This window comes from Bos grunniens, chromosome 16, assembly GCF_055505025.1.
Source record: "Bos grunniens cultivar Pamir isolate PY7600 chromosome 16, Bosgru_T2T1.0, whole genome shotgun sequence".
Taxonomy (NCBI): domain Eukaryota; kingdom Metazoa; phylum Chordata; class Mammalia; order Artiodactyla; family Bovidae; genus Bos; species Bos grunniens.
In genome coordinates this window covers 38,752,906-38,824,994 of record NC_141180.1, presented here as the reverse complement: position 1 = coordinate 38,824,994, position 72,089 = coordinate 38,752,906, and the positions used below count along the sequence as shown (strand labels likewise).

Genomic DNA, 72,089 nt, shown 5'->3' with positions numbered 1-72,089 from the left:
AGACATGAGGGTTGAGCATAAGAACAAGTTCCCTGCTGACAACTTTGGGATGCCAGTTTCCCAAATGGGTCCCTGCCTGAGGCAGGATAGAGGGGCGGGATGGAGGGAGGGTCCCCAGCATCTGTCCCGCACCCCCCCACCCCACACCAGATCTAGGTCTGAACAAATGGCCTGCTGAGCACCCAGCTCCGTGGTCTTCCCCCTCTGATCCCACTTATATCTCCCTGCAGGCTAACCTTTCTCCAGCTCAGCTTAACCTCAGTACTCCCCTGCCTAGCCAGTCCTGTTGGCTTTGGAATAAATCACATCCACCTAAATAGTAAGTTCTGCCATGCAGACTGCTTGTTAAATCCAGACACTGGGCCAAGCCTTAAACCTGCCTTAGCCCAAGGTGACATGGATGCCTCCAAAAACCCCTGTCTAATCACCACCCACTTTAAAAGAACTCTGGTCAGCTGCTCCAGAGTTTATGATCTTCACCTGGGCTGGTAGGTTGGGTGGTGGGTGGGTAAGTTGGTTCATGATGGTGAAGTGGATTGATCTGTGGGGTGGGAGATTGGGTGATGAGTGGACAGATTTGGGGTTGGGAGGATTGGTGGCTTGGATGGGTCAGTTAGTCTGGGGAGCTGAGTGGTGTGTGGAGAGGTGGTTGGTGATGGGTTGGTGTTGCTTTAATGGTTTGGATGGAGAGATTAGGGCTGGAGAGTTGGGTGGTTCAGTTCATTTCATTTCAATTGCTCAGCTGTGTCCGACTCTTTGTGATCCCATGGACTGCAGCACGCCAGGCCTCCCTGTCCATTACCAACTCCCAGAGCTTGCTCAAACTCATATCCATTGAGTCAATGATGCCATTCAAATTTCTCATAATCTGTCGTCCCCTTCTCCTCCTGCCTTCAATCTCTCCCAGCATCAGGGTATTTTCAAATGAGTCAGTTCTTCACATCAGGTGGTCAAATTATTGGAGTTTCAACCTCAGCATCAGTCCTTCCAATGAATATTCAGGACTGATTTCCTTTAGGATTGACTGATTTGATCTCCTTATAGTCCAAGGAACTCTGGGTGGTTAGATTGGATAAATGGCAGACTCACTGTCCCTAGAACACAGCATGCATTTTCCAACCTCCAAATGTTGGCTTTGTGCTTCTTCCCACCGAGAACTCCCTCCCTCTCCTTCCCCGCCTCTCTTCCTCCTCCTTCAAGACTCAGCCCAGACTCACGATTATCTTCTCATGCCATCACAGCAAAAGGCAAGTTCTCTCTCAGACAGCCTAGGATGCTCCTGTTGGTGCCGATCACCTTCTGCTTCACTGTCTGCCATCTCTGGCAACAGTTACTTCTACCTGCCAGATGGAACCAGAAGTTCTTTGAGGGCAGACACTATCCCACATTCCTCTTAGTATGAGTGGCGGTACCTCCACGGTACCAGCTGACTAGGGGCAGGGAATAATTATCTGACTAAGGAAAAGAAGGAGCCAGAGGCTCCTATTCAGTGACTCTCAGCCATCTGCCCTGGACACTTCCAAAGTCAATGCCTAAGACACAGTAGTACCGGTGCTCTGGGGCCATGGCCCTAAAACCACCCCGAGTGGCTCATTGTAGACACCTTCTCTATGGGACATCATCAGCCATGTAGCTCCCAGGGGCAGAAAAGAGTTTTTTGATGGTGTAAGGATGTCCAGATTGCAAGACTGCACAGGTCAGCTCCCAGCTGGGACATACATGGGGCAGAAACCCGCTGCCCCAGAGGCTGGTTCAAGAAGCTTCTAGCAATTTCTGAGGCCACTGAAAAAGGCAGAGGTTGTGGCAGGGAGGTCTGAAAGTGAAAGTCACTCAGTTGTGTCTGACTCTTTGCGACCCCATGGACTATACAGTCCATGGAATTCTCCAAGCCAGAATACTGGAATGGGTAGCCTATCCTTTCTCCAGGGGATCTTCCCAACCCAGTAATCGAACAGGGGTCTCCTGCCTTGCAGGCGGATTCTTTAGCAACTGAGCTATCAGGGATGTGAGAGTTTCTGGCAGTTTTTCACAAAATCTGTGCTCACCCTGTGGACCCCCTGTCCTCAGCTGGGACATTCAAGCCCAGCCCCCTCTCGACCCTGGCACTGTGCCCCTTCTGTTTGTTTACCCTCTGCTGGGCAGGAGGGAGGCATTGAAGAACCGGCTCCCCCTATCAAGGCAAATACTTTCTCTGTTAATTGGTATTTGCATGGCAAATCCCAGGTAAAGACGGGATCATTTGCATGTTCTAGGGGTAATGATATTTGATGTTGTCAACTTATTACAACCTTAATCACCACTCAATTTCCTGCTTTTCAAGCTCCCAATCATGCTGCCACCCAAAATAACCACCTCTGTGAGACTCTGGCAGGGCCCTGCTGGGAGGGAGCCATGTGGGGATCCCCCAGCTGGCTGAGGGCTGAATGACATTCTGACCCTGCACTGGGGTGCCCTCCTTCCTCCCCTTCCTCCTTCCCCTCCTTCCTCTTCTTTCCCTTTCTTCTCCTCTTTCTGTCCTTCCTCCGTTCACCCTCTTGCCAGCCCACTCCTGGCAACAGGTCCCCCAGCACAGGGAGCCCTCACTTGGCTGAATCTACTCATTCCCCATGGGAAGCAAGACAAAGGAGCCAGTCTCATCATACAGACAGGAAAAGAAGTTCACTTGTAATGGGGAAACTTCTAATTAGATTATTTGTTTCCAGGGACATGAAGGGTGGGGAGCTTCTCCCCAGGACCCTACTCAGCCCCATTACCAGAAAAGAGGATTATTTTAAAGGAATAACAAAGAATACCTTCTATTTAGTGGGCACTACTTGTGCCAGGGCCTGCACTCAGTGATTCGCCTGGATTTCTCACTGGCCCTCTTTCTGCTCAGAGGAAAGGCAGCATCCCTATGAAGATCCCGGCAATGCCATGGGGTCTGCCCACACTTCCTAGGATACCTCCTCCGACTGTCTCTGCTCTTTCCATGCCAACCCCCACCCCACCCTTCCTCCGACAGCAGGCATGCCCCCAGCCAGTGTTCTGACTGCAGAATGCTTCTAACCTTGGACACTGGCTTGGCCCACTTTGCTCCATCCCCTTCTCCATGCAGCCTTCCCTGACCCCCGTCCACCATTAACCTGCAGCCCGCTGCTTCAGGATGCATGCCTGTGTGTGTGTGCACACACCCATACCCATACATACACATACACACACACACACACACACACACACACACCATCCCTGCCTCCCGCTGTCAGGAGCCTTCTTATCCTCCTCTTCTTTCTCTTGTCCTTTAAACACACTAGAGCATTAACTCCCTCTATCCATGTATCTCCCACTCTGAGACCAAGGAGGCGGTGCTCCTGTGTTTATCTTCTCCCTAAAGGAATCTTCACAATAACCTTCAGAGGTAAGCTATATCATTATCATCATTTTGCTGACAAAGAAACTGAGGCAGAAGGAGGTTCAGCATCCCCCCAGGGGCCACACAGGTGTTAGATAACATGTCCAGAATCTGATCCTAGAGCTGTGCTCTTACTCGGCCCGACACCACCTGGGAATGACAAGGCTGGGTCCCACCCTACTGGCTGAAGGTGACGTAGAGTGGCCCTGCCAGGTGTGATGAAGCAAACCCCATCAGCGGTGTGGGCGTGGGCTCAGGCCTGGTGCAAACCCACACTTACCTCCTAATGCTGAGTGAGTCTGAGCAGTTACATAATCTCAACTTGCCTTAGTCTACTCCTCTGTGAAGTGGCCTGCCTCCTAGAGCAGGGTGACTATTCACTCAGTGAGCTAACGTGTCTAGCCGACATAGTGCCCAAGTGTGCCAAGTGTTCAGTAAATGATTGTTTCTTTTTTAAAAAAAAATTGTTTTATATGGGAGCATAGTTGATTAACAATGTTGTGTTAGTTTCAGGTGTACAACAAAGTGATTCAGTTATACATGACTTGTATCCAGTGGATAGATCAAACTGACTGCCTGGGGAGCTTGTGTGTTGACCACGGGGCCATGGGCCAGCCCCACTGATTCAGAGGGTCCCAACCCCAAGGCGGAGGCCCCTGCTGTGTCCCTGTGCCTAGTGAGGTGTGGACCAGGTAGCCTGCTCCTAACACCCTAAAGATCCCAGGTTTGCACAGAATGTGCTTCTTGTTATAAATTCAGTTGGCATTATGATGTTCCCCCCGCATGTGCTGTACTTCCCTGAGTGGAAGAGAAAGGGAAATTGGACATAACCCAGGGACATACCTGTGGAAGGGGTAGTGCAGGGAGCCATGACCTCAGGGGGTTGGTGGTGCTCATGCATGCTCAGTCACTCAGTTGTGTCCAACTCTTTGCAACCCCATGGACTGTAGCCCACCAGGCTCTAAGAATACTGGAGTGGGTTGCCATGCCCTCCTCCAGGGGATCTTCCCAAAGCAGGGATCAAACCTGAGTCTCCTGTGTCTCCTGCATTGCAGGTGGATTCTTTTCTTCTAAACCATTGGGGAAGGCCCCAGGGAACTGGAAGAGGAGTCAAAGGAGGAGAGGGCTGAACCAGGCCACACACATCTCTCCTCTTTTCAAGCCTAACAGGCAGGAGGACAGTGGGCTCACTTCCTCCAGTCATGAGAGAGTTCATATACATCCAAACACCGAGGTCAAACAGGATCTTTCGAGCTCAGGAAATCGGGGTGGGGTGGGTTGGGGGCTGCAGTGTGTGTGCAGATGAGCAGACAAGCCCATCTTCAGGGACTGGAAAGGGCCAGTGAGCTGAAATCTCCCACCTAAGGAAGTCATCCCTACACTGGGCCCCTGCGGCCCCACTGGAGGTGAGCCTGCAGTCAGACCATGGGCGGCAGGGCCCTTCTGTCCTACCTAACACAGCTATAAAGAGGACAGAGTGTCCTAGATGTTGCTTCCCCAGTCCCCTCTCAGAGACAACCTCATGCCAGCAGCACCCACCCCCCACCCCGACATACACAACAAAACCTTGGGGAACCAGGCCTTTAGTCAGCATCAGTGGATAATCAATACCCTCATTTTTTGCCTCTAAACGGCCGAGGAAGATAATCATTAAATACTCATGTAGTAATTTGACACATCGCGGCCTTTTAAACCATCTCAAGGAGGAGAGCCCGGGCTCGCACCCAGCCTGGATCACTCCTTACAGAGTTCTCAAGCAGAATAACAGATCACCTTCAGCTAGCAGAGCAGCACGGCAGGAAAGGCAGCTCAGCTTCGCGGAGAAGTTGGGAAACAGCTCTCACGCCGGGAGGGTTTCCCGGGAAAGCACTTTGAAGGAAGGAGGTGTTGGGGGGGTAGGTAGGGGGACAAGCTCTGAACCAATGAATTAAACATTCACTGAGCTCTTTCGAAGCAGCTGCTACCAAAGAGGGGAAATGCTTTAATTAATAAAGCACAGCCAGGGAGAGGGAGCTGTTTTATGCTGCTGTGCCCCGGGGCTCCAAAGGCAAGATAAACAAAGCAGAAGCCAGCAGCTCAGTGCTGATGCCAAGAGGGGCCAAGGCTGCCCTCCCAGGGGCTGGGCTGGGCTGGCTGCTTAGGTGTCTATCTGCCCCACAGAGGTGGAGAATGTCCTTTTGGGCTTTAAGACCAGCCCAAAGCAAAGGCACCCGCCCCGTGGGAACCCTGGAGATGCAGCAGGAAGAGCACTGAACTGGGAGTCCAGGGACTGGTAACTTTGTTGTCAGTTCTTAGTTACTGTGTGACCTTGGGTAAGTCACTTTCTCTCTCTGGACCTAGGTTTTTCTCAGAGATTTTTGAAAGATGTCTCAGGGGTGTCTCTGGTAGTGAAGGTGCAAGGAGGTGGGTTTGAACTCCAAACCCAGATTCAGCCAGAACAACTTTACTTTCATCTGCTAATAGAGAACAGGCTTCCTGTAAGACCTTCTTTGAGGAAAGAACACTGCAGGTTGAAAAAATATATTGAAAACCATTCACTTAGATGTTTTCTCCTGTCTCTTTAGCAGCCTGGCCTCAAAGCTGAATGATCCCTTTTGGCAGACCAGCCAGCATCAGACATGACCAAGCACCTAGCGTGTGCCAGGTGCTGGGGGGCTGCAAAGGAGAATAAGAGATCCCACCTTCTTTCAAGGGGGCTGACTTCTAGTCTAATCCAGAGGTGGCTGATATGTGCCATATATACCACTAGTCTTACCGTTAAAACCATGTTAGACATTACTAATCAACCACAGTTCTCTTGCTCTCTCCTACAGAGGTCAAAGGTGACTTCAAACTTTTTCTCAACCCAGAGCTCCAGGCAGCCACTGCCAATCAATTGGCCCTGATACATAAAATGAAACCTTTCCCAACCATCTCTGGTCAGTTCTAACAAATAGAAGTTTCCCAAGATGTAATGGGCTTCCTTGCTTGGGCATAAGAATCCCATCCTTGTTCATTCAGTCAACAGGTATTCACTGAGTACCAACAGTATGCCAGGCACAGTTTTAGGGAGACAGCAGTCCTAGCAGCTCTTATAGTAAGGAGAGAGATGGATGGTAAATATATAAACAAATTAAAAAGCAAGAATATCTCAGGTGGTGAAAAGTGAAGCAGATGAAAACGTAGACTGATGGGAGCAAAAGAAACCAATTGGCTACTTTACTTTGGCTGGACAGGGCAGGCTTCTTTAAGGTGGTGACATGTAAGGAGAAATCTGAATACTAGGAAGAAAGTAGCCATGCAAAGATCTGGGGAAAGAACAAATGCAGAGGAAACAGCCAGCACAGAGGCCCAAAGGCAGGGCAGAGACTGGTGTGTTGGAGGAACAACCGGTGGCCCTGGGGCTGGGGCTTAAGGGAAGTGAAAGATGTACAAAATGAAGTGGAAGAGACAGGCAGGGCAGAGCTTATGGGGTTTTGTGAACTATTGTTCAGAGTTTATCTGAGCCCGAGAGTGGTAGAAGCTATTGAATGGGAGAGAAGGGTCTGATTTATGTTTTAGAAAGATCCTTCATCACCAGCTGGACAAGTCTCTGTTGGGGCCAGAAAAGAAGGTTGGTTTGTTTGTTTGTTTTTCTCTAGGAAAGTGTTGATATCGGTAAGCACAGCATTACTGTTCTGTATTCTTGCTGGTTCCTGGTCAAATATTGAAGAAGGCTTGACCTCTGCATCTTTACACCTCTATTGTTCAGCTGCTAAGTCATGTCCGACTCTTTGCAGCCCCATGGACTACAGCACACCAGGCTTCCCTGTCCTTCACTATCTCCCAGACTTTGCTCAAGTTCATGTCCACTGAGCTGGTGAAGCTATCTAACCATCTCATCCTCTGCTGTCCTCTTCTCCTTTTGCTTTCAATCTTTCCCAGCATCAGGGTCTTTTCCAATGAGTCGGCTCTTTGCATCATGTGGCCAAAGTGTTGGAGCTTCAGCTTCACCATCAGTTCTTCCAATGAATATTCAGGGTTGATTTCCTTTAGGATTGACTGGTTTGATCTTGCAGTCCAAGGGACTCTCAAGAGTCTCCTCCAGCACCACAATTTGAAAGCATCGGTTCTTTGGCACTCACCCTTCTTTATAGTCCAACTCTCACATCTGTACATGACTACTGAAAAAATCATGGCTTTGACGACCAAGTGATGTCTTTGATTTTTAACATACTGTCTAGGTTTGTCATAGCTTTCCCACCTCTATTTCTGGCTATTTTCATCTGGGAAGTCCACTCCTTTCACTTTAGAGTTTCTCCTGCTGCCCCCACCTTAGTGCCCTCTGTGAGCCCCATTCCAGCTGACCCTCCTCGGTCCTCTGTGCCCAAGTCTTTTCCACCTCTGTCACTCATCAAAACTCACATTGCCTGCGAGCCACCTCCTTGATACCCAGCCAACTAATTAAGCAACTCATCTCTGCTGATGCCTAAGTAGGTGGACTTCGAGGGGTTAATGGGTTACCTGCCCCAGTCACTCAAAGAGTAGGGAGGATGGGGGTGCCAGGAGATCCAGAGGTACCACTTAACCTAAGGAAATGACTCTTAAGGGGAGAGGGGATTTGAAACCAAACACAGCAAATCACAAATCACACCTCCACTGGCTCAGTCTACATGTGGGACACAGTCTAAGTACAAACCTGTCTCTCTCTGAACTCCAACACACACCCCTGGGTGTGCTTACCGGCTCCTCCCCACCCCAGACAGCTGTGGACCCCTAAGGGACCACAGATTGATTACAAGGGTCCATACACATTCACAGGTTGCCTACAGATTAAATAAAGTATTTTGCCCATCTGCACAAGACCATTTTCAAGGGTATAAAGATGCTGTCTTGATTCATTAAGGATAAAGTCGTGTGTGCGCGTTGGAGGGATTCGTGGTTGCTTGTTGTCAGCTGGAATGCTCTCAACCAACAAGTGGAAAAGCACAGCCAGTGTCGTGTGGGACCCTGTGGACTGGATGGACCTCGAACCAAGAAGCTTCACAATGTGTTCATGATATACTCTTAGGTGGGAGGATGGGAGAAGAAAGCAACTCACAAGAGAAACGTAACAGTAGGAGCTCCTGTTTACAAACACTGAAGGAGAAAGAGCCAGAAAGGACCAGAAAGCTACAGCACACAATACCTAGGGATGGGGTTCACAGGCTATTTTTCTCTCTGTGCTCATCTTTTTTCTCAGTATTCTACCATAAATATATCACTTAAGCCAAGTTATATAAAAGGAGGTGGGCCTCAAGGTGGAGAAGAGAGGTCCACAGGGCATCAGTAGAGAATATCTCTCTCCCTCCCTCATGTGCTGCTGTGGGCAGCAGCAGGAGAGGGATCCCTGGGCCTGCCTGGCCCCGACCCCCCAGTTCAGGAACTGGGCAGGAGGAGGTGGACACAAGGAGGGGTACATCCAGGTCAGCAGGGTAACAGGAGGCCCTGAACCACAGGATGGCTCAGAGCTGACCCAGAGGAAGTCCTCCAGCCACCACGGGGGCCTTGGGCAGCTGGACTCCCCTGCCCCCCTGCCCCTGCCTGCCCCTGCCTGCCCCACCATCAGTCTCTCTTGCACCCAAACTGGCCTTCTTGGTGCATACAGGCTTTGGCACAGGTGAAAAAAAAAAAAAAAAAACAACAACCCAACTCGTGTTCTCATTCTGATCTGGGGAATGAAAGTCTATATAAAACAGCTTCTTAGCGGCAGTTCCAACTCTTTATACCTTCAAGGCTCTTTATTTCACTCTGCTGGCAAATTTCTCCTGACAATTATTGCCTTTGAGGAGCCTGCTGGGCTGGGGCGGGTGGTGGGAAGTTTCACCTCCTGCCTGCCTGTGGGAGACACAGAACCAGGCCCTGCTCGAGGGCAGGACAGATGATGGCAATGGTGGTGAGAGAGCCAAGTGTGATCTCCAGGCCCCACTTGCCCAGAGAAAGACCACCTGCTGCTTGGAGCCAGGTGGGGAGGAGGGCTCCATGTGGGAGACACGGCTGTTTGGGAGGAAAGCCAGGATACCTGCTCAGCTGCTCCCCAGGGGGATTGTGGTCTGGCGCTTGACCTCTGGGCCCAGTGCTGCAGGTAGCTGGGGTTGCCTCAGGCTTCTCCAGCTTCAGTGTTGGCTGGGGGCCAGGGCAGAGACAGAGGAAGCGCCCTTGATGGGCAGCCGTAGGGAGCACTGTTGCACCATCCCAGCCAGCCATGTGCTGTCTGCTCCTTTGTGCTTGGGATTGTGCTCAGTCGCTACGTCTGACTTTGCAAGCCTATGGACTGTAGCCCTCCAGGCTCCTCTGTCCATGGGATCGTCCAGGCAAGAATACTGGAGTGGGTTTCCATTTGCTTTTCCAGGGGATCTTCACAACCCAGGAATCAAACCCACACCTCCTGCATTGTCAGGCATGTTTTTTTTTTAACCACTGAGCCACCAGGAAATTCCTCTCTGCTCCCTGGGGGGGCAATGAAATAGGCTCCCCTCACCTGCCTATGTGAGTTACAGGAGAAGGTCCCCGAGGAGTAGATGCAGCTGGCAGCTGCAGGTGGCAGAGAGGATGACAGATGACGTGGTGATGTGTGTATTCCTGAGTGAGAGGTTGAGCCTGTGGTGGATGACATGCCCTTCAGTCTGCTGCTTCTGACTCAGCAATCATTAGCAGAGCATCCTCACCTGTGCGGATAAGCCCCAAAGCTGCCAGGGGGGCCTCCCCGCAGGGGTGGCACTTGCCAGCCAGGTAGTACAATGTGGGTGGCCACCTCCATGGTGAAGTGGGCAACTGGCCCTGGGGTCAGCCAAGTCTGAGGGTCTGTCCCCTCCAATGGGGACATCAGCTGGTTCTCAGGGGGATTTGCTGCTGAGACACAGCAACAGAGTCCCTGTCAGCCCATCTTACACCTGGGGCAGAGGGCTCACATGGGCCCCTCCCCCTGGGCATACTGGGTTTACAGGCCAAGAACTTGCATTCTGGGCCAATACTCCACCTCCTCTTGATTGGCCCCATCGTGTTGTATCAAGTCAGGGCAGAGACGAGCCATTCATTCACTTAGCAAGTCTCTGCTGAGAACCAACGAGGTGCTGAGCATGAGGACACAACGGAGCAAGATAGCATGGCTGCCCTCCTGGGTCATGTCTTATTACCTGTGTAGACCTGACTATGGCTGCAGGGCTGGGCAATAGAAAATGCCCCTGACATCCCCGCTAAAGAGGATGAAAATCCTTCTCTGCACCCTTGGGCCATGTATCCCCTCTCCTGGGGAGAGGGGAGCAGAGCAAACATCTGGTGAGCTTCGAGGGCACAGGGGGTGGGGGGCATGCTCATTCGGTCCCCCTGGCCTCCCCAGCCCAGCTCTGCATTGCGAGCTTTCATTGGTTTATCCACAAATGGCTTTTGAGCCCCCAAAAGGTAGGTACTATTATCCCCATTTTGCAGATGAGGAAACTGAGGCTTGTTCAAAATCATAGAGCCAGTGAGTAGCAGAATTAGAATTTGAACCAGCTTTATCTGGGGTCACAGCTGAAATCTTCTTGTGTCTGAAGCAGAGAGAGAGAGTGATGGAAACAGAAGGAAAGGAATTCAGCCAAGGCCACCCAGGCAATTGGAGGCAGAGACAAGATTCAAACTCAGGACCTGCATGGTTCACGAAGCACAATTCCTGTGTGTATACGATGTCCTGGAACAACAGACAACTGCCAATGCAGCAGAAACTCCAGGAAATTCAGAAGCAGGGGAGCTGCCCAAAGATAGGTGGAGGGTGTTCATAGACTCAGCTTTGGGGACCCACTGAAAGAGGTGAGTCCTCCAGTCCAGCCTGCCTGCCAGCTGACCACCAGGGGCCTTGGTTGATGACCTGAGCCATCTCTGCCTCCACCAGGCCGGGGACCCAGGCAGAGAGAAACTGGGGGCCTCAGGTCAAGACCAGCAGCCGAGCCAGAAGCCTCTTGGGTCCTGATGATTCACACAGCCACCTCCCACCTTCTCCCCTTCCTCCAGATTAATACTATCACTGAGGCCCAGCAAAATTAGCCACATGCTATCAGCTTATTTTTAATTGTTTCCAGATACACCTCCTAATTATTATGCAGTTCTAAATAGGAAGTGATGGCAGGAGCGGGGAGTCGGTGCCATAACATGGGGAATGAGGGATTACACGATCCTGGCAGCTGCTCCGGGACCCCAGGCCCCACTTTCTCTCCTGGTGTTGTCTCCTCTTGCCACTCTTCCTAATAACTACATCAGGCCAGAGAGTGGAGCCGAGAGCTGACATCTTCCATAAAGCAACCGTGGAGATCGGGCCCCGGGGAGGCCCAGCTGATGGGCAGAAGAGAAATGAAACATGGCGTGGAAATGGGCGCTGAGTGCAACCCCTGTGTGGGAGCACAGGCGTGTGCCCAGCCTGGCCCTGCGGTGCCCACGGGCTGCTGGCACGGGAGTGCCCCTCAGTAGGGAACATCAGGGGCTAAGACAAGAAAATAGAGACAGCAGGTGCCTGTCCCCCACCTTCATCCTAGCTCTCTCTCACTCTCTCTCTCTCTCACACACACACCTCTTTACCCCACTACCAGAAGCTGAAGAGTCTGCCTGCAATGCAGGAGATCCAGGTTTGATCCCTGGGTTGGGAAGATACCCTGGAAAAAGGAATGGCAACCCACTCCAGCATTCTTGCCTGGAGAATTCCATAGACAGAGGAGCCTGACAGGCTACAGTTCATGGGGTTACAAAGAGTCAGACGCAACTGAGGGACTAACACACAGCCCCACCCTAATGAGTAATCATGCAACTAATATTACATCAAGAGTGAAACTTAGTTTGGGGGGTTTAGACTCTTTTGAGAATCTGATAAAATCCATGGATTCTCTCCTCCTCAAAATGCACACAGAAGAACTTTCAGGGGGTCCACAGCCCCCCAAGACCTATCCAGCTCCCCCTGATGAACTTTGAATCCGTGAATCAATGCAGTGGTAAAGAGCATGGATTTGATGATTCTCTTGGGTTGGCATGATGATCCATCAGTGACTGACTATGGAGGATCTGAAGTCCAACTCTGGGGCTTCTCCAGGCCTCAGGCAGTGTGTTTGTAGGCAGGGAGGGGATGATCATATTAACACTGAATGAGACCACGTGTCTTAGTGCTTAGACAGGTCCAGACAAATAAAAATGCACAAGAAAGGTTTTGACTGTTTGTTGTTTGTATAGTCACTAAGTCATATTCGACTCTTTTGTGACCTCTGTGGACTGTAGCCCACCAGGCTCCTCTGTCCATGGAATTTCCCAGGCAAGAATACTGGAGTGGTTTGCCATTTCCTCCTCCAGGCGATCTTCCCAACCCAAATCTCATGCATTCGCAGGCCGATTCTTTACCACTGAGCCACCTGGCAAGCCCCACAAGAAAGATTATGCTATGCTATGCTAAGTCACTTCAGTCGTGTCTGACTCTGTGTGACCCCATAGACGGCAGCCAACCAGGCTCCCCTGTCCCTGGGATTCTCCAGGCAAGAACACTGGAGTGGGTTGCCATGTCCTTCTCCAATGCATGAAAGTGAAACGTGAAAGTGAAGTCGCTCAGTCGTGTCTGACTCTTAGTGACCCCATGGACTGCAGCCTAATAGGCTCCTCCATCCATGGGATTTTCCAGGCAAGAGTACTGGAGTGGGGTGCCATTGCCTTCTCTGAAAGATTGGGTATCATCAAAACAGACAGAAAGGACTCTAGAGAGAAGATTTTAGTCCTAGGTCTGCTGCTAACCTGCTCTGTGAACTCGGGCGAGTTACTGCCCCTCTCTGACCTTCAGTTTTCACCTTCATCTAGGACACCCCGACTCAATGGACATGAATTGGAGCAAACTCTGAGAGATAGTGGAGGACAAAGGAGCCTGGCATGCTGCAGTCCCTGGGGTCGCAAAGTGTTGGACACGACCTAGCAACTGAACAACAGCAACAAGGACATTCTTTGGTTACCGAATTTGTTTATGTCAGAGACCTAGGGTTGTTGCTTCTGGGGATAGAGGGAAGAAGTGAACTGGCCCCCACCTCCAGGAGCCCTTGCTGTCTCTGGCTCATTGCCCAACCATGTGGTAGGGAAGCAAGAGGGAGAGTTGTGAGCTGGGTCAGTCAGGGAGGGCTTCCTGGGGAGGTGGGATTTGAAATGCAGGAAGAATTTGAGTCAGAGAGGGAGGGAGAAACCATAGAAATGGGATCAGGCCTGTGGAGGATGCAGGGTGGGGTCCTCACGCCCCTCCCAGCTCACACAGCCTGGCTTTCTGCCTGGAGTGAGTGAGGGAGAGGGGGCCGTGCCTTGCTCACTGCTATGTCACCCGCCAGTGCTGGGCAAACACTAGGAGCTCAAAAAAGGCCACGTGTGGAATCTTTAGCTGCAGTATGTGAGATCTAGTTCTCTAGCCAGGGATTGAACCCAGGCCCCCTGCTTTGGGAGTACAGACTCTTAGCCACTGGAACCACCAGGGAAGTCCCAACACCTGTTTTAGATACATGCTTTTAAATAGATGCATTTAACTAAACTAATCAAATATAGATTTGTAAATATTGATCTATAAAGTAGATATTTGATCACTTTGTCCAATGGCATAAGAAAATACAAATTCAAGTTGGCCCAACAAAATTGTTTAATGTTCTCCCCAAGAAAGTAGAGAATCCCATTGTATTCAGGGCCCACATGCTGTCTGGGGATACTCTTCTGCAACCCCCACACCACGGGGGAGTGTCATGGATGCTGTGTATAGTTGGATCTATCCATGCTGGACAGGAGAGGGCATTCACTCACTCATTCATTAAACTTTATCTGTGCACCGGAGACTCGGGTACAGCAGTATTTTTAAAAAGCACTGAAGCCTCTGCTCTCATGGAGATGATATGCCAGTGGGAGATGCAGTCAGCACACAAGTAAACAACGTGCATGTTGGGTTAGCGATTAGTGCTAAGAAAAAGAGTAGAGCATGGATGAAGAATGGGAGTAATCGTGGGGGTGGGCATTTTAGGAGGCTAGGGAAGGCTTCTGGAGAAGGCAATGGCACCCCACTCCAGTATTCTTGCCTGGAAAATCCCATGAACGGAGGAGCCTGGTGGGCTGCAGTCCATTGGGTTTCGAAGAGTCAGACATGACTAATCGACTTCACTTTCACTTTTCACTTTCATGCATTGGAGAAGGACATGGCAGCCCACTCCAGTGTTCTTGCCTGGAGAATCCCAGGGCAGGGGAGCCTGGTGGGCTGCCGTTTATGGGGTCGCACAAAGTTGGACATGACTGAAGCAACTTAGCAGCAGCAACAGCAGGGAAGGCTTCACTGAAGAGAATCATTTAGTAAGAAATGTAAAGAAGGGAGGGAATGGAACCAGTGGGTTTCTGAGAAAGAGAACAACAAGCACCAGGAGCAGCAAGTGCAAAGGCCCTGGGGCAGGAGCGTGTGTAGGTGTTTGAGGGTCAGCAAGTCACTGCAGATGGTGACTGCAGCCATGAAATTAAAAGATGCTTACTCCTTGGAAGAAAAGTTATGACCAACCTAGATAGCATATTCAAAAGCAGAGGCATTACTTTGCCAACAAAGGTCCGTCTAATCAAGGCTATGGTTTTTCCAATGGTCATGTATGGATGTGAGAGCTGGACTGTGAAGAAGGCTGAGTGCCGAAGAATTGATGCTTTTGAGCTATGGTGTTGGAGAAGACTCTTGAGAGTCCCTTGGACTGCAAGGAGATCCAACCAGTCCATTCTGAAGGAGATCAGCCCTGGGTGTTCTTTGAAAGGAATGATTCTAAAGGTGAAACTCCAGTACTTTGGCCACCTCATGCGAAGAGTTGACTCATTGGAAAAGACTCTGATGCTGGGAGGGATTGGGGGCAGGAGGAGAAGGGGATGACAGAGGATGAGATGGCTGGATGGTATCACTGACTGGATGGACTTGAGGTTGGGTGAACTCCGGGAGCTGGTGATGGACAGGGAGGCCTGGCGTGCTGCGATTCATGGGGTTGCAAAGAGTCGGACACGACTGAGCGGCTGAACTGAACTGAACTGAACTGAAGGAAGCAGGTGTGGAGCTGACAAGGGCCAAGTGGGAGGAGATGTGGTCAGAGAGGAAAGGAGGGACCAGGTCATGTGAAACTTCACAGGTCATAATGAATCTTTGACTTTTATTCTGGGTGAGATGAGAAGCCATGGGAAGGGTTTTTAGAAGTCACACGATTTGAGCTGTGTTTTAACAGGACCCCTCTGGCTGTTGAGCAGAGAATACAGTGAAGGGCAAGAGCAGAAGCAGAGAGACAGGTCAGGAAACCACTGCAATAAACTAGAAGAACAATGATAGGTGCTCAGAGGGTTGTAACCGTGGAGGTGGTAAGAAGAGACTGGATCCTAGATATATTTTGAAAGCAAAGCAGACAAGATTTGCTGATGGACTGGATATGGAGGGTGAGGGAAAGAGAGGAGTCAAAAGTGACTGCAAAATTTTTGGCCTGGGGAAACTGGAAGGATGCAGTTAACATCACCTGGGGATGGAGAAGAAGGAGGTGGGGTAGGTTTGAAGGAAAGATCAGAAGCTTAGTTTTGTGTATGTTACGTTTGAGGTGTCTTTTAGCATATGAGCAATGATGTTGTGTGGGCAGCTGGATATATGAGTCAGGAGTTCAGTGGACAAATTAGAGCTGGAAATAGACATTTGGGTGGCATCTACATTTATATGGTGTGTGATGCTAGGAGCTTGGATGAGAGTATCTAGGGAGTGTGTGTGAATAGAGAAGAAAAGTCTGAAAATGGAGTGCTGGTACACTCAGGTCAGGCTGATGAGGGAGAACCAGCAAAAGAGGCAGAGAGTGAGCAAACGGGGATAAATAGGAGGATAGCTGGGAGAGGAGGTATCTTGGAAGCTAAGAGATCAGGTCCAAAGAGAAGGGAACAACTGGAGTCAAAGACAGCACATACAACAAGTACAAAGAGGGTTAAGAATTGACCATTGAATTAACCAATAAGGGGGTCACGGCTGACTGTGACAAGAACAGTTTTGGGGGAGTGATGTGGGCAAGAGCTTGATGGGGGTGGACTCAAAAGGCACTAGAGGAAAGGAAGTGGAGACAGCATGATAACTCTTTCAAGGAGATTTGCTGTACAGGGAAAGAGAAATAGGGAGCCAGGGAAGAGAAAGACGTGGTGTAGAGAAGATTCTTTTCTTAAGATGGGAAAAATAATAGCATGCTTTATGGTGTTGGGAATGACCCAGTGGAGAGGGGAAATAGGTGATGCAGGAGAGGGTGGGATGGGAGAATCACTGGAGCTCTGACCTTGAGTGGGGAGAAAGGATGGGACCCCAGGGCATCGGGTGGGTAGCAACTTTTCCCCAGGGATGCAGGGAACCCTGGGGCCACTAGGCTTGGCCCCCTCAGCCTCTCTTCTGATGTTCCTGAGCACCCAGCATGATGCCCAGCCTTCACTTGGTGGGTGAATGGACATCTTGAAAGAATTTTTTAAAAACAGACTCTGGACTCAGTCAAACCTCGGTTCAAATCCTTGCTCTGCCACCCAGCTGGGTGACCTTGAGCAAGTTTCTCAGCCTCTCCGAGCTTCGGTTTTCCTTTCTAAAATGAGGAGAATAATAGAACCTGCTTTAAAGTCTTGCGGGAGGATTAAGAAGATAATTGTGCACGCAGAGTTCTGAACGCAGCATCTGGGACAAGTGAGAACGTGCCCCAGAGGGGTTAACTATCCTCATTATAACAGTCCAATAATTCCCCCATCTGAGCTCACCCAGAGTTTAATAAAATCCAGCCTGTAAAAGGAAATGGATGTAGCTATAAAATTGCAATGCACATGCCCCACGATCACTCACAATTGCCCTGACCGTTTATGACCCTTGGGCTGCCACAGTGATGAGACAGCCCTGGGGGCCATGCTCTTCCCAGATATAACGCCTCTGCTCGCCTCCCTGCAAGGAAGCACAAGGGATGAGTGATAGCGACCTCATTAGGGAGATAACATTAAATCTACTCTATTAGATTTTTTAAAGCAAATTACTCACAGGGGTTGATACTTCCATGGTTGTTAGTGACACATTGCTTGTATGCACTCACAACCAAACCGCATACTGAGGTGGCAAGCCAACTGCGGTGCTAGTTAGAGAAAACAAGACAGTAAGACAAAAATCTGAGATGAGTTTGGGCAGTCAAGAGGGGCTTCGTGTAGGAGGCAGTCCCTCAGGTGAACCTTGAAGATAGGAAAACTTTGGACAGGTAGAGAGGAAAGAATCTGTGATTCTGTTTATTGCTTAGCAAACACTTGAGCAGATAGACTGATTGAATTTGTCTTGTTTTAACACCTGCTAAACCAGCCAGAACAACCTTCTTCTTCTCTAGGGACCTAGCTTCTTCAAGGATCCATGCTGCCAGCAATTCCAGAGAGCTCTGACTTTTACCCTTCTGCAAACCATCATAGATTCTGCCACTGTCCCCTCCCCGGTAGAAGAGCCACCCAGGAGAAAGGGCTTGGGGCAGAGAGAGAATTCATTCAATCCACAGCTACCACTTGGGAAACATGTAATAATTCAGCTCTACCATGCTCCACAACAACAGAAGTCGCTGAAATGAGAAATCCATGCACTGCAATTACAGAGTAGCCCCCAGTCACCACAGCTATAGAAAGCCCACACACAACAATGAAGACCTAGCAGAGTCAAAAATAAACTTAAAAAGTAAATTTAAAAAATGTAAAAAAATTAATAATTCAGCTCCAGAAACAGTTCAAAGCTATCTCCAGTTTACCCATGGGGTACCCACATGTGCAGGCTCTGGACTGGCTCTGATGGAGGCGCTTCATATTACAACATCTCATTTAACCTTCACAACAACATCTTTCAGGAGGATACTATTATTGCCACTTCACAGAGAAAAATAACGAGGTCAGAGAGGTTAGGTGACTTGTTCAACATCACACAGATAAAAAGAGAGAGAGCCAACCAGGATCGAACTCTGGCTATGCCACACTCAGTATCAAAGTACAAGAGCTTGGGGAGGGCAGGGCCAGAGAAAGCCAAAGAGTCAAGGAGCCTGGAGGGAGCAGAGTTTCTTTGTTCTTTTGTATAAGATGAACCAAAAGCAAGGTTCCACCTCTTTGTAGTGTGAGATTCTGAACTGTACAACCTAAACTGTATTTTCCAGACTCCCTTGCAGCTAGGATTCTGGGGACAAAATAGATTCTACCAATCAAATGACTAATATCCAGACCACGTGACTCACCAACAAGCTGCCCTTGCGGGGCCAGCTCACCAGACTCCAGAAGTAGGGAGGGTCAAACCTGTTTCCTAGAGGGCAGTTAACAGACCTGAGAAAGTTTCAACCTGGCAGGTCTCAGGGAGCAAGGGGAAAAGCAGGGATATTTAGGGAGGACCAGAGCAAGGATCCACAGTCAGAGACAGTGCACCCTAGCAAAGATGACAAACACAGACTGTGTAGACAGACAACCTGGGCCTTAATCCTGGTTCCACTGCCCACTGCTATGTGACCTTAGGTAAACAAATTGCTCTGTGCTTCACTATCCTCATCTGTAAAATGGGCATAATAGCATCTATTCGCAGTATCTTTATAAGGGTGGAATGAAATAATGGATGCAAAACAGAACATGGCTTGATACAGGTATTGTTGTTTTTCAATCCCTAAATCATGTCTGACTCTTCATGACCCCATGGACTACAGCACGCCAGGCTCCTCTGTCTTCACTATCTCCCAGAGTTTGCCTAAATGCAAGTCCACGGAGTCCATGATGCTACCTAATCATCTCATCTTCTGCCACTGCCTTCTCCTTTTGCCTTCAGTCTTTCCTAGATCCAGGGTCTTTCCCAATGGCACAGGTAAGTACTTAATAAATGTGAGCAATTATCATCACCACACCAAAACATCTGTTTGTGAAGCATCAACTCTTAACAAGGCATCACAGGCACATCGTATATCATCTATACAACCTCCCTGTGAGGTAGATGATGTTGCTTCCCTGGTACAAAGTGAGGCTCTGAGGGGTGCGGCTGGCAAATGGTATGGGGATGGGAGAGGATCCCAGACTCCATGCGCCCACATTGTCTCTCTGTGAGGCACACGGGGTCTCAGTGAGCTTTGTGGTAGGAAGTGGGCCTCCCCAGGCACCAGAGGTCCCCTGGCTCCATCTCTGCCCAAGCCAGCAGAAAATGGGGACTGCTGTCCTCTCTGCCTCCCCACTCCACAAATCCCCAGCTTGGAGTCAGCACCTTGCTTGCAACCACTGGGTAATCAGGAGCCCATTATTTCACTTCTCCCAAGCCTGGTCCTGGCTCCCGCCAGTGCACTGGGCAGGCCCTGCAATTATGAGCCTTCTCAAGTCTGAGAGGTAGCCTGGGCCCCTCCTGGGAGAGAAGTCTGCATGTGGCAGGGCCCTGCCCACCAGGCCTAAGGAAACCAATTACATTTGCATTTCATTTGGAGCTGAGACCACTGTCCTGGGCTAATGATGCACCAATTGATTACCAGAAACATATGTGTGGAAGACAATCACTCAATAGGCAGGAGCTACATCTTCTGTTTGTCTAACTCAGATACCCAGTCATCTGTGGGCAGCTCCACCCCCAGCCATGGCCTGCTGGAGTCTGGGAAGCTGCCAGGCCATCTTTTCTTGGAAAAACAAGTCTCAAGGAGGAAGCTGTGTCCTGGATCTCACTCCCTTCTCAACCACACTTTCCTTCTATGTAATTAGGGATAGTAGGACACCCCTCACAGGATCAGCAATGGTCACAAAGAGTCAGTCAACACACATTCAGTGAGCCCCAACTCTGGGCAAGATGCTATGTCTGAAGATACAGAAAGGAATAAGACACAGGGCCCTCTGCAGACTTTGGTGAAAGCCACACAAGCAATGGGTCTGGGGAGATATGGGAGCTTAGCGGAGGAGACTGGAGGAGGGAGGGAGATCTGAGAAGGCTTCAAGGAGGAGGTGACATAAAAGCTGACTCCTGAAGAGTAAGGAGGAGTGGGCTGAGAGGTGAAGGACATCGCAAGTAGCAGGACCAGCACGGGGAATGGTTTAGAGGCAGAAAAGTTCTGGGACATTTGAGAAATTAAAAGTGACTCATCAGGGCTTGAGCATGGGGGACGTGTGAGTTGCTAAAGCTGAGGGGTCAGCAGGGGCCAGATCATAAAGTGTGTTATGAACTAAGCTGGGCTTTGTCCCATGGACCTTTGCAGACAGAGATCACAGCATCTTTCAGGAGATGAACCTGCAGAGCAGTGAGGACAGCAGGACTGGCCAGAGGGAGAAGCCAGCCCACGATGCAGTAACAGGTGACACTTGGGCTGATCCCATGGGGTCTGGACCTGGTCTGGTCCCTTAGAATGGTCCTGAAAGCAGTAAAGGAGACAGACTTTTTATTATCTCCACATCAGAAAGTCACTGGCAGAGAGTGTAACCTTGATCAAGGCAGTTCCCTGTGACCAAGGGCAATGCCACGTGAGGGACACAGCTGTGAGTTGTCAGAGCTCATAATCCTGTCACCTGGGGCGGGTCTGTGTTCCAGAGGAGGGGGTCTGGGCAGACACCACAGTACCCACAACACTCTGTGTCACCTTGGAGAGGGGGCCTCTCCTCTTTGGATCTCAGGATTTCCTTATGGAAAATAAAGTTTGGGACCTGAGATGGGCAGAATAATGGTCCCCAAACGATGTCCATGTCTAACCCCCGGAACCTGTGAATATATTACCTTACATAGAAAAAGGGTCTCTGTAGATATGATTAAGAATCTTGAAATGGAGAGACTATTCTGGGTTATCTGGGTGGACCCAATCTAATCACATGAGTTCTTAAAAAAGACACTTTCCTAGCAGTGCCACGAGAGACGTGGTGTTGGTGACTTTGAAGCTAAAAGTTGGGAGGAGGGCACCATCTTCCAAGGAATGCTGGTGACTGCTAAAAGCTGGAAAAGATGAGAAAAAAGATTTCCGCCGCCTCCCGCCCCCCATGCCTCCAGAAAAGTACACAGTTGTATCAACACCTTGATTTTAGCCCAGTGAGATCCACGTCAGACTTCTGAATCCCAAAACTATAAGAAATTTGTGCTGTTTAAAGCTGCTAAATTTGTGGTAATTTATTACAGTGGCAATAAGAACCTAATAAAGGGCCAAATCAGAGATGTTTAAAATAAAGTCGGGGCAGCTTGTGATGGCTGATGGGGTGCTAACATACTTGAGGACCCTCTAGCTCTGCTGCATCCAGCAGAAATTTCTGTGAAGATGGAAGTGCTCTGTGTTGTCCAACTGCCCGCCACTTAACCATGCATGGTGGCTGAGCACTTGAAACGGGGCTGATGCAGCTGAGGAACTGTATTGTTCTTTTAATGCAAGTGGAAAGTGTTAGTCATTCAGTTGTCTCTGACTGTTTGCAACCCCATGGACTGTAGCCTGCCAGGCTCCTCTGTCCATGGAATTCTCTAGGCAAGAATGCAGGAATGGGTCACCATTTCCTTCTCCAGGGGATCTTCCTGACCCAGGGATCAAACGTGGGTCTCCTGCATTGCAGGAGGATTCTTTACCACCTGAGCAACCAGGGAAGCCCAATTAAATTTAAATAGCCACCAAAGGCTGGTGGCTGCTGTCTTGGACAGGGTGAGAGAAAACATTGCCATCATTACAGAAAAATCTGTTAACAGCGCTACTTAGAGGCTTCAAACTACATCTCGGGGGAGGAGAGTGGACCAGCAGTGGAGGATTGCGGAGCCCTCATCCTCTGATCACTTTGAGGGACCTGGATCTCTGCAAGAAGACTTCCCTTGGTTCCCTCCACTGGTCTGGCTGATCCCCTGCAGACTGGCCTGGTTCTTCCCGCCCCCATTAGGCCCATTAGGGCCCCTCTGCCAGTGCGTCTTTTGGCTGGTGTCAGTGCTTTCATCAGATTTTCACATTTTGATGACACCTCCTCCCCAACAAAAAGGTTAAGAAACACTGCTTTCTCGTGGACTTGGAGAGAACTTCCCTCCTCCCTGCCCCTCTCCCAACTTCTTATAATAATATAAATATCTTCTTTGGGTCCCTCTAGCACCATCCTTCTCTTTCTCCTCCCTCCTCCTTCCCTTGGGCCTTGCTCTCTGCACCCCCACCCCCAGGAGTCATCAATTCTGAAGGAAAAAGCCAGGCATCTGATGTACTTCTTGGGGGAGACAAAGTGGGGTGAGAAGGGGGAGCGTGTACAAACAGACTGATCTCCAGAAGAGAGGAATTACGTGAATTACAATTGATTTTCCACCGTTAATGAAGCATGAACCCGTGTGATTGCATCTTGAAAAGATTTATAATTATTCATTGAATCTTGGAAGATAATTAAGCTTCATTAAATGCAGACATGACAAGCCTTCAGAGCAAGCCGAGACCTCCGCACACAGGGTTCCAGATCAGAGCGGGCGATGAGAGGCTGGGACCCTGTAGGGGTAAAGGGTGGGAGGGCTGATAAGAAGGAGGAGGGAGAAAGGGGAGAAGAGGCCTCCCAGAAGAGGTTTTCTTTGAAAATGCGGACACTCTGTGTTTTCTCTCCCTCTCCTTTGGGCACCCCCTCCTGAGGACCTCTCCCACACTCCCCAGCCTCCCCTGGCTCATCCCTTCCTCTTAGCAGAAGAGGAGGGCTGCGAATGGGGCAGCATGCACCATCTGGCTCAGGGTCTCGGCTGAGCCCAGGACCTTGGAGGGGCTTGGAGGCAACCTGACCAAGCAAGAGTGGGTGGTGGGAATAGGGGGGTCTTTCAAGATCTGTGGGTGCCTCAGCAAAGATGGGGTTGGAGAGGACCCACACATCTGTGTGTATATGTGGCATGTGTGTGAAAGAGAGAGAGACAGAACAAATTCAAGCATTCTGGAAAACCATCTGGCAGGATACGCACCAAATTGCTATCAGTGGTTTTGTGAGGGGAAGAGAAGGGGTTGGATTTTCCTTCCCCCGCCCATATTATGCTTCTTCAGTGCTTAATCACACAATGAGCATTTATTCATGTATAATACACAAACTTTTTTAGAAAATTTCAAATGCCTATCGTCATGATCTGTTCAGCAGATATTTATAGTTGGGAGCCAGGCTCTTAGCTAAGTGTGCTGGGGACAAAGACACGACTCAGGAAGCTGGGTCCCTCTTTAGGGTATGCACAGTTGTGTGAGTGTGTAAGAGAAAGACACGCACACACAGCACAGGATGGGTCAGGCTGGTCACAAAGAACATTCCCCACTCCACCCCTGTGGGCCCAAAGGAGTCGGCCCCAGCTGGGAGGGGGCCCTGTTTCTGAGCCCCTAGGGGTGAGTACCCAGTCCCCCACCCTTCATCTATTCCAGGAGTCTTCCCATCCTTTGGGGACCCCTTTCTGAGGATGGCTCTGATTCCTCCACCCAGTCTGACCCCTCTGCTGGGAAAAATCAGCCACCAGACCCTTCCTCTTGCCAGGTACACGGCCCTCCTGCCATGGTATCTCATTTCTTCCTGCCAAAATGACCGAAGGAGTGAATATTAATGAGGCTGCCCTCACTGTATCCTTTTATAGAGCTGTTTCTTGGCAGGAAAGAGGTCTTTCTAAGGACTACCTGGGAGGGAGTCATGCCCCAGCATATATCTGGCCCAGATTTCATGGCAAGGCCAGGAAGTCACTGCTGAGCTAGGTGGTTGAGGGAAGAGGCGAGGATAGGGAAGGGGATGTCATCAAGGAAGGAGGAAAGAATGGTGGGGACCATCCCTTAGCACAAAGGTAAGATTCAACTCCCAACCCAGACAGCCCGATTTCCAAGTTCTACAATCTTGCAACTGTGACCTCCAGAAAGTTAATTAACCTCTCTGAGCCTCAGTTTTCCCCATCAGTGGATTCCTAATGCTGCCTCCCCTATGGGGTTGTCAAGAGTAGTCAATGAAATGATACATATGGAGTACTTGGCACAGTGCCTGGACAGTCTAGGAGCTCAATAAATGGCAAAATTATTTGTGTAATTTGAATTATTTCTCCAAACACCATCCAATTAACTTTTTAAGGGACTTTACATTATGGTGAGCTCCCAAGAGCAGGAAATGTGTCTTATTGATCTCCGTAGTCCCTTTACCTAAGTCAGGACTTGGCTAGGTACTCAAGGAAATATTAATTGCATGAATAAGTGAATGAATGAAGAATAAATAAAACTGGGCCATATGGCTGACTTTTAATCTCAAGCTATCTTCTCAATATAGAAAACTTAAAATTACAGGATGAATTATTTAAAATAGTTTTAATGCATGAATGGATCTGTGGGAAAGTAAAGATAACCTTCAGAATTCAGAGTGGACAAGAAATGCAATTCCATAAGAGCAAGTAAGTGCAAGTGAGTGTTTTTTTTCAGGGGATATCTGGTCAACCAAAGCCTGGACATTGACACATTGTGCTGGGGGACAGGAGAGAAAGTGTGAGCAAGGCAAGTTGGGAATTCAGTCTTCCCACCCCTGTATAAAGTGGGATCTTCCCAACATGAACTAAGTAAAACTTGCCTTCGCTCTGGCAGGAAGGGGAAAATACAGAGGAACAAAACTCCCTCTGTGAAATTTGTACCCACAAGCTCACCCTCATTTAGGCTTGGGATCAGAATTCATTCTGCTCATGTGGCCTAAAAAAAACACAAGCAGGGACTTCTCTGGTGGTTCAGTGGTTAAGAATCTGTTTTGCAATGCAGAGCATGTGGGTTCAATCCCCGGTTGGGGACCTAAGATCCTACCTATATGCCACGGGGCAACCAAGCCCAGGCATCACAACAAGAGAGTCTGTGTACTGCAGTGAGGGAGCCCAAGTGATGTGATGAAGGTTCCCCACACCTCAACTAAGACATGCACAGCTAAATTAATTAATTTTTAAAAATCTGAGTTCAAAAAAGAGCCCACACAAACAGAAAATTGGCCCACCATTGGTAGTGGCACCTGGCACAAATCTCTGCATCAGATCAGATCAGATCAGTCGTTCAGTCGTGTCCGACTCTGTGCGACCCCATGAATCGCAGCACGCCAGGCCTCCCTGTCCATCACCAACTCCCGGAGTTCACTCAGACTCACGTCCATCAAGTCAGCGATGCCATCCAGCCATCTCATCCTCTGTCATCCCCTTCTCCTCCTGCCCCCAACCCCTCCCAGCATCAGAGTCTTTTTCAATGAGTCAACTCTTCGCATGAGGTGGCCAAAGTACTGGAGTTTCAGCTTTAGCATCATTCCTTCCAAAGAAATCCCAGGGCTGATCTCCTTCAGAATGGACTGGTTGGATCTCCTTGCAGTCCAAGGGACTCTCAAGAGTCTTCTCCAACACCACAGTTCAAAAGCATCAATTCTTTGGTGCTCAGCCTTCTTCACAGTCCAACTCTCACATCCATACATGACCACAGGAAAAACCATAGCCTTGACTAGAAGAACCTTTGTTGGGAAAGTAATGTCTCTGCTTTTGGATATGCTATCTAGGTTGGTCATAACTTTCCTTCCAAGGAGTAAGCGTCTTTTAATTTCATGGCTGCAGTCACCATCTGTAGTGATTTTGGAGCCCAGAAAAATAAAGTCTGACACTGTTTCCACTGTTTCCCCATCTATTTCCCATGAAGTGGTGGGACCAGATGCCATGATCTTCGTTTTCTGAATGTTGAGCTTCAAGCCAACTTTTTCACTCTCCACTTTCACTTTCATCAAGAGGCTTTTGAGTTCCTCTTCACTTTCTGCCATAAGGGTGGTGTCATCTGCATATCTGAGGTTATTGATATTTCTCCTGGCAATCTTGATTCCAGTTTGTGTTTCTTCCAGTCCAGCATTTCTCATGATGTACTCTGCATATAAATTAAATAAACAGGGTGACAGTATACAGCCTTGACTAACTCCTTTTCCTATTTGGAACTAGCCTGTTGTTCCATGTCCAGTTCTAACTGTTGCTTCCTGACCGGCATACAAATTTCTCAAGAGGCAGGTCAGGTGGTCTGGTATTCCCATCTCATTCAGAATTTTCCACAGTTTATTGTGATCCACACAGTCAAAGGCTTTGGCATAGTCAATAAAGCAGAAATAGATGTTTTTCTGGAACTCTCTTGCTTCCTCTATGATCCAGCAGATGTTGGCAATTTGATCTCTGGTTCCTCTGCCTTTTCTAAAACTAGCTTGAACATCAGGAAGTTCACGGTTCACATATTGCTGAAGCCTGGCTTGGAGAATTTTGAGCATTACTTTACTAGTGTGTGAGATGAGTGCAATTGTGCGGTAGTTTGAGCATTCTTTGGCATTGCCTTTCTTTGGGATTGGAATGAAAACTGACCTTTTCCAGTCCTGTGGCCACGGCTGAGTTTTCCAAATTTGCTGGCATATTGAGTGCAACACTTTCACAGCATCATCTTTCAGGATTTGGAATAGTTCAACTGGAATTCCATCACCTCCACTAGCTTTGTTTGTAGTGATACTTTCTAAGGCCCACTTGACTTCACATTCCAGGATGTCTGGCTCTAGGTCAGTGATCACTCCATCGTGATTATCTGGGTCGTGAAGATCTTTTTTGTACAGTTCTTCTGTGTATTCTTGCCATCTCTTCTTAATATCTTCTGCTTCTGTTAGGTTCATACCATTTCTGTCCTTTATCGAGCTCATCTTTGCATGAAATGTTCCTTTGGTATCACAGTAATCCAAGTCTATGCCCCAACCAGTAACGCTGAAGAAGCTGAAGTTGAACGGTTCTATGAAGACCTACAAGACCTTTTAGAATTAACATCCAAAAAATCTCTGCATAGACATCTCTAAACCCCGGCCTCAGAGAATTCCTATCAAAAAGAAGTTCTAAGAAATATGGGTGCACAATTTTTCAAAAAGTCAAAACACAAAAGGAAGTAGGCCACTATTAGCAACGGTCAGCAAAAATAGCTACAAATCAAGCCTACAAAGAAGGCAGATGTTGGGGTTATCAGATATAGAATATAAAATAAATATGTAAGCCTGTTTAAAATGTAGCAGGTATGAAAAAGGAAAATGAGCTGATGAAAAACTACCGGGCTGATTTGACGAAGAATCAATAAAATATCTAGAAATGAGAAGCCTAATAACTGAAATTAGAAACTTGATTGGTGGGTAAAACAGACGATGAGACACAGCTGAAAAGAGAATTGGTAACCTGGAAAAAGGATAAGACTACCTTTCCCAGAAGGTAGCACAGAAACAAAGAACTGAAAATATTTTTTGAAGAGATTAAGACATATGGGAGGGATAAAAATGAGAAGGTCTAACACATTTCTAATCAAAGTTCCAGAAGGAGGTGTTAGAAAGACTAATGGAAAGTCAAATTCAGGGAGAAAATAGCTAAGAGTTTTCCGGAACTGTGAAAGACACCGTTCCTCAGATTCAGGCAGCTCAGAGAACCCCAAGCAAGATGAATAGAAATGTCCACCTGAACACACCAAAGGGAAACTACAGCATATCATAGACTAAAAGAAAACTTTAAAAGCAGCCTAAGATAAAAGAGATTACCTAAAAAGGAACATCAAATAGACTGATGGAGAAGTTCTCAAAGAAACTCTGGAAGCAGGAAGGCAGTAGAGTAACACCTTCCAAAAGGAGAGAAAAGAACTGTCATCTGAGAATTCTATAACCTCTGAAACTATTTTTCAAGAATGAGAACAAAATAAAGACATTTTCAGGCCAACAAAAACCGTCAAGAATTTACAACCAAGGACCTCTCTAAGGGATGTTCTAAAGAATAAATTTCAATAACAAAAGAAAAAAAGAACCCAGCAGGAAGGTATGAGACGCAAGAAAGAATAGTGGGCAAAAAAAGAAATGACAAACATCTGGGTAAATTGAAACAAACATTGACGACTTACGATGTTTAACTCATGGAGTTAAAACAAACAAACAAGAGAGACTCAAAATTACAGGGCAACCAGAGTTTAAGCTTTTTAAGATCTTGGAATTGTGTGCGAGGAGAGTGAAGATAAAAATTATGGATGATAATTGTAACCTAAATTCGCAGGTTAAATTTTCTAGGGTAATTACAAGAGAATAGAAATAGCAATGTATTATAACTTCCAAAGGGATGGGGGAAAAAATGGAATGGAGGGGGAAAAGCTTCAATCAATTAAATTGAAAGAAGGAAGGAGGAGGAAGGGAGAGAGGGAAGAAGGCGGTGAACACATGCACAGTGACTTACCATTTCAGCTCCCTCTGTGTGTAATTTATTTGATACTTACAATAACCCTACGAGGTGGATGATAGTAACATGCTTATTTTGCAGATGCAGCGCCCAAGGCTAAGGAATGTGAAGCAGCTTTCTGCGATCATACAGCTGGGAAGTAGCAATGCAGGGATCTGAACCCAGACACTGTGTCTGCCCAGCCTCGGACCTCATGGCTGGATGCTGGGCAAGGCGCACCAACATCCGCGTACAGGGACCAGATTGTGGAAGCGGACAGTGCACTAGGATGATCTTAATTAGATCCTGAATCTAAAATAATAAATAAAGTAGCTATAAAGGACTACTGGGGGAAATTTGAATATGGGCTCTATGTTAGATGATATTACTGTAATAATATAAAGTGCCTAGGTATGATGGTGGATGTATGGTTATGCAGGAAGATGGCCTGTTCTAAGGAGACAGACGTTGAAGTAGTTAGAGTGAGGGACTTCCCTAGTGGCCCAGTGATTAAGACTCTGTGCTTGCACTGTAGGGGAACAGGTTCGAACCCTGGTCAGGGAACTAAGATCCCATATGCTGTGTGGTGTGGTCAAAGAAAGGTGGATTTAAAGTGTCATGAAAGTGTCATTGAAAGGTGGAGTTAGAGTGTCATTGAAAGCAACTTTCAAATATTTCCTGGAAAGAAGTATAAAAAGAACAATAATGCAAATATGGCAAAATGTTAATAAGAGGTAAATCCAGGTAAAGGATAAATGTTTATTGTTTTATCTGTTCTTTGTGTTAACAAACCACACCCAAACTTAAAGCATCAGCTAGTTGTAATTTTTTGCAAGCCCATGGGTCATTGGCTAGGCAATTCCAAAGATCCCACTGGGCGTGCTCAGGAGTCTGTTACCAGCTGGTGAGTGGGTTGCAGCCTGGCTGGTCTGGGGTTTACAGAACTCAGCCCTCCTCAACCAGTCTCTTGTGTACTGGAGGCAGGCTGACCCAGGAGTGTCCTTGTGGTGGTAGCAGGAGTCCAAGAGAGAAAGGAAAAACAGATCACATGCTTCCAAGCAGCTGCTCTTATCAGTGGTACTGGTGGCCTATTGATCAAAAAAGACAGTGGCCAAGCCCAGAGTCAGCACTGGAAGACAGTTTCAAAGACGGTGACATGGAGAGGTGAGAGTCGTTAATGAGATCAACTCACCACGACTGTATTTTCATCTTAACGTAACAAACTTGAAATCTTTCAAAATAAAAGGTCAGAGGGATGTATTACAGTACCCTAGAGCTGGGAAAGATTAAGGGCAAGAGTAGAAAAGGGCAACAGAGGATGAGATGGTTGGATGGCATCACCAACTCAATGGACATGAGCTTGAGAAAACTCTGGGAGATGGTGAAGGATAGGGAAGCCTGGCGTGCTGCAGTCCATGGGGTAGCAAAGAGTGGGATATGACTGAGTGACTAATAACAACTCTAGAGAAACAGACCCTGTAAGAGATACACATATATCAAAAGAGACAGACAGAGACAGAGAGATTATCAAATAAGAATAAATAATTCTTATTTATTTCTCATAAATAAGAAAGAAAGCCATTTGGAGCAATATGGATGGACCTATTGATTATCATGCTAAGTAAGGTAAGTCAGACAGAGGAATACAAATATTGTATGATCTCACTTATATATGGAATCTAAAAAATGATACAAATGAACTTATTTATAAAACAAGCAAACTCACAGATGTAGAAAACAAACTTGTGGTTACCAAAGGGGAAAGGCAGGAGAGGGATATATTAGGAGTTTGGGATTCACAGATACAACCACTGTGTATAAAACAGTCAAACAACAAGGACCTACTGTATTTCAATATCTTGTAATAACCTATAATGGAAAAGAATCTGAAAAAGAATCATGTACTTGCTGTACACGTGAAACACAATACTGTAAATCAGCAATGCGTGTGTGCATGCTAAGTTGCTTCAATCATGTCCAACTCTTAGGAACCTTATGGACTGTAGCCCGCCAGGCACCTCTGTCCATGGGATTTCCCAGGCAAGAATACTGAAATGGGTTGCCATGCCCTCCTCCAGGGGATCTTCCTGACCCAGGGATCAAATACAAGTCTCCTGAGGCTCCTGCACTGCAGGTGGATTCTTTACCACTAAGCCATCAGGGAAGCCCCAAATCAGCTATACTTCAATTAAAAAAAAAAGTTTAGAGGAAACAGCAAAGAAAAAAAAAAGGAACTGACTCTCGTGGTTAGAGAGGTTCAAGAAGCTCCATGATCTCCAGTCAGGAAGAGCTAACAATGTAGTTACAGTCCAAAAGCCAGCAGACTCGAGACTCAGGAAGAGCCAGTGTATCAGTTCACATCTAAAGACAATAAAGAACTAATATCCCAGCTCAAAGGTGTCAGGCAGGAGGGGTACCCCTGACTTGCAGGAAGATCAGTGGGTTTTGTTCTATTCATGCCTTCACCTGATTGAATGAGGCCCACTACATTGAGAAGATCAATCTGCTTTACTAAGACTTCCAATTCAAATGTTAATTTCATTCAAAACACTCTCATAGACACACCCAGAATCACATTTAACCAAATATCTGGGCATATCAAGACCCAGTAAAGGTGACACAAAGTTAGCCATCACAAAGGACGAAAGGAAAAACAGTCTAATCACATCATTCCTTTGCTTAAAACTCTCCCCTACATCCACAGAAATGCATGTACCAGAATATTCACCGCAACTTTACTAATCCAAGCCCAAACTTGAAATGACTATGATGTCCAACAACATTATCATTAGGAATAAAGTGCAATAAAATCCTAATATGGAATAGTAAGCAGTAATAGAAAAGAATGAACCACCACACACAAAAACATGGATGAATCTTATTGATGAGCAAAAGAAGGGAAGACTCAAAAGCATGCATGCTGTATGTCTTCAGTTAAATGATGGTCGAAAAGAGAGGAGGGACTTCCCTGATGGTCCAGTGGTTAAGAATCCACCTTGCAATGCAGGGGATGTGGGTTAGATTCCTGATCAGGGAGCTAGGCTCCCACAGCCTTGGAGCAGCTAAGTCCACACACCACAACAAAAGCTCCAGCCTGACACCAGGAAGATAAAAAAGAAAGAGAGAGAGGAAGTGCAAATACAGTGGTTCTCCTGAGGAGCATTTATTGGGAAGGGGCATAAGGAAACTTTCTAGAATCTGTGAATGTTCTCATCTTGGCCTGGGTGATAGTTATACAGATATGTTCATGTGAAAACATTTATTAAATTGTACACTTAGGACTTGCGTGCTTTACAAGTTATATCTCAAAAAATGCAAACAGCACACATGCAAACTCTTAAAACTTGGTTTCTTGGTGCCCCCTGTATAAGATCCAAACTCTTTCACACTCAATTGACTTAAATTTATTTTTATAAATAATTTTTATTGTTTATAAATTTTCATTCTTTTTTTTCTCTCCAAAGTCCTGGGTACAGCACGCGGGGCAACTTTCTCAGATCTCCCTACCCAGGGAAGACACGATAAATGTGAGTTGAATCCACATGAGTCCTTGAGGGATGGGGACCTCAAGTATACCCAGGCATCAAGTGGGCTATGGGTGGCTTCCCTGGGCCCTGGGTCCTTCCTGGCCCACTTGGGTGACTGCATAATTGCTCTATCTTGTAGGGGCTTCCCAGGCCCAGTGGTAAAGAGTTCACCTGCCAATGTAGAAGGCGCAGGTGGTGCAAGAGACACGGGTTCACTCCCTGGGTCAGGAAGATCTCCTGGAGTAGAAAATGGCAATCCACTCCAGTATCCTTGCCTTGAAAACTCCATGGACAGAGGAGCCTGGTGGGCTACACAGTCCATGGGGTCACAAGAGAGTCAGACACAACTGAGCGAGGTTACACCCATCTCCCTCCTTCATCCAGGCCCCCGGCAACCGACCCCACCCCTCACTGGTGCACACTTTACAGCCATTGTCAAACATAATGATTCTTACCCTGGAGAGAAATTGGGTTCCATTTTCTATTTTATTGCCTCAAAAAGGACATTTTTTACCTTCCCACAGTCCGCAGCCAGCAGGAACAAGACGATAAATCTCAGCAAAGTTTTCGGATGAGATAGATGGTCCAGCAAGGAGACCACTGTGTACCAGGAGGGGGAATAAACAAGCAACTATACTTGTTCCACCACCTCACCCTGGTGCTCCATCCCCAGCACCATCTGGTGGCCTCAGGGCTGAACGTGGAATGGGGTAGGGGCTGCGGCTCCAGATCCCAAAGGGGGAGCCACGTGCCAAGAAGAAAGGCCTGAGTATCTGAACTTGCCTCCACTCCAGCCTTCCCATCTCATGCAGAAAAAGCCTGCTTGCTCCAAGAGGATGCAGGTGGTTTGTCAGGCACTTTCTGTGTGCCAGCCTTGTGCTTTATTGCATTTAGTTCTTAGCAGCCCTGTGCTGGAGAGGAGTGTGTTATCCCACTTCACAGATGGGGGACTGAGGTTCATGGAGGTTTGGCACCCCACTGGTAAGGAGCAAGCTAAAGTGTGAACATGGGTCTTTTGGGAATCCAATCAATGCTTCCTTCAGTTCCCAAGGAGCTGGTCCAGCAAACCGGAGAGAATTTTGTTGAGCCCTGCCCAAGGCCACAGAAGAGGAGCCCAGAACCAGGGTCACCTCTGAAGCTGACTGAGCCCCTTTGTAACTGTTATCAAAAGCCCCCTGATCATCACTAACAAGCTCCCTGACTCCCAATCAGGCAGAGATGCCCATTCCAGTAAACATCCTATAGCACCCCAACCAATCACCTAATGCCAACTGTCCAGCAGGAATTTTTTTGTCTTGAGGCTATAAAAACTGGTTATTAACTCACAAAAACTGTCGACTCTCCCTGGCCTGTCAGGAGTTGTCGGCCCACTGCGCTCACAGTGCTCACTTTATCTCTGCTCTTTGTTCTTAATAAGCTCACTCCTTTCTGCAGTACTCAGTGTCTGGAAATTCTTTTCCAACCCATACTCGTACTGCCTCAGCAACTCTGAGGCAGGTGGCAGCAGGAGTCCCAGGGCACTGCCAGGACCGTGTTTGCCCACCCCAGGTGCTCCCCTGCACAGGGACTGCAGTCACTTCCGCTCCATCTGTAAGTGACTCAGGCAGACCTCTTAGCATCCCCAGAGAGGCCACTGTCTGTGGTCAAGGTCACACAGTTAAAGTTAGGACTACAACTCAAGCCCTGTGATTCCTGTCCTGGTCCAGGGTCATTCTTCTCCCCCTTACCCCCATTTTTTTTATTATGGTTAAATACACATAACATAAACTTTATCATTGTCACTATTTTTAAGTGTACAGTTCAGTGGTATTAAATACCTTCATGGTGTTGTGCAGCCATCACCACCATCCACCTCCAGAACTCTTTCATCTTGTAAAACCGAAACTCTGAGCAATAATGGCCCATGTTCCTCTTCCCAGTGGTCCAGTGTTTAAGAATCCGCCTGCCAATATAAGAGATGTGGGTTCAATCCCTGGTCAGGGAAGATCCCACTGCCAGGGAGCAGCTGAGCCCATGAGCCACAACTACTGCGCCCCCGTGCCCTAGAGCCTGTGCTCCACAACAAGAGAAGCCGCTGCAATGAGAAGCCCAGGCACCCCAACTAAAGAGTAGCCCCCACTCGCTGCAACTAGAAAAAGCCCTCAAGCAGCAACAAAAACCCAGTGCAGACACAAATACATTTCTAACATCCTTTTTAGAAAGTGAGGATTGCAAAACTCTGTGAATATACTAAAAAATAAAAAATTGATGTGATCACTTTAAAGGAGAGGATTTTATGCTATGTGAATTACATCTCAATAAAGTTGTTAAAAAAAAAAATTGTCAGCCTCTCTCAGCTTGTTTCCTCACCTGGAAACTAGTGATTGTGAAGGGAGTAGACAGGCAGAGAGGAAAACTTGGCAGTTTCCTTCTGCCTTTCTGGAGGCCTTACAGGATTTTGACTCATCAGGAAACCTCGCAGCCTTTGGCTAGTATGTATACCTGGCCAGGTCTCACCTGGTGACCATCACTAATTCATCCAGGTAGGGGCAGAACCACTTATATGAGCTCTGAAGCCTCCAAGCCTTCCTGAAGCTCCCTGCCAAGTGCAAAGGCCAGGTTTGATGCGGCTGCTACCCTGGGGTCTCCAGAGGCCCTACCACCCTTGGCAGGGTCCCCAAGTCCACACCCCCCACACACACCCCAGCACTGATCAGACACAAAGCAGGGAGCTGACGAGAGGGGCTGGGGACAATTTCAGCTAGTTGGCCAGATAGTACAGTGGTAAGGAATCCACCTGCCAATGCAGGAGATATAAGATATGTGGGTTCAATCCCTGGGTCAGGAAGATTCCCTGGAGAAGGACATGGCAACCCACTCTGGTATTCTTGCCTGGAGAATCCCACGGACAGAGGAGCCTGATGGGCTGCAGTCCATGGGGTTGCAAAGAGTTGGAAATAACTGAAGCAACTAGCACGGACACCTAAATGCTCTGGTGGTGTGGGACCACCAGCCCCTGTGGACAGGTCCTCTGGCCTGGAGAAAGGCCAGAGAGCAGGCCTAGGAGGTCCAGGAAGAGAGGATGCTGAGAGAGGAGCCTGGTCTGCTGGCTTCTCTGAAGTTTCCCACCACCTACACTAGCCGAGCAGCACTGGAGGACTTGGAGTGGGCAGTGTAGAAAGAATCAGAGCTGGGGCAGGGAGGGCAGCAGGGTCCTGGTAGGTGGACTGTGTCCTTGGGGAGCTGGGAACAAAGGGAATCACGGCAACCACATACTTTCTGTTAGGAGAGAGGCCTGGATAAGGCACCATTTTCATGACGCCATGTCTGGACCAAGAAGCCCAGGGACTAGAGGGAGAAGGAGCAGATGGCAGGCAGGTCACCTGCTGCAGAGGAGAGTCTGCCATCCCAGGCAACAGGGGACACACAAGAGAGACAGGACGTGGCCCTCCCTCGGAGCAAACAGCTATTAAATGGGGATTATAGTACCTGCTTGCCAAGTTGCTATAAAGATTAGACTGGGCACTGTAAGTGCCCAATTAACATTAGCTATTATCATGATTAATATTCTAAAGTTCTGGATTTATTGCAATGGATGCATTGCGTGGTGTGACTCTATCTATGCTGTGTGTGTGTGTGCATGCTTGTGTTGGGTTGCACATTGTATCTGTGTGTATGTATGCTGCATAGTGTAGGTGGCATAGCTGTGGTGTGCCTGGCTTTGGTTGGGTGGGTAGTAGTATGGGGTGTGTGCATGTTGTGTGATGCCTATGGGGTGGTTTGTATATTGTGTGAGTTGGGTGGTTGTGGGTTGTGCAGGGAGCATGCTCTTTCCTTAAAGTAGTTCAGGTTACAGGAAAACCAGCCTCCAGGGCCCCTTCCATTGAGGGCACGGGTCAGACCAGCATTTCATCCACCCTTTTCTGCATGAGCCCTTTATCCATCAAAATGGCCAACTCAGTGGGGCCAACCCAGGGGACCCAAGGACTTCTGATGACCAGTGTCCCCAGGAGAATTGCCCCACCCTGGGGGAAAGGTCAGGGAAGAAGGAGGGAGCTGGAGAACCCTGGCTGCGCACAGCTTGCCTGGCAGAGCTGCCCCCTATGGCCCCCCCTTCCCCTCCAGCCCTCCTGGATCTCCTGAGCTGGGTCAGGCCATTCTCAGGCCTCAGGTCTGGAGCAGGCCCCAGAGACCCGAAGGAAAATATCACCAGCTCCAGAGGAGGGATAATGAATGGGTTGAGAGGCTGACTGTGATAGCTAGAATGAGCTGAGCTGCCCTCTGGTCTCATAAAAGGCTGGACCAGAGCAGATGTGGGAGAAGAGAGGCAAGCTGAGTTATGGGCAGGGGAATGGACAGGCAAGAACAAGGGGAGCTGTCCAACCTTTGGGTAGTCTGGGGGTGGAGACCTGGGGCCAAGTTTGGGCTGGAGGTCACAGATCTGCCAGAGGACTGTGGTCAGGCCTCTCACCCCCTCCCAACTTCCCTGGGCAAACCCAAACCATGAGGAACTCAAAGAGGGAAGATGCCACTAGCATCTCAGCTGGTTGGACCTGCAGGTCCTGCCCCCCTCCCCCGTGGCTTCCTGCACCCTCCTACACCTTCTCCATGGCAGCCAGACCCAACCACATCATGAGCACTATGTGCTCCAGCCTCAAGCCCTTGTACTGTGTCCCCCTCATCCCACCACCAGCTCCCACTCAACCTTCAGGTCTCAGCTGAAAAGTTGCTGAGTGGCAATTTTTCCAAGACCCTCTGGACCCACTGCTGAGGTAGTTGTGTCTCCTGTGCCCCCACAGACCTCCATCTTCTCCCCTCTCCTAGTGCAAATAATCACATCTTGTAATTGCCTGTGTACCCATGGGCTCCCTGAGAAAAGGAAACCTCTCTCATTGCTTTCTTTATCTCCAATTCCTGGCAGAGTGCCTGGAACTTGGAGCCCTCAGTAAATGTTGGCTCAGTGACTGAATGGGTTGTTGGGTGGATGGATGGATAGCTGAGGAGGTGAAGTCCCAAGCGGTTGCAATGTTGGAAACACACTTTCAGCTTACACTGACAGCCTTCCTTCTAGTGCTTATCTAATTCTCAAGGTTACATTATCAAAATATGACACTGAATTCCTCTTCCTCATGTGCACCAGAGAAGGCAAGAGTCAAAAAGGTAGAGGGAAGGATTGGCACTCTGGAGCTGGGAAATGTGCAAGTCATAACTCAATGCCTTGAGTTTCAGGGAAGAACAGCCAGGACAGAAAAGGGAGCTGTGTCATGAAGCCTGAATGAGCCAGTCCACCCTGCTGGGTGGAAGATTCCAAAAAGGGATGCCCACCACCATTCATAGACTTGAGGCCTAAGACCAGGACGTGCACGTATGCTAAGTCACTTCAGTCGTGTCCAACTCCTTAAGACTCTATGGACTGTAGCCCTCCAGGCTCCTCTGTCCATGGGATTCTCTAAGCAAGTATACTGGAGTGGATTGCCACGCCCTCCACCAGGGGATCTTCCTGACCCAGGGATCTCCTGCATTGCAGGCAGATTCTTTACCATCTGATCCACCAGGGAAGCCCAAGAATGGAGTGGGTAGCCTGTCCCTTCTCGAGGAGATACTTAGTTGCTACATCACACTATTGCCTTCAGTTCTACTTCTGCTTCATCCCAATACTAGCCACGTGACCCTTGGCAAGGCCTCTGAACCTCAATTCCTATATCCATAAAATAGGAATAATAACAGCACCCACCTCAAATGGCTGACTTGTGGAGCAGGATAGACAGTATACAAAAATAAAATATCAAGATCATGTATTATATCAGTTCAAGAAATCAAGGTCTGAATCTGTGTAATGCTTGAATTGAATTCATGAGAAAGGTGCGGGACTCTTTCTGACGGAATAATCCTTTCTGTAGCATGTGGAGAGAGGGAGCCAGGAGCCACTGGAAAAGTCCATTCTCTAGTACAGTGAGAGGAGCTGTTGCCCAAAGTTCTCATTTCAAGATATCCATGAAGGCTCTGGGGCTTCTCTTCTCTAAGATATTCACAAAGGGTCTGATGAAGCCGCCCTCCCATCCTCTGTCTCTAGCCCAAAGCCTTCGGCCCTATGACTGTCAGCTGGTCCAGACAGGAGCAGACTGCGGAAGAAGGCTGCCCATTGCCATGGAAACCAAGGCCAGAGCCCAGCACTCTGCAACTCCCAGGCACATGGTGGATGTGACATCTCTGGGTTCCAAGTCCCAGACACCCCTCCAACCCAGCACACACACACACATACATACACAAACACACACACACACATGTGCTCATGCACACAGACACACATTCTAGCAACCAGCCGGCTGACAAGCTAGACTAGCAGCCATTCAACCAAGCCATTCCTGGAGACCAAATTTCTCTGGCTGATGGTAGACCACAACTCTAGTCAAAGAAGCCAGTCCCTGGGGTCAAGGACTGCAAAGGGCAGGCTCATAAGAAGGGGCTGAAACAGGCCACTGAGGGAAATCCTCGGCCATCATGTTGATGAAGCCCACCTGAGCCAGTGCATGGACATAGCTTACATGGCTATGCATATAAACCACATGCAGCAGAAGCTCTGGCCCTTCAAGAGGGAAATGAATTTTGCAACCCCAGCATCTGATCCAGGTAAGGATCATCAGCAGATGCAGTAGTATATTCACAGTCTCCCAATAGCCCCACAGATAACTCATTCATCACTAAGGGAAAAGGAAACCTTTCCAAAGGAGAAATCTGGCAAATAGTCCCTTCAGCAAGTGATCAAAGGTTGGGTCACTGAAAATAGGGCAAACTGACATTAAATGACTTTGCAGGTGATGTAATAAGTACATTTCCCATGAGGTTATTCTCACCAAAGTGTTTTGTAGTTGCTGTTCAGTTGCTAAGACATGTCTGACTCTTTGAGAATCCATGCACTGCAGCATGCCAGGCTTCCCTGTCGTTCACGAGCTCCCAGAGTTTGCTCAAACTCATGTTAATCGAGTCGCTGATGCTGTCTAACCATCTCACCCTCTGCTGTCCCCTTCTCCTTTTGCCTTCAATCTTTCCCAGCATCAGGGTCTTTCCCAATGAGTCAGCTCTTAACGTCAGGTGGTCAAAGTATTAGAGCTTCAGCTTCAGCATCAGTCCTTCCAATGAACATTCATGGTTGATTTCCTTTAGGATTGACTGGTTTGATCTTGCAGTCCAAGGGTCCCTCAAGAGTCTCCTCCAGCACTAGAATTTGAAAGCGTCAGTTCTTCACCACTCAGCCTTCTTTACAGTCCAACTCTCACATCCATACATGACTGCTGGAAAAACCACAGCTTTGACTATGTGGACCTTTGTCGGCCAAACGTGGCCCTTCAGGCATGGCTCATAGCTTCACTGAGTTATACAAGCCCCTTCACTACAACAAGGCTGTGATCCATGAAGGGGTCACCAAAAATGTTTGTACTGAGTCAAATTAGAAGGAAAAAACCAGATGTATTCAGATTGTGGGGCATTTTACAAGACATCTGATACAGGCTGTTCAAAAATGTCAGTTACAAGAAACACCAAAAGACTAGATTAAAGGGGATGAAAGGAATATGACAATTAAAAGCAATGCATGATCCTCAGTGGATCCTGAATGAGAGGAAAAACAGCTGTAACAGACATTTTTGGAACAACTGAGGAATCTGAATACAAGTGGCATAGGAGATAACATTATTGGGTCGGTGTTAAAGTCCTTCACTGTGATAACTATATCGTTGCAGTTATGTAGGAGAAGGTCCTTGTTCAAAGAAGATATGCGCTGATGTATTTAGAGATGGAGAGTTGTGATGGCTGTAATTTACTCTCAAAGTGATCAGAGAGAAAAAGAGAAACTAAAGGCAGTCAATGTTAAAGAGTTGATGAATCCATGGGAAGGATATACAGACGTTTGATGGACTGCCCTTTCATGTTTTCTGTAGGTTTGAAATTTTCAAAATCTAAAAATAAACACTCAAGAGGAAAAGACTCTTTAAGAAGGAGTCAAATGATCCTTCCCAATTTTTCTGGGCTTTTCCATGACGGGAGATAGGGGCCTCTTCTGTCCTGTAGTGGTCACCTTGGCTCGGAAGCTCCGTCTTCACCCAAATTAGTTCAGTTTAGTCGAACTTGCCATCCCACATGGCTTTTCTTGTTTTGCATTAGGTACCCCTCCTGGATTTCAACAGGGAAAAGTGAAACCCTCCAAGGGCATTTTATGGTGAGTAAATGCTTTATTGAAGGTTTGGGGAGCAGAGGCGGTAGACATGGAAGCACATTTAGTATTTGGCATCCTCTTCTTAAAAAAACTTATCTAAGGGGCTTCCCTGGTGGCTCAGTGGCAGAGAATCCACCTGCCAATGCAGGAGACATGGGTTCAATTCCTGATCCAGGAAGATCACACATGCTGCCGGACAACTAAGCTGGTGTACCACAACCTACTGAGCCGGCACTCTAGAGCCTGTGCTCCACAACGAGAGAAGCCTGCACGCCGCAAAGAAGAGTAGCCCTGCTCGCTGCAAGCAGAGAAAGCCTGAGCAGCAACAAGGACCCAGTGCAGCCAAAAATAAATGAATAAATAATTTTACAAGGTATTGAGGGAATTCCCTGGTGTTCCGCTGGTTAGGACTTGGACACTCACCACCGTGGCCCAGGTTCAATCCCAGTTTGGAGAAAGATCTGTAAGCCACATAGTACAGCCCTCTCCTCCCCCAAAATACCTGTTTAGCTCTCATACACACTCACTTGCACCTCTCCACCACGCAGCTTGACCATCAACTCGATTTCCTCCCTACGTCCTCTCATATCTCCTCCTCTTCTCCTGTACCTTTCTTCCGTCACGTGGTTTCACTGTCTCTTGGTTGAAATCTCCTGGCCTGTGTTCCCAGGGCCAGCCCAAACAGGGTAAACAAAAAGGTGCCTCTGTAACTTTGGTACCAGAATTCCTCTTGGTGAAGCCCAGTTTAGTCTTCCACACTCAAAGGAAGAGTCAAGGCTCCCCACTCCAATGTTAGTAATAATAGCTATCACTCAGTGCAGACTATGACATGAGCTGGATTCTGAACCAGACACTTTGAATGCCTCATCTCTGATCTTCCCAACAGCCCTATGAGGCGGGCACTAAGGAATGTAAGATTCAGGAAGGTTGATGAACCGGCTACCAAGTTGAGATACTGCCAAATATGGAACTTTCAAGATAATCTCCAATCCAGTCCTAGAGCATTTCACAAGCAGAGGCTACATGAGTTCCCTAAGGTCACACAACAGCTCAGATAAACAGAGTGGGGCTTGGGGCTCAGGATGCTTATTCCCAGGCCTAGGTTATCATCTGCTGGCCCAAACTAAAAGACCATCCCTCCTGCAGAACAAGGAAGTCCTGCCCTTGCAGATGATAGCTGGAGAGAAGGTCACGTGGAAAAGAAATCAAGGCAGACACATGTTTGGGGAGTCAGGAGGGGGAATGACAGTTGGTCACCCATCCCCTCCAGTGATCTTAGGATGGGGTGAGAGAGAACATGGGCTGAGCTGGGCTGGCAAGCTTTCTGCTGCAAGAAATATTTCTAGGTACTAGGACTTGGATAGGACCAGGAGGTGAAGCTGGGAAAGGAACTAACAGGACTGGGATAGTTGCGGGGTGGGCAGAAGTTGGAGAAAGAGGGTTCCCATTGATGTGAGTTCAGTGCCCCCACTCTAGGATGTGAATACTGAGCATCAGGAAGGTACTGGGTACCACCTCCCAGAGTGGGAATGGCTGCTCTCCCTAGCCTCTCCCCTCATCATTCCTGACAGTCCAGCCATCCCCAGAGATTCAGCCACCTGTCTCCAAGCAAGCCAGGAGACCCTGGGGAAATAGATTGGAAAACAGACCAGAAACTTAATAAAAAAATAACGGCAATGAACTGTGCGCAGGAAGCCAGGAGGCAATTGAGTTGCAGGCAATAGGTGAACAATGGCAGAGGTTCTAAGGCCTGGGATGGATGGACAGAGGAGAGGGAGGAGGTGAGGGAGAGGAGAGGGGCTGGGATGAGGCCAGCTTAGCAGACACCACAGGGGAGAAGGCTGCATACAGAAAGACCAGGGCTGCTCTCCCGGGAGACTGGGGAGATGTTAGATCTAGTCTAGACAAGGAGTCTGGTATTTCTTCTGAAATGTAAATGAAGATCCTTTCCATCTGGGGCATCTGAGGAATGAACGTGCAGGAGAACCCAGGAACCAGGAATACAAACAGAAGACTGAAATGGGAGAGAAGTGTTTTTTGAATATTTTTTATTTTATTTATTTATTTTTATTTTGGCTGTGCTGGGTCTTTGTTGCGGCACACAGGCTTTCTCCAGTTGTAGCACACAGCTTGAGTTGCCCCACAACATCCTAGTGGGACCCTAGTTCCCCAATCAGGGATTGAACCAGCATCCCCTCTAGCAGAAAGTAGATTCTTAACACTGGACCACCAGGGAAGTTCTGAGAACCAACGTTTTTTGAACACTTTTTCACGAGTCCTCTAATTTAACACAATTATCTTCAGAAGAAGATGATATAGCACCTGTTTTGCAGGTAAGAACACTGAGCTCAAAGAGGTTGGATTATCTGCCAAAGGCACACAGTGAAAGAGCCTTTGACTCCAATCTCTGGGGGGCTGGGGCGACATGGGCATCCATTTTGAACTCATTATCAGATCGGGATTCCTGCAAGCTTCTGGCACCAAGACAAGATCAGTGATGTGGGAGACAGGGGACTTCCTGAGGCCAGTTCCAGAAGCCACATCCTGAGTCCAACAGGCAGGTCTCGGCTAGTATGAACACTGAGGATGGGAGGCAGGTAGACCCAGAGACAGGGCAGCAGGGGTGGGGAGGCAGAGGGAGGCAGAGGGACAAGGACCTCACCTGGAGGTCTACATCATGTCCTTTCACCAGGCCCACAACTAAACTTTGAGCAGGGTCAGTGCTTGCCCAAAAGACGGTGTGAGATAAACGCATCAGTAAAGGAATACAGAGAAAGGTCATGCCCTCCTGGGTGAGGTCCCCAAACAGCAGGGCTCCTTCATTACCATTGTCCCTTCTGTTGGTGGCAGCAGACTCGAGCATGACACCTGATTTTGCTGCTTAGCTTGTGATCGTGACCCATTATACCTCTCTGAACCTCAATTTCCCCTTAGAGATGATAATAGTTCCATTCTCATGGGGGTTCCTGTGAGTGTTTATCAAGAGCATAGTACCTGGAAACCACACCATCCATAAACCCACAACTATCATTTTATTATTCAAGTGTATATTAAACGTCCAAAAAGCAGCTTCTATAAGTTGTTTAGTTGCTCAGTCATGTCCAACTCTTTGTGACCCCATGGACTGCAGCACACCAGGCTTTCCTGTCCCTCGCCATCTCCCAGAGTTTGCTCAAATTCATGTCCATTGAGTCAGTGATGCCATCCAACCATCTTATTCTTTGCCGCCCCCTTATCTTCCTGGCCTCAATCTTTCCCAGCATCAGGGTCTTTTCCAATGAGTCAGCTCTTCGCATCAAGTGGCCAAAGTATCGGAGCTTCAGCTTCAGCTTCATCATCAGTCCTTCCAGTGAACACCCAGGACTGATCTCCTTTAGGATGGACTGGTTTGATCTTGCTGTCCAAGGGACTCTCAAGAGTCTTCTCCAGCACCATGATTCGAAAACTCAGCCTTCCTTATGGTCCAAATGTCACATCCGTACATGACTAGTGCTAGGTGATTCTTTTTACAAACAAAACAAGCTTCTCTGAGTACCTGCTTTGTAAGCTTGTATGAGGTGCTCATATTTGGGGTATAAGTCTGTGTGCTACTACCTAGTCAACCCTAAATTTCTCACCTGCTCATTTGTGCTGCAGTTTTCATCTTTGGCTCTTTTGTCTCCTCCTCATCCCATAGATTTCTGTGGTCATTTCTGAATCCACAGAGGAAATGCAGTCACTGGGAAACCCAGAGTTGCCTGTTGACCTCTTGGGGCCTGGTATGGAAGAGGAGAAGAGATATGGCTTAGCTCAGCCCCATGTGGTTTCCCTGAAGCTAAACCAATGATGCAGGGACAAAAACAACCCCAGGCTTCATTATCACAGTGTCTTTAGGTCAGTTTCCCCAGGAAGCAAGCTCTGAGGCAAAGATGTGCAGGTAGGAACACTGTCGGAGAGGACCCTTCCTAACTGACTTTGAGAGGAGGTTGAAAACAGGATTTGGCAGAGGGAGACCTTGAAATATGATGCAGCTGCAACAGAGGCCTCAGCTGAGCCCACAGGGGGATTTGGAGCTGGCCTCACCTTTAGAAACTGTTCCAAACCAAACCAAGGGACTCAAAAGTTTGCACCTCTGAATTAACCCATCATGGAATTTGGCTGCCCTTGGAGAGGGGTCACAATTTGGGTGAAACAATTCCCTTTGACCAAGGGCAATTCTGGGGAAGGGACCATCAGCAGCCAGCATTAGCAGAAGCTGGGAGATGAGTGCCTTGGTCTTCAATGGGAGGTCTATGTGGCTCACTACAGTATCTACTACAGTCTGCTCCTTGTTCTGCTGGGATCCACTTGCTCCATGTGTTAAGCCCACCCATCTATGGACAGTTCTTCTAGAACTCCCTGTCAAAATGTAAAAGAAGATAGTGGGTTGAACTACAGCTTCTCTGGCACTGAAGTTGCTCCTGATGCTGCAACTGATCCATCTTCTTCCTTGTCTGGAGAATTTTACCTCGTGGGATGAGCCAGGTTCATCTCTGGCTCATCACAGCCATTTTGAGCCATTTTGGCATGGTATCCATGGCATTCTTAGTTCATGGTTGTTGCACTTGTCCATTTACTGTCAAAATTGGACAAGGGAGTACCAAGAGACAACCTAATGGATCACTTGGGTACCAGAATTGACATCATGTGAAATGCTGGATTGGTTGAATCACAAGCTAGAATCAAGATTGCTGGGAGAGATATCAACAACCTCAGATATGCAGATGATACCACCTTAACGGCAGAAAGCAAAGAGGACCTAAAGAACCTCTTGAAGAAGGTGAAAGAGGAGAGTAAAAAGCTGGCTTAAAACTTAACATTCAGAAAACTAAGATAATGGCATCTGGTCCCATTGCTGCTGCTACTGATAAGTTGCTTCAGTCGTGTCCAACTCTGTGCGACCCCATAGACAGCAGCCCACCAGGCTTCCCGTCCCTGGGATTCTCCAGGCAAGAACACTGGAATGGGTTGCCATTTCCTTCTCCAATGCATGAAAGTGGAAAGTGAAAGTGAAGTCGCTCAGTCATGTCTGACTCTAGTGACCCCATGGGCTGCAGCCTTCCTCTATCCATGGGATTTTCTAGGCAAAAGTACTGGAGTGGGGTGCCATTGCCTTCTCCATTACTTCATGGCAAATAGATGGGGAAAAAATGGAAACAGTGGCAAATTTTATTTTCTTGGGCTTCAGAATCACTTTGGATGGTGACTGCAGCCATGAAATTAAAAGACATTTGCTCTTTAGAAGAAAAGCTATGACAAACCTAAATAGCATATTAAAAAGTGGAGACATCACTTTGCCCACAAAGGTTCACATAGTCAGAGCTATGGTTTTTTCAGTAGTCATGTATGGATGTTAGAGTTGGACCATAAAGAAGGCTGAGCACTGAAGAAATAATGCTTCCAAATTGTGGTGCTGGAGAAGACTCTTGAGAGTCTCTTGGACTGCAAGGAGGTCAAACCAGACAATCCTAGAGAAAATAAACCCTGAATATTCATTGGAAAGACTGATGTTGAAGCTGAAACTCCAATACTTTGGCCACCTGATGAGAAGAGCCAACCCATTGGAAAAGACCCTGCTGCTGAGAAAGAATGAAGGCTAAAGGAGAAGGGAGCAACAGAGAATGAAATGGTGGGACAGCATCACCGCCTCAATGGACATGAGTTTAAGCAAACTCCAGGAGATAGTAAACGACAGAGGAGCCTGACATGCTGCAGTCCATGGGGTTGAAAAGAGTCGGACATGACTTAGAGATTGAACAACACCAACTTCCCTCTTTGCACAATCTCATCTTCTGCCAGTTGATCGGGGTCAATTACTCCTGCCAACTTGGTGGCTCTTTTCCTTGCCAGCTGGCCTTTTGGTACAAGGAATCTGAAATGTCCAAGTGGCTGATGTAGGCTAAAGTCTAATGACCTCTTACTTGGAACTCAGGTGAATGTGTTCCCCATCAGGGGACCAGCACAGACTTTAGACCCACAAAGCTTAACGCTTCAGGGACAGGACACATACGTTTCCTGAGAGTGTAGTAAGTGAAGCCACATCCGCCTTGACCCCTTAGACTCCAGACCCATATACTCTACCTACTGGGGACACAGCACCAGATATCAGTCATTCATTTGGGATGTGTGTCATGTGCTGGAGGGTGACTCTCCAAACTCACAGGGTGTCATCTAAGCTGTCTCTCTCAGGTTGATCAGATGCTTCAACTCTCCCAGGACCCAGAAGCACACTGAAGCTATTTTTTGAACAGTGAATCATTTTTCACTGCAGATGGCATGGCCTTGTTCCAGAACTCTAGGGATCTGTGTTGTTAATCTCCTATCAGGACGTGCCATAAACTCCTCCTAGTGTCTCTCCCCACCACAGATACGTCTGTTATCTGTGTCTGCTGGGTCACATGACCCAAGTAGCAGAATGGCTTGTATGTCAGTCAGGAGCTGCTGCAGACTCTTTCCTGCCTTAAGCCCTTGCAGAGCTGGCAGCTCTCCATGTCACTTGGTGCAATGGGTTGGCGATGTTTACCGAGTGTGGTATATGCTGCTTAAAGAAGCTAAAAAGGCCGATCAGATGTTGTGTTTCCTTCTGATGTGGGGAAGGTACAGGATACAGTCGTTTGTCCATTCCTTTGGAGGAGGGTGTTCTGGCATGCCCCAAGCCACTGTACCCCTGAAAAGTTCACAGATATAAACTCCCCGCCTTATGAAGTGTATCTATCTTTTCAAAACCTCGTATGTGTGTGCCACTGCTTGCTCTTCTGGGTCCATTGACATTATGAACAGTTTGATGTTCTACAGAAAGATGGGATTCCCTGGTAGCTGGTAAAGAATCCACCTGGAATGTAGGAGACCCTGGTTCAATTCCTGGGTCAGGAAGATCCCTTGCTGAAGAGATAGACTACCCACTCCAGTACTCTTGGGCTTCCCTGGTGGCTCAGATGGTAAAGAATCCACCTGCAATGTGGGAGACCTGGGTTCGATCCTTGGGTTGGGAAGACCCCTGGAGGAAGGCATGGCCACCCACTCCAGTGTTCTTGCCTGAAGAATTCCCAAGGACAGAAGAGCCTGTCAGGCTACAGTCCATGGGGTCACAGAGAGTTGGACATGACAGTGACTAAGCACAGCACAGAAGGATGGGGTGGGCCAGACTCCTTTAGTCCAGGCTTCCTCAGCCTTGGCACTATTCACATTTTGGACCAGGTAAATCTTTCTTTGAGGGGCTGTCCTCTGCACTATAAAATGTTTAACAGCATCCTTGACATCTGTCCACTAGATGTTCATACTGTCCCTAACCCCATCCTCTCCTCCAGTTCTGACAACCTGAAGCATCTCCAGACATTGCCCAATGCTTCCGTTGAGACCCACTGTTTAGCACTATTTTATAGCAGAGGGTGGCAAAGTTAGCATGTGCGTAAGACAGAACTGTCCATGTACACTGTTATCCATCCCATATGAATGCAAACTGCTTCTGACCACCCTTCCTGATAGAAATGGGGAAAGAACGCATTTGCCACATCCATGGCTGCATACCATGTAGCAGAGACTGTGTTGATCTGCCCTAGCAGAGATTCATACAGCACAGCAGCTGCAATCAAGGCTACTGCTTGGTTGCACTTATGGAAATCCACTCTCCATCTTTCAGAATTCTTTTTTTTTTTTTGCAGGGCCAAACTATTGAAATGAATAAAGTTGAGAAGAGGATCACCACCCAGGCATCTTAGGTCTTTAAAGGCAACACTAATCTCCTCCTGAGGTATGATATTGGGGTTTGTTTGTTTTGTTTTTCCTTGACCAAGATGAAGGACTGTTTCCAGCTTCTATCTGGTCTTCCACCCTTGAATTCTTTTGACAGAGTAAATTACACAACCCTCTTGTTGGCTGCCCACCTATCTTGCCCTTAGGGAACCATTTTCTGTTATTAACTATCTTTCTAGCTTTCTTCAGGCCAGGCTCCCTGCCTGCCACTCTGACCTTGATGCTCACTGCAGTCATTTTTGCCCACCTCATTTTCAAAGTTTAAGTTCCACCAGCAGACCACTATGATTTCAGGATCTCATCATCCCGCTTGCTATCAGGGATCCCAATCCTGTCACAGCATCTCCCATTGTCAGCCTTGGCTTCTAAAGGACACCATCCTGCCATCAGCCCTCTCATCAGTTCATTGCATAACATTTGTGTCCATGGACTGTCCATGGATTGTTCCATGGAGCACAGTGAGCAGGTGGGTTTTCTGGCTTCATGCAGGAGAGCCATGTCAGTGCCAACTTTCCCACTTCCCTGAGCCTTTTGCTATGTCCCCTCACTATCTACCACAGCAGTTTTGGCATTTCCAGTTGACTTTGTGTGAGCCCTTTTTTTTCCCAAGCTTCCTAGCATCAGGTTAGCAGCGTCTCCTGGGGCCTCTGCCAAGTTGTTGGCTCCTACGTCCTGGAAGAATGCTCCCATGTGGATGCCGTCTCCCCATCCATCTTCATGTCCCATTGCCTCTCACCCAGGAACCCTCCAGATCTGATCTAACCCACAGAAGCTCTTCTGATTTCTGCCAGTACCTGTCCACTAGATCCTGCAAGCTCTTAGTCCATTTCTCCTGTTAGCATAATTGGATTATATTGAAACAACTTCTGTTACTAAGGCTAGGTGGCCAGACCAGAAGGTGGAAAAACTTACTGCCTTGCAAGCCACAGGCCCCTGCTTGATCTCAAGCAAGCGGGGAGTGCCTGCCTTTGACAAAGAGGATTGCGCAAGCTCTGCAGGGACCAGAGAGTTTAGGAGGATCTAGAGGTTCAAGATTTTCAGTGTATCAACCCAGATGTCCCCACCCCTCTAATTATCTATCAGTGACCCACTCTTTCTAATCAGGATTCTGACCTTGGAGTAGCTGACTTGCCAGAGTTGAGAATTCAGTCCTCTCTGTAGCTCCACTTATAATGAAATAGGCCTGATCCTCAGCTTCTGCTGTCCTCAAGCTGCAGGAGATGAGAGTCTCTTGATGTATGCTGCCAAGCAGGCTCTCTGGATTTCATGCTTCACTTAAATTGGTGATTAATCACCCTCAGCCTCTCATCGTCTTTCTCTCTTACATTGATAGCTGCCCCATCCCCAGCAATAGTGATCTGACTCCCTAGTCCTTGTAATGATTACATCCTCCAGCCCTCTCAAATGCCTGAGGTATTGTATCCACTAATGCATTCCCTTCCACGGATTCACCATTCCAGTTCCCTACCACTGACAGTTTAGCAACTGCTAATTAAGTTGAATAATACAGCTCAAAAATCCTATTTGAAAGCCTGCTTCCAATAACTTCTTTCAACACCGTCTTCAATCAGAATTCACAGGTAAGGATTTCAGTAAAGGAGAAGAATAGAATTGGGCAGAGAGAGAAGTAGGACTGTGATGCAGTGATAGCAGAGGCCCCAGATAATATTACAGGGAGCTCTGAGGCTCAGATGGCCCTTCAGAGTTGTCTCAAATCAAAGAATCTCCTTCAAGCCTACAAGGAAAGGCACTATCGCATAGAAGTGGAAACTGAGCTCAGAGAGGTAAAGTGCCTTGCCCAAGATTACACAGCTTTAAATGTGGAGTTGGAATCTCTACCCAGAAAAATCTCACTTTAAACAGCTCCTTCCAGCTTGCTCCCCACCATCTCTTAAAATCTTGCACTTCTCTGTTGAATTTTCTGCATCTCATCAACAGAAGAGAAGAGAGAGAGAAAGAGATTGTCTGGGAGGTTCATAGCCAGGTCTGGGTGTGGCAGTCACCACTTCTACCCACATTCCACTGGCCAGAACTTGGTCATGGGGTCCAGGGCCCTGACATACAGCAAGCTGGGAAATGTAGTCCAGCTGTGTGCCAGGAGCAAAGGAGAAAGCTTTTAGGACCGTTTGAGCCACAGTGAGGAACCTGGGTCCCCAATCTCAATAGGGAGCAGTGCAGAGAGTCTACAGACACAGCCTATCTGTTTCATTCCTTTGCTGTTCTCAGGCTGGGGGCCCAGGACTGCCCACAGATGAAGTCCAGGAGCTCACATGGGTGGTAGTGATGGAGAGTGAATTGGGAGGTTTCTAAGAGTCCCAGTCTATCCAGCCCTGCCCCAGGATATCCCTAAGGAGCAGCTTCCTCAGAGGAAGCTGGAATCCAGGTTCATGGGTGTTCAGAGGGACCTGGAAGGTGGAAGCTGCTGCTGCTCCAGGAGAAGGGAGAATCGAGGCCAGGGGATGGGGTCACACAATCCACCTGCCCCTGGTGAGCTGTGAGCCTTCCAGCAGCCCAGGAAAGGTGGGCACTCACTGATATCAGCTTGCCTTGTTCCCAGGGGTTCCTCACTCTACTCACCCCACAGTATTAAGATGGGGGACAGGGGCTCGGAGAGCAAGCTCCCTTGGTGGGCCGGAGTCCTCCACATGGTGGATTGGAGACAAGATACCACTCCTCTCTCTTCCGGAGCCTCTGGGGGTCCCAGGTTGCTTCCTGTCCCTCCTCCCATGAAGAGACATGATACAGTGGGTTAAAGGCTATGAACAGTCCTGCAGACAAAACACTTGTTTACTTTTTATATCACCAATATTTCCCAGCCTCATTTCAAAAGTTTGAAATTGAAAAATACTATTTTACTCAGACAGTAAAGTCTGCCTGCAATGTGGGAGACCTGGGTTCAATCCCTGTGTTGGGAAGATCCCCTGGAGAAGGAAATGGCAACCCACTCCAGTATTCTTGCCTGGAAAATCCCATGAATGGAGGAGCCTGGCAGGTTACAGTCCATAGGATCACAAAGAGTCAGACACAACTCAGCAACTGAGCACCCACAAGGTATAGATAAAACCTAGCTATCCATCTAAATGGCAACCTGGATATGTGCAAGCTATGGGCCCTTTGCCAATCTGAGCCACCAGGAAATGGAGAGCATATGAGACTACCCAGCACATGGGACTTGTTGATGGATCACACAGGATGCTGTGTGTGTTTGTGTGTGTGTGACTTAGCTGGTGGTTTAGAAAATGTAACTCCTCTGCCTCCTCCCCAAGGCTCCGTGTCCCCAGGGAAGACCCCAAACTCCCATCCAAGTGATGTCATCAGAACTCTGCAACCTGCTGCCTTTCCTGGATCAGAAGGTTCAATTCAGCCATTTTTGCTGACAGCTGGAACCACCCAGAGCTCCGAGACAAAGCTGGAGTTTCACCCCTTCCCTCATTCTCCAGCAGCCTGAAACACAGCTGTCACTCAGCCTCCAGCCCCAAGCCCTGTGGACCAGTTCCCATCTCTGGTCTCTCACCCACCCCCAACAGTGTGGGCAGGAAGCTTGATTTCCACGGGCTCTCCTGGCTCAGTGCCCTGATTACGGCAGCCGCTGAAGATGGCCTGCTGACAGTTTGATTACCAGCGACCTTCGGAGCCAGCTGGGCTGGAAATATGATTTATAATCAAATTACAGGGAATTCTATTGCAAGAAGCCTGGAGGACTGCAGCAGGCACCCTCCAAGGCAGTCTCCACCCCACTCCCACCACCTGCAGCTGGTTTGCCCACCGGGGAAATGGGGGCATTGAGAGACTTGAAAGAGTTCAGACCAGGTCAGATTAAAGCTGAGCTCTAGCTCTTACTGGCTGTGTGATCTTGGGCAAGGGACCTAACTCCTCTGGGCTCAATGTTCCCATCTGTAAAATGGGAATGAAAATAGTACTACCTCAGACAGTTATGTGGGACTTATACGCAATCGTATGTGCAAAGTGCTTGGCACAGTGGAGTCACGCACTCAATAAATAGGAGTTCTTATTAGTAGTAAGAGAAGTGGAGACCAGGGACAGTCAAGCTGCCCTAGTGTCAGGGTTTCCTGGGACTTAGGCCTGCTCTCACCTTGTCTTTCTGCAGATGATTATTTATGGGCCTTGCAAGCAGGGGGCAGGGGACCAGAAAAGGTTGGCTATCCATCAAGCATGGAATCCATTCTGTATGGTTGGTACCAGGCCAAATTGCTTGTGAATTCTTTTAAATATCAACTATGTCATGAGCCCAGGGGACAATGAATCTTATAAACCCTGTAGTTAGCCACTGATGAAGTGGGTCTCCCCAACTCGTAACAGAGGGGGCCTTGTGCCCCTCATCCTGGGCGGTTAAGATCAAGCTTCTGTCTGGGTATAAAATGGAGCACATCTGAGCAGGTGCTGAAATGAGTGGGTCACGGTGACCCCAATAACTGTCCTAAGCCAGGAATAAAAAGTCTTCTTGAGTAAGGGCAGAAAAACCCTGGGAGCTGAACAGGAAGGCTATCTCACCTGGCCCTGAGAGCACCCTTGTGCCCAGGACCCAGTTAGGGAGCTTAGGGGTTCCTCATCTGGGAATGGACTGGGGCAGGGGAAGAGGCAGGGAGCACAGAATGGGGAGGTGCTCCAGGGCCGCTGTTAGTGCATCTCATGGCAGCCACGCTGCTGCCTGGAGCACCCAGACTTGATGGTGGGAAAGCAGGTGGGGCGGGGATGCCAGGCACACACACAGAAACACACGCATACACACATACACACACACACACCTCCCCCATACCCATGCACACCCTGTCACACCTATCAATGCACACACCCACACCCCACACATCCATACACACACAATACACACATTCATGCACAGTCCCTCCACATACACACCCATCTTTACACACACTGACACACTACACCACAAAACTCTTACACACACACACTGACACACACCCCCACTTACACACATTCACACACACACATTCAGAGAGGTGTTGATTGGCCAAGAATACCTTAAAAAGGTCACCAAGACTTTTCTGGTTAGTGTGAGAATTAATTAATATAATCCTGGGTCAGTTGTAGCTCAATAAATTATAGTTACTATTAAACATGAACTACAGAGGCTTATCACAATTATATATATATATATTTATATTTATAATCTTTTCCCAAATCCATAAAGTATGGTGTTCATTATCTAATATCTAATTGATCCTCTTTAAATTTTACAGAAAGCCAGGTAGGGTATGTATAAATATATATGCACATCCATCACAAATGTCGATTTCCCTTTGGAAATATTATTTCTGTTCCATGAGTTCAATGGTGAAAGGCTGGTTTAGCAGTCCTTTTAAATCTCCAGCTTGACCCTGGTATACGCAACAGCTTTTCCAGCCTCCTCTCCAGCCCCCAGCCTGCCCTCACAGGCAGCCGGTGACCTCCATTCCTGCTCACAATTCCTGCTTCCCGGAGGATGAGACCTCTGGCTCTCACCCCAGATTTTATGCTTAGCTCAACCTCAGCTCGTCAAATCAAATTAACAACCTCGTTGTGAGCACTCCTTTGGGTCAGGCTTTTATTTCTCTCTCGCCACCTTGTTCCTAGCCTTCCTCCTGATCCCAGGGAAGACATTCTTCCTCCACCAACACTCCTCGTCTGTTTCCTTTGCAAGCTCCTCTTTTGTCACCAATCCTCCTTGTAACTGGAAGCTTCCCACCAAAACTGAGCCCTCCACACACACTCTCCTTTTTTATCTTCCAAGGGTCAGCCATCCCCCTAGCTTTTTTCTCCTGGTCTTCGTCACTGCACGCAGGCTTTTCTCGAGACGCGGTGAGTGAGGGATACTCCCCCGTTGTGACGCTCAGGCTCAGTGGTTGTGGTGTAGGGGCTTGGTTGCCCTGCAGCACGTGGAATCTTCCTGGATCAGGTCTCAAAACCAAGTCGCCTGCATTGGCAGGTGGATTCTTAACCACCGGACCACCAGAGAAGTCCCTTCTAGCTTTTTAAGCCTTGTAAAAAAAAAAAATTTAAACACTACATTTTAAAGATATGAAATAAATAATTCCAAATGGTAGAAGTGACTTAGGCAGAAGCACACAGCAAATTGATGGCAAAACATAAGTTACCCAACAATCCCCCTCCTAGGTATAGACCCAAAAGAAGAAAAAAGGGACTCAAGAGATACTTGCATATTCACAGCCACATTATTCACAATAGCCAAGGGGTTGGGGTGGGGGGGACAACCAAGTATCTATCAACAGATAAATAGGTAAACAAAATGTGGTATCACCATGTGCTCGAATATTATTCAGTCATGAAAAAAGTCCTGACACATGCTACAAATGAATAAACCTTGAAAACATTAAGGTAAGTGAAACAGGCCGGATACCTAGACACAAAAGGACAGCGTGACTCCACTTATTTGAAATATTTAAAGACAAATATCTCTATTTGAAATCCATAGAGACAAAGTAAAATAGAGATTCTCAGTGTCCTGGAGGGAAGGAATGGGCAGTCATTGTTTAACGGGTACAGACCTGTCCGGGGTCATGAAGAAGTTCTGGAAATGAATAGTGATGATGGTTGCACAATGATGTGAATGTACTTAATGCTACTAAAGTATCCACTTAAGAGTAATTAAAATGCTAATTTTTATTTTACATGTTTTACCATAATAAGAAAAATTTTAAACAACATAGTTAAATGACCTGGATACAATTACTACTCTGCCATTAATTAGATCACAAGTCACCTGCTTCCCAGACTGAAGTGCATAAGAAATGTCAGTCACTAGCTATCAATTCCCAGACCCTTGTGTCCAGACCTCAGTAGCCACACTTCACCTTGCATCATCAGCTACTCCCAGGCTCAACTCAAAGAAGGTTATGCTCAGTCTCTTTAAACTTGGAGCTCAAGTTCCCTTCTGCTCTTTCAGTAGGTTCATGTCATCATTCTTTTAAATACCTACCCTATTCACCCCATTTCTCTCATTATTACCTCCTCCTACCCCAGCTCACATAACTTCTGCTTCAGCCCCTCAGTTGTTTCTCCACCCCTATCTACAGCTGCTGTGGACACCATTGTCAATCCAATCAGCAAATCTCAGAGCCAGACAGAGTCCTTCCCTTGTTAACCAACAACAATAAAATAGCCAGTAATTTTACCAGCAAAAATGGTTTATTTGGGAGCAGTAAAGAATTGCAATTTAAGGCATGCAACTATGGTGAACCACGTGCAAGTTGTTAGGCACTGGAGAAGAAACTCTTACAGAGGAGGAGGGGAAATGAGGTGGGACTGTTATAAACAAAAGGTCCATTGGAGGAAATTAGGAGTTTGAAGTATAGTGTCTTTTCATTGGCTGAATTGTGACTGTCTCTCCTTGGCTGAGTTTTCGACAGGCAAGGGGAAATTTTTTCTTCTCCTGCTGGTACTTAGTAGAGTCACTTTCTGCTGGAGACCCAAATTACTTGTCTTCCTGTTGAGATCTGTATTGACCTTGAATGGCGCTTGCATGATAGCTCCCCTTTCTGGCCTTCTGATTGCATTTTAGTGAGGTTTCACCTTATTAATTTTCATATTTCCCCCTTTTGATCAAGATACTTCTCCAAAAGCATCAATAGTGAAGAGCCAGGATTTTTTGTCTTGTTTTTTGCTTTGTTTTGTTTGTTACCAGCATTCAATGGCCTTTTGTCCCTCAGTGCCAGGAAGAACCTTTACTGGGCTCCATGTCCCACATCAGAAGGAAAAAATGCAGACTAGAAAGCTATGGTGGTCACATTTGAGTAACAAGAAGGGATGGAAGAGAGATATCTCAGGCATTTCCCGTCTAAGGTCTGTATCTTAAAAAAAGTGACTACAGCAAAGTGGAGTGAAGTCGCTCAGTCGTGTCCAACTCTTTGTGACCCCATGGACTGCAGCCTACCAGGCTCCTCTGTCCATGGGATTTTCCAGGCAAGAGTACTGGAGTGGAGTGCCATTTCTACAGCAAGGGCGCGCTTAAAACTGAAGGAATTAAGTCTTTATGAAGACACACTGCAGGAATAAACAAGAAGTAATTAAACAGTTTGTTATCTCAAAAGAAACTGTTTAGAACCAAATGTTTTGTCAATATTTGTGAATTCAGAGACCATGAATTTGGACAGAAATCCAGAGTTTGTTTATAGTCTGCATGAAAGAGAGAGACTTGTGTGAATCTAAACCTTCTCGCAGGCCTTGTCCAGACATCTTGGGAAAGCTATCTCATCAGATGTCTGCTTCAATTCTGGGAAATCCTTACCTTTAAGTCACAGATGGTGTATAAGCCCAGTCTCAAGGTCTGGTGCTGCTTTTAGATGTTTCATGTGTATCCAGGAATCTATTCCCTGCAGTTTGTCGGCGCAAGTGTAGGTTCTCAGTGCCTGATAGGGGCCATTTCAGTGAGTTTAAAGACAGTCCTTCTGGAGGTGTCTTTTCCAATAGATGAAATCTCCAGGTTGAAAAGTGTGATGTTTAAGGTTCTCCTCTCCTGAGAGTGCACTGTGAAAAGATTGCTCTTTTAATGCATGGCTATTTGGAATTAAAGCAATTAAGTCTTTACAATATTGAGTTTATCTTCTTTTATCAGCTGCATATCAAAAGAGGCAGGGGCCAGGAGCATTGGGTGATCTGTGACTAAAAGGTGAGCATTCCAAAGGGAATGGGTTTGAGATTGAGAAGTACTAATAGCAACACTTTGGGCCAGGGTATTTGGAGGATCTTTACAAATTTTGCCAATTGGGTCTTAACAGTGAGATTAGTACATTCGGCTAACCATGAGAACTGAAGATAGTAAGCACAGTAAAAAAATATTTATAAAACCAGCCAAACAGCACAGACTTGTTGAAGCACCTGACCAGTAAAATGAGTTCCACGATCAGTATAAAGTTCAAGATGGTTTCCCACGGTAGGGATAATCTTTTCTAAAAGGTTGCCTCTTCTAAAACTGTAGCCACAGAAGAAGCAATGGCCTGTCTGCAAGGGAAGGCTTCAGTCCAGTGAGAAAATATACAGACCATGACTAAAACATATTTATATCCATGAGATGGACACAGCTATATGAATTCCATCTGCCAAACCTCGAATGGCTCATTAAGCAATTCAAGACGTCTGGGAGGAGTGCAAACAGGTTTCTCTGGCTTATATTTTGGACAGATGGGACAAGAGGGCAGATACTTTTTATGGTCTTATTAATATTTTCCCACCAGTATTGGTTCATGGATGCTGTCTTTTTGACAGTGTCAGGCAGTGCTGGGGTGTTTTGTAGTGAAGGAGAGGAGAAGAGGAGCAGGGCTGAAGTTAGTAAATGTGAAAGGCTTATGTGAGGAGCAGTCAGCAAAAGAATTTCATACGATGTGAGGCAACTGACTAAAAAGTGTTGCTGCTGCTGCAGCTGCTAAGTCGCTTCAGTCGTGTCCGACTCTGTGCGACCCCATGGACTGCAGCCTACCAGGTTCCTCCGTCCATGGGATTTTCCAAGCAAGAGTACTGGAGTGGGTTGCCATTGCCTTCTCCTGTAACTGCATGGTGATACACCAATTCAACTTTCAGGAGGGCTTCCACTACCTGGGGTACAAAGGTGGTTGAATGGAATCCCATGATTATCTCTTTAGTGGCCTTAACCAGAGGGCAGTGGCAGGAAAGGCTCTGAGGCAAGAGAGATCCCTATGCCATAGGGTCCAGCTGTTGGCTACAATACTCTACAGGTCGATGATGGTCCCCTTGTTTTTGGGTGAGTGCTCTGAGAACAGTCCCTTTCTTCTCATATACAAAGAGGCAAAAGGGAAGCTGGTAATTAGGATGTCCAAGGGCAGGTGGTCTCATTAAGTTTTTCTTTAAGTCTTCAAAGCCTGTGTCCTCTTACTCTCCTCAATTAATAGGGTTGAGTTTGCTGGGTTTTAATAAGCATATAGGGGTGATCATAAGAGTGAAATTTGGAATCCAATTTCAACAGTAGCCGTATAGCCTGAGGCAATTTCATAATTGGCGCTTAGTCTTTGTTTTGTTTTCTTAAATTTTAAACTCAACTTTTCGTTTATTTATTCATTCATTCTTCTTTCTTTTTTGACTGTGCCGGGTCTTTGTTGCTGCACGGGCTTCTCTCGAGTTTGGCAGATGGGGACTACTCTCTTGTGGTGTGCAGGCTCCTCATTGTAGTGGTTTTTCTCGTTGGGGAGCACTCTGGAGCGAGTGCTTTGTAGTTGCGGCATGTGAGATCAGTAATTGCGGCTCCCAGGCTCTAGAGCACAGGCTCAATAGCTGTGCTCTAGATGTGCTCCAATGTGCTGCATGGGCTTAGTTGCTCCACAGCTTGTGGGATCTTTCCAGACCAGGGATTGACCCATGTCTGCTGCAGTGCAGGCAGATTCTTTACCACTGAGCCATGAGGAAAGCCTGGTGCTTAGTTTTTGATTTGGGGAAGTTCAGGATGCTAGGAAGCCTATCTGGATCCAAACGCAGTCCCTGTTCTGAGATCAGGTGCCCTGTATACCAAACCTGAATTTAAGCAAACTGAAATTTTCTTTGGAGATTTTAGGCCCCTTTAAGGCCAAATTCTTAGCAAGTAGATGCTGTCTTCCTGTGAGGAGATTTGAGAAGCAGAGCATAGGAGCAAATCATCTATATATTGTAAGAAAGTAGAACCTGTAGAAAACTTTACATCAGCCTAATCAGTTTTCAAGATTTGCAAAAAGTAATGACTTTCTGTGAAACCCTGGGGCATCACTGTACAGGTGTATTGTTGTCTGTCCCAGGTGAAGGCAAAAAGATATGGGCTAACCTTATCAAGTAGAATACTGAAAAATACACTGCATAGATTAACTACAGTGAAAATTTTAGCTTCCAGTGGGAACAGATGTCAGTAGCATGTGTTCATTAGGAACAACAGGGTGTTAGAGGATGCACGTTAAGTCGCTTTAGTCGTGTCCAGCTCTTAGCAACCCTATGAATTATAGCCAACCAGGCTCCTCTGTCCATGGGATTCTCCAGGCAAGAATACTAAAGTGGGTTGCCATGCTCTCCTTCAGGGAGACCCAGAGATCGAACCTGCATCTCTTAAGTCGCCTGCATTGGCAGGCAGGTTCCTTACCACTACTGTCACCTGGGAAGCCCTGTCAAAGGATAAGAATGCTTTTGTTGCTCAGAGGTCATCCCTTGGGTTTTCTCACAGGTAAAACAGGGGTATTAGAGGGATTCAGTTCAGTTCAGTCTCTCAGTCATGTCCAACTCTTTGCGACCCCATGAACCACAGCACACCAGGCCTCCCTCTCTATCACCAACTGCCAGAGTCTACCCAAACCCATGTCCATTGAGTCGGTGATGCCATCCAACTATCTCATCCTCTGTCGTCCCCTTCTCCTCCTGCCCTCAATCTTTCCTAGCATCAGGGTTTTTTCAAATGAGTTAGCTCTTCACATCAGGTGGCCAAAGTACTGGAGTTTCAGCTTCAACATCCATCCTTCCAATGAACACCCAGGATTGATCTCCTTTAGGATGGACTGGTTGGATCTCCTTGCAGTCCAAGGGACTCTCAAGAGTCTTCTCCAGCACCACAGTTAGTGCAAGGGATAATGAGGCCATGAGCCTTGAGATCCTCTTTCATGGGCTTTATACACTGAAGGAACTTCTTTACTTACTGTTGTTGTTGTTTAGTCACTAAGTCATGTCCAACTGTTTATGACCCCATTGACTGTAGCCTGGCAGGTTCCTCTGTCCATGGGACTTCCCAGGCAAGAATACTGGAGTGGGTTGATAGGAAATTGATTAATTCTTGGGAGAGGTTCGAAGCGATCTATTTGAAACTTGATGGAAGGTGCACTGTGGATTTCACCAATACCAGTTGGAGATTTTTGCCAACTGAGGAGTGTGATAACTGATTTGATAGGGACAAATAATCAGTGTTTCAAGAATCAGCTCTAGGACTGTCGGAAACAGAAAAAAGATGTCAAAAGATCATTTAATTTACCTGGCTGGGTATTTTGACGGGTACTGTCAAATTTAGAATTATTTCCCCCTTTTGGGAGAAAGGAATTCTTGCATAACACTCTTCCAAGAAGCCTTAACCTAATAATGAATGGAGGCAAAGGAGCTAAGGAGAAAGGGTGTGTATCTCTCAAAGGGCCCAAACAAAAGGGAAAAGGCTGAGAGGCAGGAGCCTGTTGAGGGTGATTAGAGACCCCCTATCTGAACGGTATTAGTTCTCTGCAGTGGGGCTGAGCACCGAGAGTGTGGCTCTGCTCTCAGTAAAGACAGAAGTTCCTTCCTAATTTGGAGAGATGTTTCTTCAAGCTGATTAAGAGAGGAAATTGTGAAGAGCCTCATAGTTCCTTGGAGCCCCCTCACTGGGCCTCAGGAGGACGTTGGAAAGGCTGATGAAAGGGCTGAAAGCTTGAATTTGTAGCAGTCTTTTTTCCAATGCCCTGGCTCTTTGCAATAGTGGAAACTAGGGTTTTTTACTTTGTTTAGGGACCTTCATTTGCTGGAGATGAAGATTAAGAATTTTAGTGGCTTTTCTTTTTGGTGACTTTTTGGTGCAAATGAGCTGACTTGCCAAATTAACTAAATCTGGAATGGACATAGTTCCCCATTCCATCCAGGCCCTTTTAACAAAAGATCCCAGTTCTGTCTGTTAATAAACATGGAGGTAACAGTTACCCTAATGGACTCAACATCTGAAGGAAGATCAGAGTTTTCTTTAAAAGTAACCTGAAGTTGGTTAGAAAAGGGTCACCAGATTTTGGTGTGCAAGGCTGAATTTCGTTCTGATCAACAGGCTTAGGAAAGGCTACTGTAATTGCTTGGTGGAGGTTTTCAGTGTTCTCGCCTCTTGCCAAAAGTTAGGGATTTGCACTTCTAAATCCCCTCCAGGATGTTCCCATGGGGCTATTTTCATCCTGTGTTTGCCTGACTCTCACCAACAAGCACATAAACTATTTGATATAAATCTGAGAAACCAGACTGGCTGGTTTGAACAACTATGTGAAAATCTTCAGCAAACCCATGAGGTTCCTCGGTTACTTTAAGAAACTCCTTAACTATGGTTCACAATTCATCCAGGGAATATAGGTAACCTGGGCTTTATTTGGATGCTCTGAAGATTTACCTTTGAAGGGTCAGGTTCTGATCGGCCCAGAGTAAGATGGCACTAGGGCTGGAGCCTGAAACAAAAAAGAGGAGAGATGAACACGAGGCTTTGGATGCCATTTTGTTTTTCTTTAATCATTTGTTTCCCTCTTAATTTAATTATTGTGTTTTTCAAAGATGTCATATTAGACTCCTGATAAAGTTTGGAAGCTTCAAAATACCAATTAAAATAGGTGTCCAATTCTGTTTTGATGATTTCAGAGCCATGACTGTTTAATACAATTTTGAGAAATGTAAGTTTGGGGAATTCAAAAGTTCTCCATAATGGCCATCAATATTTTTTTTATTACTTTTGATTAGTCAGTCCATTTAGTTAGAAATGCACATGAGGAAGGACAGTGGTTTTTAAACATAAAATCGCCCAGCATTCCTGAAAGAAAGGTGCCCCCAAAGCATTTGGATAACCGGGTCCCATTTTTCAGAGGTTTTTCTCAAGAGCAAAAGAATCATTTCTTAAAAGCACACAAGTCAAATACCCACAGAGTTCCAGTAGGAAAAGTCTGATTTCAAAAGTTTGAGGCCAAAATTCCAACTGAGTGTTCATAGACAAAACAAACAAGGACAAAGCCTTTAACTAGACCCCAAATAAAGCCTGGAAAGCTTCAGAATGCAAAAAGAGTGGAGCTCAGATTCAAGAGGAAAACTTACCCTAAAACTCCAGGATCAGAGAGAAAGCAGTGAACTCAGTGGGCTCTGTGGGTACCAGGATGTTTGCTCACCAGCCTCAGAGTTTTCCAGCTAGGGCTGGGGGTCGGGGGAGATCTTCTCTACATTTTAATGGAACCTCCGTGTAATATCAACCTAAAACAATGAAACTGCTGGCTATTTTACCAGCAGAATGGGTTTATTTGGGAGCAGCAAAGAATTGCAGCTCAAGACATGCAACTACAGTGAATCACTTGCAAGTCCTGTTAAGTAAAGGAGAGGGAACTCTTTTATAGAGAAGGGAAAAGTTGGGTGGGGCTGTTATAAGCAAAAAGTCCTTTGGAGGAAACTGGGAGTTTGAAGTATACTGTCTTTCCATTAGCTAAATTGTGACAGCCTCTCATTGGCTGAGCTGTTTCCAGGCAAGGAGAAAATCTCTTCCTCCTAGTTTCATTCCTGCCAGAGATGCAAGGTACATCTTCCTGTTGGGATATATATTGATGTTGATTGGTACGAGCCTAAGAGCTCCCATTCTGGCCTCTTGACTCCATTTTAGTGAGGTTTCCCCTTATTAATCTGCATAGCCTCTGCCCTCTTCTGATGCATAAATACTCTTTACACAATTTTAGAAAACTGCCTGCAGTGTCAGCTCAAACAGTTCAAGGATTGGGCAATTGACTCCTCCCCATGACCTGTAGGTGGAGTCCAAGCTCCTTAGCTTGGCATTTGGGGATCAGACCATTACCCCCTCCTCCAGCTGACCTCCAGACAGTTCCCCCGCACACATTATGTTTCAACCAACCTGGATAACCCACAAAGTCCAGCACCCACCATGCATTTAAACCTCCATGCCTTTCCTTGATTGTTCTCTCTGCTAGGGATTGCCTTCTAAATCAGAGTAAATCAGGGATTTTCTCTACTCTTCCTTCAAGTCCCAACTATTTATCTCCTCTGTAAAACCCCTAATGCACCTCCTTGACAGCAGAATAAATGATCCATCTTTGTGCCCCACTGCTCTCTATACCTTGCTCACCCTTTAGCTACTTACATCATAATCTTGGTGTCTGAGAGAGGGTAAAATGCCTTATTTCTACAGACCCAAAACGTAACCAGTGCTGGCATTTAACAATTAACTCATATTTAACAGGAAGTTACTGTTATTGATCAGTATACTTTAGGAACAAAAAAGATACATTCCCTGCCCTCACAGAGCTGAATGTCTAGCAAGAGGGATAGAAAACCACCATAGAAAAAGACACATATAAATAACAGTTACTGATAACTGCTAAGGAGAAGATAGGGATATTATGAGAAAAAATAATGGGGAAACCTAATATCTATGTTTGATGAATTAACAAGTCAAAGAATGAATTAATTAAACCATCCAATCAAAAATGGTGGAGAACTCTGATTTTATAAGGACTAGTGTGTGTGTGTGGTGGTTGCAAGCCTGTACACTGGAGCCAGGCTGCTTGAGTTTATATCTTAGATCAGCCACAAACTAGCTGTGTGACCTTGGACAAGTACTTAACCTCTCTGTCTCACTTCCCTCACTGATAAAATGTGAGATAACAATATTACCTCAATTAACTGCTTATTAGTCAGTTTTGGCTGCATAACAAACAACCCCAAAATCTCAATGGCTTACAATCTCTACATTCCTTTTCTTTCTCATGGGTTTTGCCGTCAGCCGAAGTTCTGCTGGGTTGGGTCATGATCAGCAAGTCTTGGCTGAGGCTGCAGATCATGGGTTGAGTTCAGGTTGGCTTTGTGTTTTTTCTCATTCTCCATGGACCAGCAGTTTTCCAGGTTTATCTCTCTCATAAGGAATCACAGGCGCATAGGCAGGCAAGCCAAGTCCTCCAAACACACTAAAGCCATACTAAAGAAGCAAACTGCTGACATATCATTGGCCAAGGTCAGTCACATGGCCACGCTCACTATCAACAGAGTGATGTTATTAGTCTACTTGGGCTGCTGCCGGGGTCCAGCCCTGGTGGACTGGGATTCAGGGAATTCGAAGGGGAGACGGCTTTGGCGATCAGGATACGATAGAATTAAAGATATAAAGAGTGGTTAAATAAGGATAGCTCGGTGAGAAAATTCAGTGGAGAAAAGAGGCTGAATAACTTGGTTTACGTGGAAAGCCAATAAAATTCCAAGACAAGGAATTTGCGTCACCTACATAGGCCGCAGGCGTCCTCCCATTCTCCCGAAGGAGAGGAGACACTAAGGCCTCCCCATTCAGATCTTAGAAGCCCAGGCAAAATTAGTAGACTTGACGAGCCTCCACGCTCCAGATGGGAATTCAGCCAGAAGGTGAGAGAAAGAACGACATGGGGAGACCAAGCTTCGGTGAACAAGGCCCGCACTTTATTTTCCAAAGTAGTTTTTATACCTTAAGTTGTGCATAGAGGATAATGGGGGAAGGGGTAGAGTCAGCAGTAAGCCAGGCTTTCTTCCTGCAAACTTAATCATATGCAAAAGTTTAGGTGATTTACATCATCTTCTGGCCAGGAGGCCTGTTAACATTTTATGACCCTTTCTTCAGAAAACTTATTTTTCTCTAAAGGTGATTATTCTAAAGTCAGGCGCCACCCTCCGAAAGCATTAGATAAAGTTGCATTCCTATAGGGCAAAGGTGTGGTGGGCTATAACAAGAAAAGAATTAACTCAAGGGTCCAAGGTTACAAACATTAAAGCTACTACTTACATTCCTATACACCAACTATATTAATCAATACACTCCCAGGGACACAGTAGGTAAGGGATATGGAAACTTAGCAGCAAACATTGGCCCAAAAAGTGAAAAACCCTTCACCAATACAATTTCTAATCAACCCACTATACTATACTAATAATCTTCTAACTGCTCAAAGGAATCTGTATTTAGAAAGTTTAGAACATCTCGTGCCTCTCATTGTTGAGAGGCTGTGAACAATCACATGTGGCCAGAAGAACCTGTTCAGGCAGGCTAGAGAACTTCCAAAGGAGTTTGTGAACTAAAACACTATTGTCACGTGCAGGAATTTAATTAACTGGAGCTGTAAGTTAACTCTTTTTCAGAGAGAGAGATGGTGGTGAGGGACAGCCCCCATAAAGTCAGAGGTGTAGGTGAGAGCACAAAGCAGTAAAGTAGGTAGACTCTGGTTTGGGGGGTAGATGCTCGAGAATTTCCAGGGGGACTCCTGAGGCTCGATCCCGCCTTTGAGTATGCCGAGCCTCCTTCCTCATGACCTTTGCCACAGGCGGAGTTCCTCATACTGGCTCCCGGCAGGCTGCCATAACAAAACAGCACAAGCTGGATGGCTTAATGACAGAAATTTATTTTCTCGCATTCTGGAGGCTGGAAATCCAATATCAAGGTGCTTGCAGGATTGGTTTCTGGCGAGACTTCTCTTCCCAGCCTGCAGATGGTCACCTTCTCCCTGTGTCCTCACATGGCCTTCCCTCTGTGTGCATTCTCCTGCTAGCTCTTCCTCTTTCTATAAAGACACAAGTCCTGTTGGATTAGGCCCCCACACATAGGACTTCATTTAACTTTAATTACCCCCTGAAAGGCTTTATCTCCAAGGACAGTCACACTGGGGGTTCGTGCTTCAACACAAGGATTTGGACAGACACAGTTCAGTCCATAATAGGTGGGAAATATACTCCCCTTATTCTAGAGGGAGCCCCTGTCATATCACACAGCAAAGGGTGTAGGGGCATAATTCTATATCAAGGAATAAAGAAATGGCAGCAGTAATCTGATTTACCACAAACTGTTGCAAGGGTTAAATATGTTTATTCATGTAAAGTGTTTAAGATAATGTTTGGCATTTAGTAAACTCTAAATACTGAGAAGGCAATGGCACCCCACTCCAGTACGCTTGTCTGGAAAATCCCATGGACAGAGGAGCCTGGTAGGCTGCAGTCCATGGGGTCGCTAAGAGTCGGACACGACTGAGCGACTTCACTTTCACTTTTCACTTTCATGCATTGGAGAAGGAAATGTCAACCCACTCCAGTGTTTTTGCCTGGAGAATCCCAGGGGCGGGGGAGCCTGGTGGGCTGCCATCTGTGGGGTTGCACAGAGTCAGACATGACTGAAGTGACTTAATGACTTTAAAAAAACTCTAAATAGGCTTGGCTATTTGTTACTTTATGGTTCATATCCACCATGAGATGGTTTCACAGATTATATACAAATGTTAGACTTGTCCAAGGGGACAACAGAGGATGAGATGTTTGGATGGCATCACCAACTAACGGACATGCTGCTGCTGCTGCTGCTAAGTCGCTTCAGTCGTGTCCGACTCTGTGAGACCCCATAGATGGCAGCCCACTAAGGCTCCTCTGTCCCTGGGATTCTCCGGGCAAGAATACTGAAGTGGGTTGCCATTTCCTTCTCCAATGCATAAAAGTGAAAAGTGAAAGTGAAGTCGCTCAGTCGTGTCTGACTCTTAGCAACCCCATGGACTTCAGCCTACCAGGCTCCTCTGTCCTTGGGATTTTCCAGGCAAGAGTACTGGAGTGGGGTGCCGTTGCCTTCTCCAATGGACATGAGTTTGAATAAACTCCGGGAGTTGGTGAGGGACAGTGAGGCCTGGCGTGCTTCAGTCCGTAGGGTCGCAAAGAGTCGGACATGACTGAGCGACTGAACTGAACTGAACTGAATATTTTATATACATGTAATTCACCATATATCAATTTTACCTCAATGTATCTATAGGTAGTTAGATGACTGATAAATGGGTAGATGGATAGATAGATTTATTTATTAAAAATCAAGTATTTTCTTGGAACAGAAAAAGGACATCAGTGGAAAGATGAAATGTGAACAAAGTCTGGAGATTAGTTAACAGATTGTACCAGGCTTAATTTGTTAACTTTAATAAATGTACTATAATAATGTAAAATTATCATTAGAGGAAACAGGATGAAGTGTGTACGGGAACTCTCCGTATCATCTTTATAACTTCTCTGTAAATCTAAAATTACCCCAAAAAATTAAAAAACAAACAGTAACCCCCATGACTTCCTTCTGCCTACCAGAGGGGGGAGGAATTTCTGACCTTGAGACCTTGCCTTCCAGATCTATGGGCTAACTGCCAAGAGCCCATCACAGCTCCAAAGTAAGGAACACATAATAGCATTTTAGTGCAAATGAGAAACTGAGCTGAAATGAAAACACTGAAATCACCCAAACTTTTGCAGGCAGCAAGCTGCTTCCCTGCACAAGGGGGGGATCAAGAGCTGCACTGTCCAGCCCAAAGATCACCAGCTATGTGTGGCTACTGAGCCCTTGAAATGTGGCTGGTCCAAATGGGCATGTCCTAAGAGAGTGAAGACTTAGTATGAAAATAGAATATAAAATGTTCATACATGTATGCTAAGTCACTTCAGTGATGTCTGACTCTCTGTGACTCTATGGACTATAGCCTGCCAGGCTCCTCTGTCCATGGGATTCTCCAGGCAAGAATACTAGAGTGGGTTGCCATGCCCTCCTCCAGGGGATCTTTCCGACCCAGGGATTGAACCTGTGTCTCTTATGTCTCTTGCATTAGCAGGGGGGTTCTTTACTGTTAGCACCACCTGGGAAGCCTAGAATATAAAATATCTCATTAATAATCTGTACACCAATTATATGTTGAAATAATAATTTAGATACACTGTATTAAATAAGATAATTTTAAATTAATTTAATCTGTTTCTTTTTATATTCTTTTAATATGGCTGCTAGAAAATTTGAAATTGCCCACATGGTTCATATAATGTTGCCACTGGACAGTGCTGGTCTAGAAGAGGGAGTTGCTCTAAGGCCAGAGGAGGGTCCTCCCATGAAGTCGGGAGAGCAGAGTGGAGGTCAGGCTCGGGTCCAATGAAAGAAAAGAGACCAGGCAGCTTAACACCCTGTGTTTCAATCTGTCCCCAACTTGTGACGTCAGAGGCGAGGAATGGTAATGGAAAAGCAGTGGGATTTACACAGGCCTCTTCATGCAAATCTAACCTTTGTACCTGCAAAGCAGTCGGGCTTTGTTTATGATGACTAGGCTGCCTAAATTAGAACAGGCAGCCAATCATTATGGCATATTGAAAAGGCCAGAGGAGGCTGCCCCAACAGAGTCTCCAGACAGGAGTTCAGGGCCCTACCTGGGTTCATCCAGAAGTGACAAACCACCAGACAGTCGGAAGTTTGTTCCCCCAGGAGCTTGTTCCCCTTTACCTTCTGTCTGGGTGGTCACCTCACCTGGAAAAACATGGCCCCTGGACCTCAGGGATCACCCTCCAGTCCAAAGTCTGGGCTGGAAGGAAAGGCTTCTCTTTCTCCAAGTGTCCATGTGTACAGTCTCAGGGAAGGATTCTGATCGCCCAGCCTGAGTCATGTGCCCATTCCTGAACCAATCACTGTGGCTGGATCATGTGGTCACAAGGTAATGTGATTGGCAGCCCCTTCAGAAGCACATGGAGTGAGGAAAGAGTGAGGAGGGACCAATTCTCCCAAAGGAGAGGGCATTGTCACGGTAAGGGGAGAAGCAGGAAAAACTCAAAACCGCAGACAAACTCTCTACCCTTCCAGTGGCACCTGTGCCCTTACAACCCCGATACCAGCACAGGTTGCATTTTCCCTGTGGGTCAAGTTCAACTGAGTATTAGCCCTTTAAGAGATCATTTATCCCAGAGCTGGTGAAGGGATCTAGGGGTTACATCCCCAGGGATGTTTCTGGGCATCCCTGGACTTGCCCATGTAGGTGACCAGGCAGGAAGCCATTCTAGGTCCTGCACACATCCTGACTCCTGCCCCCTCCAAGGATTTGGTTTTCTCCACAACATATATTTCCTGAGCCCCATGTTGTGTTCTGGGCAGGACACCGGGAACCAAATGTACAGTCAGGGTCCCTTTTCTCAGGAACTCACAGCCTAGGGGAGGAAGTGGGGAGTGGAGAAAGGTGTCTGTGAGACTGGCATCAGTACAGGGAGCTCTAGATCCCATTCCTCTAAGGCTGCACTCCTCCCAGCATCACTTGGTAATGCAGCAGCCTCTATAGCTTTGGGACTCAGTGCTGCATTCCCAGAGTCTAACTCTGGTGATAGCTACAGCTGCAAACGACCTCTGAGTTCTGTGAGGACTCAGCTGGAAGCCTCTTGTCTTCATGCACTGCAGATCAAAGACCTTTCCAGGCAAATGCTGCCCAGAAGTAAGGGGAGTAGACACCCCCAGGGCAACCCTCAGCCAATGGGGAAGGAGCCAATGGATGAATGCTGGGACCCCCTGTCCCTCAGGCGGGCATTCTGGGAGATGTTCTGCCTTCTTCTGAAGTCCCGTGGAATAAGCATCTCTTAGCCATAGCAGCAACCTCCACATACATCTTGTGTGACTTTCCCTCCCTCCATGACTCTCCTCCCCACTCACTCCTGCTTCCCGGTTAAACTGCCTGCACCCAGGAATTCCCTTGTAGTCCACTGGTTAGGACTCTGAGCTTCCATGGGCCTGTATTCGATCTCTAGTAAGGGAACTAAGATCCTGCAAGCTGCTTGGCTTGATCAAAACCTTTTTTAATTAAAAAAAAAAAAAAAAAAAACACCTGCACCCAAGACCTTGTTTCAGGCTCTGCTTCCTGCAGGGGCCAATCCCAACTAAGATAAACAGGTACTCACCGATATCACCAGAATGCGGGGATGAAATGGGCCATCATCGTCTGCTCTTGACACGTCAACTTAGTTACCTGCAAAAGATCCTATGGCACAGGACAGCCAAGGCCATGTCAAGGAGCTTCCAGGGAGAGGCTAGAGGACAGCCCTCAGTCCACTGAGCCCTAAGCCCCCACCCCAGAGGGATTCCCTATCCAAGGCCATACTATCTGGTCCTCACCACAGCCCTGCTGCAGCCCCAGGGAATGGTAGCAGCTCAGTCACCAAAGCCAAACACACAGAGAAAAAGTAATTTCCCATTCTTGACTAATTGCTTTTCAGAGTCTGGCCCATCCCTCCCACGGCCCCTCCTTCCCCTCCTCCCCTTCTCCTTTCCCCACCTTCCAAGGACAAGGACATAGAGATACAGCTGCCCTGGGCCCAGCTTGTCTCTCTCAAAATGAGTTTCTGAAATGTAATCCCAGAAGTGGCAGGTAGACTGTAGCCAGCACAGCCCCCAGGGGAGGGATGGCTCTGTGTGGCTACCAGGATCTTGGGGCTCTGGCCTGGCCTGAGAGGGCTCCCAGGCTGGGAAACCAGCACTCACTCACCCCCTCCACTTGCTCTTTCGTTCATTCACTCCTCACTTCATTCACTTCTTCACTCAGATGTTCTATCCCTCCCTCTCCACTCACTCAGTCACTGTGGCAGAGGTGTTTGTAGAACCCACCAAAAACCTACCTTCTCCTCCAATTTACCACACTCCATGTGGTCAAAAAGGGCTATGTGGCTTGTTCTGGCTAAAAGGGTATAAGAGAAAGTCACATGATTCTCTTCCAGGCTGAAACATTTAAGAGTCAGTGGGTGATCTTCACTTCTCTCACCCCCTGTGATGGCAACCATGGCGATCTCACTTCCAAATATTGCACCTCAAGATGGTGGCTCCTCCATCAGTCTGGGTCCTTTGGTGACTGTACTGGGCATAGCATTCCCCCATCCCCTCTAAACCACCCTGGACATATAATGTGAGAAATAAACCTTTGTTGTGCTAAGCCCAAGGTTTGGGGGTTGATTTGTTACACAGCATAACCTGCCCTGTGCTAACAATACACATGATTACTTATGCAATCCTCTTGCTTCTCCTCCTCCCCTCTATTCCCTCCTCCTGTACCCACCAGAGACGGAAAGCCTGAACTCCTTCCCCTAGATGTACTGAGTAGTCACAGTGGGCTGATCGATGCGAATTTTTTCCGGAAACCCTACAAGATACACAGAGACTGAGGGCAGTGGCTGGACACACAAGTACAGACAGAATAACCTTCTTGTAGCTTGATGGACTTATTAAAAGAATCTATTACTGATCCAGTAGTTGTCATGAAGTAACAATTTCCCAGGGTATCAGTGGTGGCCAAGGAGGAAAAACAGGACGGGGCATGTAGATAAGCTGACACTATGCCAGCATGGAGTGGGGCTCCCACAGAGTATCCTGCTTCAGAGAACCTCACCCTGTCTCACAGATGAGGAAACTGTGGCCAGAGAGGTTTGCAGACTTAGCCAAGCTCCCATGATCCCAGAGCCCCCGATTCCCACAAGAACACCTACCTCTTGGGGTGTCCTGAGAATATTTTGGGGGAGTGTGAATGCCAAAGGTACATTTTCTGAAAACTCAAGTCCCATTTATTAAGCACTTCCTATATGCAGAGCCTAAATAAGCTATTTTAAGAAAAACAGAAGGACTTCCCTGGTGGTCCAGTGGTTGAGAATCTGCCTTGTAATGCAGGGGATGCAGGTTCAACTCCTGGTTGGGGAACTAAGATCCCACATGCTGGGGGCAACTAAACCCATGTGCTGCAACTACTGGGCCTGTGTGCAATCTGGAGCCTGTGTGCCACAATTGGAGAGGCTGTGCACCACAACAGAAGATCCCACAAGATGCAATGAAGGCCCCACATGCTGCAACTAAGACCCAAAGCAACCAAATAAACAAATATAACCTTTTAAAAGATAAATTAAAAATAGAAGGAACAGAAGGCCCAGACACTGTTCAACCAGCCAACTTGGGGGAGCTGAGGATCAGTTTAATTCAGTCGCTCAGTCGTGTCCGACTCTTTGTGACCCCATGAATTGCAGCACACCAGGCCTCCCTGTCCATCGCCAACTCCTGGAGTTCACTCAGACTCATGTCCATTGAGATGGTGATGCCATCCAGCCATCTCATCCTCTGTCATCCCCTTCTCCTCCTGCCCCCAATCCCTCCCAGCATCAGAGTCTTTTCCAATGAGTCAACTCTTCGCATGAGGTGGCCAAAGTACTGGAGTTTCAGTTTTAGCATCAGTCCTTCCAAAGAACACCCAGGACTGATCTCCTTTAAAATAGACTGGTTGGATCTCCTTGCAGTCCAAAGGACTCTCAAGAGTCTTCTCCAACACCACAGTTCAAAATCATCAATTCTTCGGCACTCAGCTTTCTTCACAGTCCAACTCTCACATCCATACATGACCACTGGAAATACCATAGCCTTGACGAGTTGGACCTTTGTTGGCAAAGTAATGTCTCTGCTTTTGAATATGCTATCTAGGTTGGTCATAACTTTCCTTCCAAGGAGTAAGCATCTTTTAATTTCATGGCTGCAATCACCATCAACAGTGATATTGCAGCCCAAAAAAATAAAGTCTGCCACTG

General features: G+C 47.2%; 2 long non-coding RNA genes across 2 annotated transcripts; both read right to left on the bottom strand.

Annotated features, from left to right (window-relative positions):
- Positions 1-55,150: 55,150 nt before the first annotated feature.
- LOC147356647 (uncharacterized) lies at positions 55,151-62,282 on the bottom strand. Its single transcript, XR_015143402.1, has 4 exons — positions 61,797-62,282; positions 61,108-61,162; positions 56,269-56,507; positions 55,151-56,024 (listed from the first exon to the last, which is right to left on the bottom strand). It is a non-coding gene; the product is annotated as an uncharacterized LOC147356647 (long non-coding RNA).
- Positions 62,283-64,144: 1,862 nt separating this feature from the next.
- Positions 64,145-71,631, bottom strand: LOC147356646 (uncharacterized). The gene is made up of 2 exons (XR_015143401.1): positions 69,435-71,631; positions 64,145-65,278 (listed from the first exon to the last, which is right to left on the bottom strand). It is a non-coding gene; the product is annotated as an uncharacterized LOC147356646 (long non-coding RNA).
- Positions 71,632-72,089: the final 458 nt, after the last annotated feature.